The sequence below is a fragment of the Bubalus bubalis genome, chromosome 2, assembly GCF_019923935.1.
Source record: "Bubalus bubalis isolate 160015118507 breed Murrah chromosome 2, NDDB_SH_1, whole genome shotgun sequence".
Lineage (NCBI taxonomy): Eukaryota > Metazoa > Chordata > Mammalia > Artiodactyla > Bovidae > Bubalus > Bubalus bubalis.
The window spans coordinates 132,257,893-132,329,981 of record NC_059158.1 but is presented as its reverse complement, the minus strand read 5'-3'; the positions used below and the strand labels follow the sequence as shown (position 1 = coordinate 132,329,981).

The 72,089-nt window shown below is 41.1% G+C and overlaps 1 long non-coding RNA gene across 4 annotated transcripts; it reads right to left on the bottom strand.

The window, feature by feature from the left end:
* Nucleotides 1–53,497: 53,497 nt before the first annotated feature.
* Nucleotides 53,498–71,278, bottom strand: LOC123331734. 4 transcript variants are annotated; one of them, XR_006548484.2, is made up of 5 exons: nucleotides 71,104–71,278; nucleotides 69,507–69,895; nucleotides 65,932–66,021; nucleotides 55,179–55,237; nucleotides 53,498–54,467 (listed from the first exon to the last, which is right to left on the bottom strand). It is a non-coding gene; the product is annotated as an uncharacterized LOC123331734 (long non-coding RNA). The 4 variants fall into 4 exon arrangements; XR_006548483.2 differs by lacking the exon at nucleotides 71,104–71,278 and having other exon boundaries at nucleotides 69,507–70,167; XR_006548482.2 differs by lacking the exons at nucleotides 69,507–69,895; nucleotides 71,104–71,278 and adding an exon at nucleotides 66,309–67,309.
* Between the last annotated feature and the right edge of the window lie 811 nt (nucleotides 71,279–72,089).

Sequence of the window (72,089 nt, the reverse complement as noted above, 5' to 3'; positions counted from 1 at the left end):
GCATTCCAGTCCCTATAATGAAAAGGACATCTTTTTTGGGTGCTAGTTCTAAAAGATATTGTAGGTCTTCATAGAACCATTCAGCTTCTTCAGTGTTACTGTTCAGGGCATAGACCTGGATTACCATGATATTGAATGGTTTGTCTTGGAAACAAATGGAGATCATTCTGTTGTACTTGATTGCATCCAAGTACTGCATTTTGGACTCTTTTGTTGACCATGATGGCTACTCCATTTCTTCTAAGGGATTCCTGCCCACAGTAGTAGATATAATGGTCATCTGAGTTAAATTACCTATTCCAGCCCATCTTAGTTTGCTGATTCCTAGAATGTCAACATTCACTCTTGCCATCTCCGGTTTGACCACTTCCGATTTGCCTTGATTCATGGACCTAACATTCCAGGTTCCTATGCAATATTGCTCTTTACAGCATCATACCTTGCTTCTATCACCAGCCTCATTCACAGTGGGTGTTGTTTTTGCTTTGGCTCCATCCCTTCATTCTTTCTGGAGTTATTTCTCCACTAATCTCCAGTAGCATATTGGGCACATACCGAGCTGGGGCGTTCATCTTACAGAGTCCTATCTTTTTGCCTTTTTATACTGTTCATGGGGTTCTCAAGGCAAGAATACTGAAGTGGTTTGCCATTCCCTTCTCCAGTGGACCACATTCTGTCATACCTCTCCACCATGACCCGTCCATCTTGGGTGGCCCCACATGGCGTGGCTTTGTTTCATTGAGTTGGCAAGGTTGTGGCCTGTGTGATCAGATTGGCTAGTTATCTGTAACTGTGGTTTCAGTCTGTCTGCCCGTTGATGCCCTCTCTCAGCACCTACCATCTTACTTGGGCTTCTTTTACCACGGACATGACGTATCTCTTCACAGCTGCTCCAGCAAAGCACAGCCGCTGCTCCTTACCTTGGACGTGGGGTATCTCCTTATGGCTGCTGCTCCTGACCTTGAATGTGGGGTAAGTGACAAATAGATTCAAGGGATAAGATCTGATAGACCGAGTGCCTGAAGAACTAAGGATGGAGATCAGTGACATTGTGCAGGAGACAGTGATCAAGACCATCTCCAAGAAAAAGAAATGCAAAAAGGCAAAATGGTTGTCTGTGGAGGCCTTACAAATAGTTGAGAAAAGAAGAGAAGCTAAAGGCAAAGGAGAAAAGGAAAGATATACTCATATGAATGCAGAGCTCCAAAGAATAGCGAGGAGAGATAAGAAAGCCTTCCTCAGTGATCAATGAAAAGAAACAGAGGAGAACAATAGAATGGGAAAGACTAGAGACCTCTTTAAGAAAATTAGAGATACCAAGGGAACATTTCATGCAAAGATGGGCACAATAAATGACAGAAACGGTATGGACCTAACAGAAGCAGAAGATATTAAGAAGAGGTGGCAAGAATACACAGAAGAACTGTACAAAAAAGATCTTCATGACCCAGATAACCACAATGGTGTGACCACTCACCTAGAGCCAGACATTCTGGAATGTGAAGTCAAGTGGGCCTTAGAAAGCATCACTACAAACAAAGCTAGTGGAAGTGATGGAATTCCAGTTGAGCTATTTCAAATTCTAAAAGATGATGCTGTGAAAGTGCTGCACTCAATATGCCAGCAAATTTGGAAAACTCACCAGTGGCCACAGGACTGGAAAAGGTCAGTTTTCACTTCAGCCGAAAAGAGGGGCAATGCCAAAAAATGTTCAGACTCCCACACAATTGCACTCATCTCACACACTAGCAAAGTAATGCTCAAAATTCTCCAAGCCAGGCTTCAACAGTACATGAACCATGAACTTCCAGATGTTCAAGCTGGATTTAGAAAAGGCAGATGGACCAGAGATCAAATTGCCAACATCTGTTTGATCATCGAAAAAGCAATAGAATTCCAGAAAAACATCTACTTCTGCTTTATTGATTACATCAAAGCCTTTGATTGTGTAGATCACAACAAACTGTGGAAAATTCTGAAAGAGATGGGAATACTAGACCACCTGACCTGCCTCTTGAGAAATCTGTATGCAGGTCAAGAAGCAACAATTAGAACTGGACGTGGAACAAGAGACTGTTTCCAAGTACGTCAAGGCTGTACATTGTCACCCTGCTTATTTAACTTATATGCAGAGTACTTCATGAGAAACGCTGGGCTTTGTGAAGCACAAGCTGGAATCTAGATTGCCAGGAGAAATATCAATAACCTCAGATATGCAGATGACATCACCCTTATGGCAGAAACCAAAGAGGAACTAGAGAACCTCTTGATGAAAGTTAAAACAGGAGAGTGAAAAAGCTGGTATAAAACAGAACATTCAAAAAATGAAGATCATGGCATTTGGTCCCATCACCTCATGGCAAATAGATGGGGAAACAATGGAAACAGTGAGAAACTTTTATTTTTGGCTCCAAAATCACTGCAGATGGTGATTGCAGCCATGAAATTAAAAGATGCTTGCTCCTTGAAAGTAAAGCTATGACCAACCTAGACAGCATATTAAAAAGCAGAGACATCACTTTGCCAACAAAGGTCTGTATAGTCAAAGCTATGGTTTTTCCAGTAGTTATGTATGGATGTGAGAGTTGGACTATAAAGCAAACTGAGCACCGAAAAATTGATGCTTTTGAACTGTGCTGTTGGAGAAGATTCTTAAGAGTCCCTTGGACTGCAAGGAGATCCAGCAAGTCACTTTTAATGGAAATCAGTCCTAAATATTCATTGGAAGGACTAATGCTGAACCTGAAACTCCAATACTTTGGCCACCTGATTCGAAGAACTGACTCATTGGAAAAGATCCTGATGCTGGGAAAGATTAAAGGCAGGAGGAGAAGGGGATGACAGAGGATGCGATGGTTGGATTTCATCACTGACTTGATGGACATGAATTTGAGCAAGCTCTGGGAGTTGGTGATGGACCTGGAAGCCTGTCATGCTGTAGTCCATGGAATTGCAAAAAGTCGGGCACAACTGAGAGACTGAAGTGAACTGAGATATGGTTCCCTTTCATTATCTGATCGATATTCTCTCTTTCTCTTTCCTGTACTCTTTCTTCACTAGTTTCCATCCTTTCAATGTCCCCTAAATGTGGACATTAACAAGATTCTTTCCTGGGCCTCTTCTGTTCTCACACCATCCTCACAGGAGTGGCGGCGTGACCTGGGGAGTTTCCGCTCAAAGGAGTTTCCACTCCTTCCCACATGCTGGTGATTCTCAGCATCTCCAACTCCAACCTTTCCCAAGTCCCATGTCCACAAGTGCAACTGGATCCACATCCCACAGTAACCCAAACTCAACCAAACTAATAGTCCACTACTCAGACTATTTAGCACACCAATGCCCCATGACACCCCTACCAAAACCCAAACCAAAGGGTCTGTTAGAGATGCCCTACTCAACAGCATGGAGCAGCCTGGTAAGTCTCACACTAAGTTTTGGTTTTTCATTCATCAACAAAGTTAGTAGTTACTGTCTTAGGGAGAGGAGTTGAAAGGTTTGAAATTAGGGTTGCTGCTTAAAATTGAGAGGGATGGGCAGACCCTGAGCAGTTATGGAAGCAGCAGACATGTGCAATCAGGAAGGGAGCACGATCCTTCAAAGTGCCCTGATCCACAAGTGACATATGTGCCAGATAGCTTTTGATCTGTTACAAATAAAGAAATTTAAAATTCCCAAACAAAGCAGAACTCCAGAGGATAGTGCCAAGCTAATGGGATTATAGCACTGGAAAACAGGTCAATGGAAAGACATCTGCCTTTTAAACTGACACAAATAGCTCAGAAGTGCAGGGCTGCTGCTTCTCTTAACCTAGAAGCATTTCTGAAGGTTGGTACAGGGCCACTCTTTACATAAGCTCATCTTTCCTGTAGAAAACAGGCATCTGTTTCTTCTTGGGTATCTCTCAGAGAGGGCACAAGGGGGATTTGTCAGACTTCAAAGCAGGAAAAAGAAAAACACTTTGAGATAACACTCTCTGGCGTATGTACACACATGTTAACTGCCCACATCTCCAGGATTCCTCTCACAATCACTGGAGTCCTGAGAAGTTGAAGAAAGTGGACACTAGCATTTTAGGAGAGTTTACCACATGGTGTACAGGCCACAGCTAAGTGCCACCAGCTGCATTGCGGGAAAGGCTTTGAGTTCTTGGTGCCTTAGTGTATCCACCTGTGATATGAAGTAGCTGCATGAGGCTGTAAGGGTCTCTGCTGCTTTGTGGTTCTGGGATCATAGCATATATTCCTATTCATGTGTAACCTGAATTTCACCACATCGCACCAATGTCTGGGTGTGAAAAGAACAGGATATTACTTATGTAGTAATCTGGTTCAAAAAGTTTTAACCTGGATCAAATCATGAGCAAACAATCAGACAGATCCCAGTTGTGAGACAATCTGTAAAACAACTGGCCTGCACTCTTCCAAAATGCCATCATATGGAAAAGTTCAAAAAAATTTTTAAATAAGTCATGAAAATTGCTCCAGACTCAAAAAAACTAAATAGACATGATGACATAAAACTATTAGGATACTTGGAGTAATTTGACTAGGGACTGTTTATACTAGTTAAAATATATGCATATAATATAATTACATATATTCAGTTCAGTTCAGTTTAGTTGCTCAGTTGTGTCTGACTCTTTGCAACCCCATGAATTGCAGCATGCCAGGCCTCCCTGTCCATCACCAACTCGCGGAGTCTACCCAAATTCATGTGCATTGAGTTGTTGATGCCATCCAACCATCTCATCCTCTGTCATCCCCTTCTCCTCCGGCCCTCAATCTTTCCCAGCATCAGGGTCTTTTCAAATGAGTCAGCTCTTCACATCAGGTGCCCAAAGTACTGGAGTATCAGCTTCAATATCAGTCCTTCCAATGAACAACCAGGACTGATTTCCTTTAGGATGGATTTGTTGGATCTCCCTGCAGTCCAAGGAACTCTCAAGAGTCTTCTCCAACACCACAGTTCAAAAGCATCAATTCTTCTGCACTCAGCTTTCTTTATAGTCCAACTCTCACATCCATATATGACCACTGGAAAAACCATAGCCTTGACTAGATGGACCTTTGTTGACAAAGTAATGTCTCTGCTTTTCAATAAGCTGTCTAGGTTGGTCATAGCTTTTCTTCCAAGGAGCAAGCATATTTTAATTTCATGGCTGCAGTCACCCTCTGCAGTGATTTTGGAGCCCAGAAAAATAAAGTCAGCCACTGTTTCCACTGTTTCCCCATCTATTTGCCATAAAGTGATGGGACCGGATGCCATGATCTTCGTTTTCTGAATGTTGAGCTTTAAGCCAACTTTTTCACTCTCCTCTTTCACCTTCATCAAGACTCTCTTTAGTTCTTCTTCACTTTCTGCCATAAGGGTGGTGTCATCTGCATATTTGAGGTTATTGATATTTCTCCAAGCAATCTTGATTCCAGCTTGTGCTTCTTCCAGACCAGCATTTCTCATGATATACTCTGCATATAAGTTAAAGAAGCAGGATGACAATATACAGCCTTGACATACTCCTTTTCCTATTTGAAGCCAGTCTCTTGTTCCATGTCCAGTTCTAACTGTTGCTTTCTGACCTGCATATAGGTTTCTCAAGAGGCAGGTCAGCTGGTCTGGTAATCTTATCTCTTGAAGAATTTTCCACAGTTTATTGTGATCCACACAGTCAAAGTTTTTGGCATAATCAACAAAGCAGAAGTAGATGTTTTTCTGGAACTCTCTTGCTTTTTTGATGATCCAGCGGATGTTGGCAATTTGATCTCTGTTTCCTCCACCTTTTCTAAAACCAGCTTGAACATCTGGAAGTTCACGTTTCATGTATTGCTGAAGCCTGGCTTGGAGAATTTTGAGCATTACTTTACTAGCATGTGAGGTGAGTGCAATTGTGTGGTAGTTTGAGCATTCTTTGTCATTGCCTTTCTTTGGGATTGGAATTACATAGTATAAAATAATGATATTGTGTTTATGCAAGAGAATGTCCTGCTTTAGAAAATACAAGCCAAAATATTTAAGGGGAAATGTTATGATGTCTGTAATGGTTCAGGGACAAAAAGTGTGTGTGTGTGTGTGTTTATGCATGTGTGGAGAGAGAGAGAAAGGCTAAAGTAAATGTGGCAAAATGCCTGTAGCTGGTGAATCCAGTGGAGAGTATAAAAACTTTCATTGTACTATTCTATCCACTTTTCTTTAGGTCTGAAATTTTCTACATTAAATGATGGGATAAAAAATATATATATGTGTGTCAGACTTTCCTACCAGGGCCAGTGCCCAGGAAGAAGGAAAGAAACAGAGAAAGCAGGCAAACCAGGGGATGGTTGGAAAGGAAAACAAGCACTGATTTCTTTGGGGGAGACAGACATCTTGAGCATACACAATCAGAAAGGAGAATGAGAGCTTGGAGGCTATGCTAGACAGATAAGACAGCCAGAGAGGGACTTACTTCCCTGGTGGTCCAGTGTTTGGGACAAAGCACTTCCAATGCAGGGGGCGTGGGTTCCATCCATGGTTGGGGAACCAAGATGCCACATACCATGCAGTGTGGCCAAAACAAAAAAAAGGCCAGAGAAAGATGCTCCCAGGATCCACTCTTATTAGAGACAGGACTGAAAAAGAGGGCTCCCTGGGACCTGAAAACTCTAACAGAAAAAGAGAAGCCGCAGTACCAGTGTAGACCAGAGCCATACCTGTGGAGCAAAGGACACAGTACTCAGGAAAATAACATTAAGAACCTCTTAAAGCTTCAGGTGGTCTCCATAATTGGAGCACTTGGGATCTCACCTTAAAGACTGGGGAAATCATGGTACAAACTTCCAGGTACAAGATAAATAAGTACTGAGGACAGAATGTACAACACGATGACTAGCTAGCACTGCTGCAGGGTATGTATGAAAGTCCCTGGGTTTAGATCCTAAAAGCTCTCATCACAAGGTAAAAATATTTTGTTAACTATCCAAGGTAATGGATGTTAACTAAACTTACTATGGTAGCCACTTAGCAATGTATGTATGTCAGGTCATTATGCTGTATGCCTTAAACATACAGCGCTCTCTGCCAGTTATATGTCAATAAAACTAGAGAAAAAATGACTGGGGTATCTGTTCCAAGTATGCAGAACAAATCTGGACAGATTTGATCAGGAAAGTCCATCAAGTTCCTTGCAGCACATTTGAAGCATCAGTGGGTTCATTCTGAGAAGAGGGAGGTACTGAGAGCGGGGTTTGGGGAGAAGGCAGGGGAGTAGATGCAGAGGGAGGACATGAAGCCAGTTAGGGCAGAAATAAGTAGAGTCCAGACCAACTTAGGGGCTTCCCTGGTAGCTCAGCTGGTAAAGAATTTGCCTGCAATGCAGGAGACCCCGGTTCAATTCCTGGGTCAGGAAGATCTACTGGAGAAGGGATAAGCTACCCACTCCAATATTCTTGGGCTTCCCTGGTGGCTCACATGGTAAAGAATCTGTCTGCAATGTGGGACACCTGAGTTCGATCCCTGGGTTGGGGAGATCCCCTGGAGAAGGGAATAGCTACCCTCTCCAGTATTCTGGCCTGGAGAGTTCCATGGACAGAGGAGCCTGGCAGATTACAGTCCATGGGGTCACAAAGAGTCGGGACTGAGTGACTTTCACTTTCAGGCCAGCTTAGACAGTGCCCCAGTGGTAATCCACATCAGATGGGATTGTCCACCTCAGCTTAGTCAGTGCAAGAATGGATGCTTTCAGCAGACACAGCAGTCCTTTACTTTAATACCCATTACTGGAGGCTTCCCTGAGAAGCATGTTAGAGACAAATTCTGCATCCAAAGGTGTAGAACAGTGATTCTCTTACCTTAAATGAGCACTGGAATCACCTGGAGAGCTTTTTCAAGCCCAGAGTGACAAGCCCCACCCAAGAGTTTCTGATCCACAAGGTGTGGGGTGGGGCCCAAGGATGTGAACTTCTAACAAATTCCCAAGGGATGCTGATGCTGCTAATCCTGGGACCACACTTTGAGAAAGACTGACATGACATAGAGCAAAAGAAAAGAGAGGGGCGTCTCCTGCAGCCAACTGCGCTAGCTGTATGCAAGATGGAGATAGAAAAAGGGACCAACTTTCACCTGAGCAGCCGAAGGACAGGTTCAATATTTGAAAACTCAGCTGGATGTTTTTAAAAGTCATGGGGAAGCAGTCGAGCAACAAGGGAGGACATGCCCTTGCTGCAGGAGGGGAAAGGAACATTGCTCACGGGACGGGATTGAAAAGTGAAGGAGGACAGCACAGGGAGTAGCAGCCACTGAAGGACCAAGTTCCCTGGAGACACAGGCTCCAGTTCAGGGATCTGCCGGTGGGCAATTCCAGGAAAGGAGACAGGATTCCCAGGCCTGACCTATGCCTGCCTCCCTCAGCCAATGAGGCCCACCCCCTGAAGCCCCATGGCCTGCTTCCTAAGACCTTTCCTGACACCTAGGTAAATAGCAGCTAAACATCAGGCAAGTAAATTGGCTTATCACGCTCTTATCATCAAAATAAGAGCTACCATTTATTCAGTGTTTAATGAGATCTTCATGATCACACCAGGAACTGCATTATGACACTGGTATCACAGATAAGAAATCTGACACTTGGACGGGTTGAGTATCTTGCCCAAGGTCACACAGCAAGGATGAACTTAGAACGGGTGCTTCCTCACTTTCCTCCTGGAAAGGAAGTTCCCCCTAGGAAACATTTGCATATGTGTGTGCTAAGTCGATTCAGTAGTGTCCAACTCTTTGCAACCCCATGGACTGTAGCTTGCCAGGCTCCTCTGTCCATGGGATTTCCCAGGCAAGAATACTGGAGTGGGTTGCCATGCCCTCTTCCAAGGAATCTTCCCAACCCAGGCATCAAAGCTGAGTCTCTTATGTCTTCTGTATTGACAGGTGGTTCTTTACCACTAGCGCCACCTGATAAGCCCCTGGAAACATTTATGGGGGCATAAACCTAGAGAGGGGGCTTCCCCAGTGGCACTAGTGGTAAAGAACCCACCTGCCAATTCAGGACACATAAGAGACTCGGGTTCGATCTCTGGGTTGGGAAGGTTCCCTGGAGGAGGGTATGGCAACCCGCTCCAGTATCCTTGCCTGGGAAATCCCATGGACAGATGAGCCTGGTGGCCTATAGTCCATGGGGTCATGAAGAGTAGGACACAACGGAAGCATCTTAGCATCCATGCATGCACACCTAGAGAAGAGAAGGAATGAGGGGCAGGAAGGAAAATACCACCTGTCACTGCAAAAGGAGGCTTTAGCATTCATGCAAACCTGGCTGCTCCTTCTGAAATCAACCTATGAGAAAATCTTACATCCATGAATTGACCTATTTTCTTGTTGCTCGTCTGAGTTAGAAAGCCCTCATAATGTAAAGCAAATAAAGAAAAATGCCTGACTCATACTCCTCTTAAAACCTGCTGCCTAACCCAAGAGACAGCTTTCAGCTCAAGCCTGTTTTCAGCACACAATGCCCACAGCTGGACCCGCAGCACATCACCAGCTGGTGACACCATGAAGGAGTGAACCCAAGTATCATTTGTGGATCTTACCGAGGGGCTGAGAGGTGTGTCTTGCTTGGGAGAGGCAGTCAGACAGGCATCATGAACCTGGATACAAGCCTGCAGCATGGGCTTAAAGAGCTTTGATCTGTTTGTAAAGCTGGTAAAAAACATCTCCATGGGCGCTAAAGCCAAATCCAATACTATAAAGTAGGTTTGCTAGAGAGCATTTCCCTCCCGGGGACATATTTGCATGAGGTGTAAAATTGCTAAACATCTGACAAAGATAAAAGCTGGGAATCTCATGACTTAACTGCAGTCACACGAATGCCCCAAGCCAAGTTTAAAACAGAAATGATGTCTTTAGCCTCAACCACTGCCCAAGTATTGCCACTATGAGAAACTGTCTTCTCTAGACCCTTGGTCACTATGAGCACAAAGAGAAACATAGTTACAGATGGACTCTGGGAGGAAAAGTTACTTCTTTCATGTTGTTTTTTGCTGAGAGAAAATCAAGCAGAAATGCATTCCAACTTTTTACAAGTCAATAATATTTTATCTTGAATTCTTACCTTCTAAATGACTGGTTTGGGGAATTAATTCCCTGGTGGTCCAGTGGTTAGGACTCTGCACTTTCACTTCTGAGGGTCCAGTTTCAATTCCTGGTCAGGGAACTAAGATCCCATGAGCTGTGTGGCATGGCTGGGGAAAAAAAAAAGATTGATTTCTTTTCAGAGTACTGTTGCTCCTGAAAATAATGGGAAAATACTGAATGACTGTAAAGGGTTAATATCAACTGAGCTAACACCACGGGGTGCTTGCCCAGGAATAGGGCTCTTTAACTCTCCTGGTGCTTTCTCAAAAAATGGATGTCATGAAAAGTGTCTCATCCATCATACTGAGTTTCTGGGATAGCATATCATCTCAAGAGAACCGGAAAGATGCTGCTGGCCACCAACCTTCAATGAAAAGCAATAGGTAATGGGCTCAAAATGAAAAGCATGCTTGATATTTTCGGTTCTATTTCAGCACCCTCTACTATATTTAGTTTCATGGTTAAGACCTATGTGAAATGTCCATATAGTTTTATTTTTGGTAATTTCTGTTTAGTCTATCAGTTGTCACATACTATGAGAGCTGGAAGCAGGTGGTGGGCCCCAAATTGCTGCAAAAAATGACATCAAGCCTATGAGGTAAGAGGCAGAAGGAGAATGTCCTGAAAAAGAGGATCTAAAGTTGTATTAATAAGGAGCACAACTCATTAGAAAGAAATTGTTGCTTCTTAAGTATTTTGATTGCAGTTGCAGAGCAAAAATTGGCAGGCTGAGCTACATAAGGTTCTTAAAGCCATTAGTTAACTCATTACATTCAAATAATCTTCCAAGTCATTCAGTTGAGATATAACTTAGATATAACTGGAATACCACTGGAATTTCCCTTGGGGCGAGCTGGGAACTGTCCATTTCCCAGCAATGCCAGGCCAGCCTGCCCTTCCCTTACTGCTCCCCAGTGGTGACAGATTTCCTGTGAGAGCCTAGGAGGAGAAATCGACCACGCCCAGCACTGTATTTTGCCTTTCAAGAGCAGCCTGTTCTCTGCTGTCTCCCACTTGGCCATTCTGTATGCCTCCAGCCTACCAGAGCAGGTAGGAATTATAATTCAAGTGAGGAAATGATAGGAAACCCATTGGGCAATAGATCTATGCTTGTTTACTGATCAGCATTACCTGTAAAAAAGGTAGATAGTTTTCATCAAAGTATCTCCCAAGGAGGACAGGTTGTCCTCTTCCACAACAGCTAGGAAATGCAAACACGCTTTTCTTTATAGGCAAAAGGGCACGATGTGATGGAACTGCTCTTGCTACAGATGGGTCCAGACGTGACCCACGGCACCTTACCCTTTGCTGAGAGAGTTTAGCCCCCTTGCTGAGGACGACATGTTAGTTCACATCCTCTATCCAGGTGTGTGTCTTCCTGGGTCAATTTAAAACATCGCTTCTGCCCAGGCTCCTTGTCTTCACCCATTTTTGTTTGCTGTTCAGCACAGAGTTGGATATTGTGTGCTTCTCCACTCTGTGGTCCCGTGCAGATGAGCACCAAGCAGCCCTTCCCACGAGAGGGTTCAGCTGCATTTTAGGAACATAGCATGGGTGAACCCCTTTGCAAGCCTAACTTGCCAAACTACTCTAGAGACTAGAAATGACATTGTTAACAGGCCCAATTCTTATGCATGCCTGCTTCTTGGACACCTCAGTCTATTAACTTACACTTGGTCTCTATATCACATTACCTTCTGGACTTTTAAAAACATAATTAATATTAATGACATGAGAAACTAAATGTGTATTTAATGATGTTTATGAATTACCTACAATGCACCAGGTAGAAACATGGACCCTACACACAAAGAATCCATAGGGGAAAAAATAGTGAAAAAAATACAATAATGTTTATTAGGAACATGAGCTGTGTGGCATTATTCCAGCTCTCTGAGACAAGGTAGATTTAATGATACCTCATCTTTTAGATTTATTGAGGGGATAAAAGAAGAACATGGCAAAGTGCTACTATATATTTAATGGATTACTTTTTTTTAGTCTCCTTATTGTTCCTATTACCTCTCCTACCCCATAATTGTGATAGAACTGAGGTGATTAGAGCATGCCCAGCTAGGATTAAACATTTTAAATCCCCAAGAGAAGAGTGATTACATGGTCTTCCCACTTTGGGTGCCAGACTGTGTACTGCCATTGTGAACTGGAGTTCATCTGCCCAAGTCATTGATTCAAGGAGGTAAGATAAAGTGTAAATTATTGAACCCACACTATGGATGAGAACCATATATAGGTAACTAATAAACAACCATGTATACCAATTTATAAATAGCATAGCTTAGAGTGCTATTATTGCATGAAACTCCATTTTCCCTTCACCAGAAACTGCTGGAGCCATACCAGCAATTCCTGGTGTGACTAAGATAATTGTCCCTACTCTTACCTGGAAGGCATCCTTCTTGCTCTTTCATCACCTGGATCCACAGATCCTCTTCTATGTGCCTGTGCTGTCTTAGACTCAGGTAAGAGGGCCCTGCCTTGGTCTCAGCACTTTAGAAAAGCCCATCCTGTCCTCCCCATGGGGCACATCTAGAGCCCAGGTTCCCTTCTAAGTCCCTCTGTCAGTATCTAGGATCCTGGAATTCCCTGTCAATAGCCCTGAGCCCACTTCCAAGCTGCACATACTTCTTTCCTGGGCTGTCTATTCCAGTATAGGACCTTGATAATGGTGTGTATACAATCCCAAGGCCAGTGGTGTGGTCAGGGGGTGCCTATTGCCAAGCAATATCGCCAGAGCTCAGATAGACATGCAACTGGTCATAGATGCACAGGTGGTCTCTTGCTATGTGGTTGGAGCCTGGATGATAAAAGGAGGTAGATCACAGACCAGAGGACAATGCAGAATCTCTACTTGAACGTGCCTCCAGGTCTTCATGCAATTACATTTATCAAAGTAGGGGGTTACACCATGTTTTATTTACCAGTTTTTAAACCTGATTAATAGTTTTTAAATATTTAGACTTACATTATGTGAGCTTCCTGTTGTACTCTTGTCCTGAACCTTAGAAATGTTAGGAGGGGGCCTGCTCTTCTGTCCCCTTACCAATATGTACTTTGTGACTATTTCCTTGTATCAGATCCCTCTTTACTAACTGAATAATATTCTCTGTTTCTGCAGCTGCTCACAGTTCAGATTTTATATATAGTCTTTATCAACTGCATTCGCTTCCTCTAATACCCTAATAAACATCTGCTGCTTATCACTTATTGTGGCTTTTTATATATTCAGGGGTTTAGAGCTTGGAGTTTAGTCTTTTTCTTGATCCCTTCTATTTTCTACTCAGTCTTTTTAGTGGGAAATGCAGTTTCCAAATTGAGTCTGAGCGTCCAGAGTGATGGGTACATATTCTCGTATCTCTACGCAATGCCCGTCTTAGCTGACAGAGTTAAACCATTTCATAGCCCATCTCTTGCCTTCATTTGCCCACATGGTTGGATGCTAAAGGAGGCCCTGTCTACCTGGGGATCCAGAAAGGAGGGAGAATTTCAGCTGAGATGTATAGGAATTTGTCTGCTGGGGAGTGCTAAGATTATATCTCAAATCTATGATGCGTCTCCTGCATCTCCTGCAATGCAGGCAGATTCTTTACCACTGAGCCATCAGGGAAGCCATGATGCACTAGGTAAATTAATTATAAGCATGAAAGCAAAAAAGTCATGTACATACCTACTGGGAAACCCTCAGATATAGCTAAAGATTTTAATCCATGATACAGAGTTGAAAGTCCTCTCTGAGTGCTAATTCCTACATAGCAGACAGTGTGGGGATACAAATCAATAAAACAATGGGGGGAAAAATGAGAAAAGATTTGATCTAGCAACCCCCCTTGTGGCCCTGCCATACTCTTGGTAATAAAGATAATTCACTAAGACATTACATTAGAGAGAAGACAATTGTGGAACAGGATTATTGTGGCATTCACAACTTTTACATCCCCCAGTCCCTGCATAACCCAAAAAGATGATAGTCATTTCCAAATTTATATGCAAATTTTCCCTCTGGTAGAAGTATCTGAAAGCAAAATTGGTCCATTGAGTTAATCACTGAACAGGGCACTTCAGTGTGCTCCAGTTCTGACATCTAATCAGCAATACAGCTGCATTTAAATACTGAAGACTTAAAGGATTTGGCTTCTGAAGCAAGGGATTTTCTAGATAATCTTGCCTATAAGGTCCTTGACTTGTGGAGGCAAATGCTGCTGACTATGAACCACAGGAAATTACAGTGCAGCAGTTATATATCTGCTTTTCTCCTGTGTATATTGTTAGGAGTTTTTCATTATAATTAACATTTGCTTGTGAAATGCTCCATTTCTCAATTTTGCTGTTGACTTAATAGAAACCCAATTTGCAAGCACACATTCATGCCTTGTCCTTCGCTCTGCAAATAACTCCAACACCAAGCCAGGCACACGGTTAGAATGCAGCACAGTGGTCCTTAAAGTGAGTCAAGATGTTCTGCTCAAAAATGTCCCAGGCTGGAGCTCAGGCCAATATTTTGCTTCTTCTATGAATGGAAAGAATCTAACAGAGCAGAAAGCAAAATTTAACAGTATGCTGAAATAAAAATGCTTCTAGGTGACTGTGGTACAGCTTATGCAAAAAAAAAAAAAAAAAGGAATCATTATGATAGGGCAATCGGCTTCCATTTAATAAGTCTAAAATAAGAAGCTGGGGGGAGTTAAAGGATGAAAAGAAATTTTTAATCAAAAAAAAAGAAGAAGAGGAAAAAAACAAAAAAGGAAAGAAAAACACACACACACACACACTGAAATGTTGCTTCCAGTGCCCCCTGCCGGAATGCTCGTAATTATGCTTGTTGGAACATTTAGCATAATTAGTCTTCAGCTGCCTATTTCAGTTTTGCTCAAGACATAAATGTAAAGTCAAAGCTATTAAAAAGCATGTTCTTGAGAAACAGATACTCAGAAGAATTGCCCAGGTAGCAAAGGTACTGCTGGAAATCGCAAATGCCACTGAATATTTGTATTGTTGTGCTGGCTGAATGCACTAATTACCATAATTCTCTTACAGCATATAATCTCTGGGCTGGTTTATGGCCACATTAAAATTAATTTTTATGTTAATTAGTCTCTCATTCAAGTGAGAGCTAACCAAAGTCACAAAATCTGCCCCGCCCATCTTTTGTGTGGGTTGTTTCCTCTCCAAAGACTGGCCCTGTGCGCCCTAGGTTAGAATCGCCTATTAAGGGGCAAGGGCGGCTCTTGGCCTTGAGCTACTGTAAACCAGGCATATGATTTACTGTCCATCATCTCAGATAAAAATAGATTTTTTTTCCCCACAGGCAGCTTGAGTATCACCGGCTAGAGTCAACAGAAAACACAGTCAGGTGTCACCGGCTGAGCAGAGGGCGCTGGTGTTATTTTGCATTTATCACAGGCACTTCCCTAGGGGAAATGAAGAAATTTCCATGGGTGACAGGAAAGCAAATTTCTTCTCCTCCAGGAGGAGGCTGTGGCTGCCTCAGCAGCTTCCAGAGCAGCTTTTATCTGAGCTTAGAGCTGGGGATGGAAGACAGGAGGCCTGATGAGGAGAGGAGCCTGGAGACTGGAGACCCGTCTCCCCAACTGGCAAGGGGCCAGAAGGGGCTTCCGGGAGCAGGAAGTAAGCCATAGTAGGGCTCTGGAGTTTATAGACTCCCAGAAGGGCCTCTCCTGGCTCCACGGTTTATAGGTAGGAAGCTGAGATAAAGGAGACATGGGACTTTGCAAGAGCATACACAGAGTTAGTGACAAAGCTGATGTCATGTGTGTGTGTGTAGGGCTCTTTTTATCAATTCCCAATTCACAAAAGTAAGATGTGGTCTCCTCTGACCAAGCTGACAATTAAGGAAACGTGCTTATTTAAAAAAAAAAACAAAAACAGTATTTTGAAACATTTGTAAATGGGAGCATTGGAATAGGATGCAAATGTGAGCTTGAATAACTGCAGCTCCATAAGTAGGGGGAGTTAAAATATGAAAAGAGGCAGGTCAGATGGGAAATCTGGTAACTTTCTGAAATAGAGCTCAACCTTTATGTTGTCTAAAATTTCTTTCAGTGATTTTCTAGATTATGTTCCACAAACCTTGTTTAATAAGTAGAGAATTTGTCCACCTTCAGGTTCAGGAGTAATGAGTGACTGAAGGTGGTGACTAAATATACGGGACATATGCTTTCTAGAATTGCCAAAGCATACAGCCCAAGCTCTGTAAGGGGGACCCAAGGTCCTTGTCTTGGTCACAAACCAATTAAGCTAAGTGCTACTGAAATTGCTTTTTATCATCTAGATACGAAGCAATTCACAAGATACAATACTTGATGCATAAAAGCTTAATTCATCAACCTGGGCCTGGTGACTTAATAGTCACACTAAGACCCGTATAACACGTTTGTGAGTGGGAAATGAGTTGTTAAAAAAATGGTGAGGGCTCAGGGGCATGCCGGGTATTAAAATAAGCTCCTTGTTCTCCATAAAATTGTTTGGAATCACCAACTGCAGCTCTCTAATAATTCTTTTGACAACCGTGTCTGCTTATATCAAGGAACTGAACGGCTGGGCTGGTGGAAAAGGTGTCGGGCTACCTCCCATGGCAAGGTTCAACCTTAGCTAAACTGAACCACAATATTGCCTCCAACCTGGAGCAACTGCTGATTTTTTCTAAGATCTCCACTTCCCCTGGGAAGCTACTCCTACAACCCTAATCTATGTATGGAACATTTCTAGATGGTTCCTTCAATGTAGCATGGGGCCCCTGGTCATGCAAATAGGTTTTTATTCATTTTCCCAGCATTTGTGGAGCATGTCATTTCTAGAAAGTGGGCTTGGCTGTGGTTAGTGGAACAGCCTCCAGCTTCACTAGGGACCACCAAGCCTTCAGACTGAGACATACTCTTTTCAGGTGGCGTCAGTCAGTGACTGAGCAGGGTAGCGATAGCCGTGCTCACATCCTTCTTGAGGTCCCAAGGTACAAGAGCCTAGCCCAGAAGTCCTCTAGCCTTATCAGTTCATGACACCCTCAGAGTCTCAGTCATTTTTTTCACAGCACTGCCTAAACTGAAAGAAATTGCCTCCCAGTTCCTTTTGTTAAATAGTTAGATCCAAACAAGGAAAGAGTAATCATTTGTAGGGTATCTGACAGATGTTACTGTGTTTCCCTGGAAATTTAAAAATATCCTGCAGTGCCCCTGTACGTCCATGGCATCTTGGAGAATCTGAGTGGACAGTTCTGGAACCTTTAGCATAACCATTTCTACCCAATGCAGGGCTCCTCCAATGGGCAGTCTGTGCTCCAGAGCTCCTGGTTGAGCTAGAAAGGCTTGGTCAGATCTGCATTGCAGACTGAAGTCTCCCCCACACAAGCTACCTTCCTCCCCTTTCCTTTCACAGGTGTTATTACCCGATAAGACTCTGCCCTCTTGATGCCATCTGTGTCTGCTTCTGGGAGAAACCAAACTGCAACGTATCTCTCATCTTTCAAAAGGCTGACAGTTATCTGGGACAATTTAAGGGCACTTCACGAAATCTGTTCTTGAGGTCACATCTTAATGAACGTATCTTAAAAACAACAGAACTGATAAACCTACCAGATCCGATGTCCTATTACAAACTCATTAGGGTAGTCTCACTCACCTTTGTATTGCCAGGATCCAGAGCACATATGGTCACAGAGAAAGTACTCAATGACTGTTGACTATATGTATATTTGTGAATGAATAAACCATGTATAAAAATACATGTTATATATCAGCATTTTAATCAGAGTCTTTAGTAATACAGTTACAATATGTTCCATATTTCTCTTTTAGAATTCACCTGAATTTTCAAAAAGTTCTACCTATCAATTATATTTTTCTCTCCAAAACTGTATCATAAATTAGTAGCAAAATTTCTGACAGAAAATAAAAATTGAAGGAAAAGCATAGATTCTCTGTTAGTTGAGCATTTCATCATTGACCTAGAATGCAGTTATTCTCATCAGTAAAATTGATAATAAGTAGATTGGATTTTTTTTAATGTGTAGGAAACCCTAGTTAATTTCATCACCCAATCAGAGGATGAAACCAAGCTTGAAAACACAACTAGACAAGAAGCTATTTCTGTGCTCTGTAGAATCTGTCCCCAGGCATCTTATTGCCATATTTACTACACATTATAATAAGCACATTAAAAGTCTAAGAGAAAGAACGTTTAATGAAGGTAAGCCCGTCTTCCAACAGAATTTTCAAAGAGAGAAAAGTGTTTAATTCTGTTTACCAGAGAAAGTTCTTGAAGCATTTTTCCAAATGTGTTTTATTGTATGAGCAATCACTCAATCAGATTAGAAATAAGAAAGGGATCAACTTGAGTTGGGTTTCCATGTATACCAGTTTGCCCTCACCTTCCTGGCATTCCCTGTATCATCTAGAAGGAGCATGTATCTGAGAGTCCTCCTGATAAGTCAACCAAAACTGCACTTCTGTGAATGTTAAATGCTTTTTTAAAATGAAAAGAAATGCAGTAAACAAAGCTCCAGGAGATTCAGTCCTCTGTCTCCCTTCCCTCCAAAGCCCTCCTGGAAAGCAGCAGGGATGAACTACCAGTACCATCACAGCCTTATTTAATGCGTCATTTTTCACACTCTTCTAGAAGCAGCTCTGGCTTTCAGCTCAGGTGTATCAGCAGATGCCCTGGGACTTCACACCTGCCGTGATGGAAGACATAAACACAAGTTAATTAAGTCTATTGTTCAAACAATTTGTTTCTCGCTGAGGCTGACTCACTTGCAACTACTTCAGCACAATTTGATTTCCAGAGGTAGATTGCCACCTTTGCTCTGGTGTGTGGACCTCCTTCTTTAGAAATTCATTTCATTTCAGAGACTTCCAGGTCACTGGCAGAATAACACTTAAAAAAAAAAAAAAAACTACTGCTAATGGATGACAAGCTGTTAAAAAAAAAAAATGAGTAAGTGGTGCTGGTATTTTTTTTCATAGCCATACAGTTTTTCAGAGTAACATCACGAAGGTGAAACTGGAGTGAGTCGAATGTTAGAGATTTAGTATTGTGTAGCATTCTTACTCAAAGTCAAGACTGAAAACTGCTTTTGAAAGGCTTTCAGAGTCTTTCTGGCAGAATGTAGCATGGAAAATGAATGGAAGATTTAGTCCAAGGAGAAAAATGTAGGCAAGAGACACACAGAGGGAGGTTTTAAAGCATGCTGCTTTGTTTTTATACAAAGGGATCAAAGGGCATTTCTCACATTAATTGCTTCTATTTTTGCTGTGCATCCTTATTGTGCTTCCATTCCTCCTCTCTAACTGATGTTCTAGAGATTTTTTTGTCCTTCTTCCCACCTGGTCATATACCCCATCATTTCTACCTGGGATCACCTGCCCTTGCTCTCTCATTAGAGCCTCTGTGACATGTAACAGCCACATTCATGCTGCCCTTCCATGGGGCAGAGATGCTCCTGGGAGGCAGCTACTTGGCTGCCTATCATTTCCCAGCCTCCCTGGGAGTAAGTTGAAGACAAGTGACTGAGTTCTTCTGGCCTTGAACCTGGGAAGGATGCATTCTACTTTCAGACCTGGTTTATTACACACACCTTCTATGCTCTTACCTTCTGTCTCACCTGGCTGGATGTTGATGCCCTGGGCCTCTCAATGGTTCCCTCGCTCTGCCAACCCTCCTGCTCCTCACCCAGCCCTTATCCTTCATTCTCTCACCATTGACTTTTCCATAAGCAAAAATAAACTTTTTTGTGTTGTGCCATTGAGATTTGGGGGATTAATCTTGAAACAACTAGTGGTATTTTAACTAAAGCATTAGATCAATGAAAATAAATAAAGTCTGCTACATGTAATTTTTCATGCTGCAAATATTTATTGAGCACTTATATATACCAGACCCGGTACTAACTTTGGGGGCTATAAGATAAAGAAAAGAGGTTTAGTCCATCCTTTCCAGGGCTTACAGAGAAGTCTCTTAATTTTCAAATCATCTGGTTTTTCTTTTTAAAATTTATTTTTTTTGGTTTTGCTGGGTCTTTGCTGCTGCTCATGGGCTTTCTCTAGTTGTGGAGAGCGGGGGCTACTCTCTAGTCACAGTGCATGGTCTTCTTATTGCAGTGGCTTCTCTTCTTGCTGATCACAGGCTCTAGGCTCATGGGCTCAGTAGTTGTGGCACAAGGGCTTAGTTTCTCTGTGGCATATGGGATTTTCCTGGGCCAGGGATCAAACCCATATCCCCTACATTGGCAAGTGGATTCTTATCTGTTGAACCACTAGGGAAGTCCTCTTATCTTCTTAACAGTATCAGTTCTATTGAATTTCACCTGAAATCTCTGAAGTAGGAAAGCCATTTATGCCTATTTCATATACATAAAAACTACAACCCAGTCATGACATGGCATTTGGGTAAGACAAATCTAGATCTCTCTAACTGAGCCTCCCATGTAGCAGGTCTGTGGAGCCATAAAGAAAAGTAGAGCTGGATTTTCCACAATTACTACCAAGTCAAGAATAAAAACAAACTTCCTAGCCACCAAACACATTCAGTTCAGTTCAGTTCAGTTCAGTCGCTCAGTCATGTCCGACTCTTTGCAGCCCCATGAATCGCAGCACGCCAGGCCTCCCTGTCCATCGCCATCTCCTGGACTTCACTCAAACTCACGTCCATTGAGTCAGTGATGACATCCAGCCATCTCATCCTCTGTCGTCCCCTTCTCCTCCTGCCCCGAGTCCCTCCCAGCATCAGAGTCTTTTCCAATGAGTCAGCTCTTCACATGAGGTGGCCAAAGTACTGGAGTTTCAGCTTTAGCATCATTCCTTCCAAAGAACACCCAGGGCTGATCTCCTTTAGAATGGACTGGTTGGATCTCCTTGCAGTCCAAGGGACTCTCAAGAGTCTTCTCCAAACACATTAGACCTCAGCAGTTCACTCAGTGATACATTCTGGTATGAAGCAAAAGAGAATAAAAGTCAATGGATAAAATAGAGATACTTTTTTAAGATATAAGAGTCTGGGATTTTCCCCTTTGCCATCTCTTGGTATAACTTGAAGAAACAATTCATTTTAGGAATCACCTGCATTTAACCATTTGTTTTTGCAATCTAAAAAATAGCCTGTATAAAGATAGGAGGCATAGCTAAGTCAGATAAGGGTGAATCCAGATTTATAAGACCTGAAATAAACATTTTTAAGACTCCTTTTAAATAAAAGAATATGAAATTCTACATGCAAATTTGGTACAGGGCCTACATAGGGCACCGGCAAATGAAAGGCTATAAAACTTAAGGTTCATTAGTTTTATGGCAAATCCACATGCAAGGTACATTTTTAAAATCAGATGACTAATTGAAAGAAAGACTGGAATTTTTAAGGTATATTTCCATGTTGATCTGTAGCTCAGTTAATCACAAATTGGTTGTCTATAACCAGATGGACAATCCGTCAACTGTTTTCTTGAGTTCCTGTTTTCTGAACCATACATCATGTTGCTTATGTTTTGAATGTCTATTTATATCTTCTTACATAAGAGAAGACAACATGATTTTTTTTTTAATGTGAACACGAGTATGGATATTGGAGCATAAAATAATGATGATGGAAGGCTTTTTATAAATTTAGGAAACTTCCTTTAATCCAGTTGAAGAAAACTGTTATTCTCAGTGATCCTCATACCTACAGCAAAACCACAGTGCCATTGCATATGTAAATCAGTCAGGTAAAAGTACAGTAATTAGAAAATAAATTAACTTGGTCCCTGTATTCTACATGCTCCCAACAAATAAGATTTCATTTTGAAAAAGTCCCTTTCCTATCCTTGAAGAATTAACGACCTTATGCTTTGTTGACTTGGGAAAACTCAACTGCCAAATGAGAACTGTCTACCATGAACTGTTGGCTTCTAACTCTTTAGTTTGTAGCCCAGGGAGCAATTAACAGGAACACGTGGCTCATCTTCACTCTTGGGAAGCCCAGACCTGAAAGCCTTCACCAGCTAATTATAAACCATGAGTTAGTCTCAGGAATAAATGTGTAACCTAGTTAGAAAGCAGACATATTTCCATAAGTGCCAAGGTAAATGTTGTCCTGTTAAGCCCCTGTTAGCCATAAACTTGACTTGACATTAACAAAAAATTTTCTTCTAAGATCCTAAAAATAAAGTGTTACCAAAATGTTTATTTTGATTTTCAACTGAATTCAGACAAAGCTATATATTTCACTAAATTAAAAACTCTGAGGCCAAGAGAAGAAAAGGTGACAGAGAATGAGACGGTTGGATGGCATCACTGACTCAATGAACATAAGTTTGAGCAAACTCTGGGAGATGGTGAAGAACAGGAAAGCCTGGCATGCTGTAGTTCATGGGGTGCAAAGAGTCAAATATGACTTAGCAACTGAACAACAACAACCATGACCAAAAGTTTAGAACAATCTATTCTGTGTGGTCATGTATGGATGTGAGAGTTGGACTATAAAGAAAGCTGAATGCAGAAGAATTGATGCTTTTGAACTGTGGTGTTGGAGAAGACTCTTGAGAGTCCCTTGGACTGCAAGGAGATCCAACCAGTCCATCCTAAAGGAAATCGGTCCTGGGTGTTCATTGGAAGGACTGATGTTGAAGCTGAAACTCCAGTACTTTGGCCACTTGATGCGAAGAGCTGACTCATTTGAAAAGACCCTGATGCTGGGAAAGATTGAGGGCAGGAGAAGGGGACGACAGAGGATGAGATGGTTGGATGGCATCACCAACTCAATGGACATGAGTTTGGGTAGACTCCGGGAGTTGGTGATGGACAGGGAGGCCTGGCATGTTGTGGTTCATGGGGTCACAAAGAGTCAGACATGACTGAGCAACTGAACTGAACTGAACTGATTCTGTGTCAACATAAGTCAGACATAAGGTCAACATAAGAAGCCACTGTTAGATGAGCCCACCCCAAAGAACCTGACCAAAAGTTTCTCTCAGAGTCAACACATGTTGAACATGGTTACAAATCTACAAAAGTCACTTTAAAAGAAAAGAAGCCTCTCTGGTCAACATACTAGGAGAGCAAGTCTCAGAAATCAAATAATCTGGGCTTGGTAAAAAAACATTTGCAGCCTTCTCAATATCTGAAGAAAGATCATGTACACTATAAAGAATGGTCTTCTATGAGCCTAGAAGATTCAAAAAGAAAGAATTCCATCAGTTAAACCACTTCTGTTCACATTATATATATATATTCCTTTAAAATCAATCATAGACCTAAAAGTATGAGATAAAACTATAAAACTCTTTGTAGAAAACAAGTGTAAGTTTTCATGGCCTTGGATTAGGCCATTGTTTCTTAGCTATAACACCAAAAGTGTAAGCAACAAAAGAAAAACTTGATAAATTGGACATTATCAAAATTATTAAATAATAATTATTATTGGACATAATAATAATAATTGGACATTATTATGTCCAAAAATTACTGTGCTTCAAAGGATAATGCCACAAAGTGAAAAGATAATGCACTAAATGGGGGAAAATGTTTGCAAATCATATATCTGATAAGGAATTTATTTGCAGAATATATAAAAAACATAGCTCAACAATAAAGACAAATGGATGAAGGACTTCATAGATATTCCTCCAAAAAAGACATACAAATATCCAGTGAGGACATGAAAAGATGAGGCTATTAACATCATTAGTCTTTAGAGTCATTTGGGAAATGTAAATTAAAACCACAATGGGATACCACTTCACACCCATTAGGATGGCTAAAATTTAAAAGATAGACAATAACAAGTGTTAGTATGCTGAGAAATTGGGAGCTTTATACATTGCTGGTTGAATTGTTGGAATCTGCAGTCATTCTGCAGACTACCAGAAAATAGTCTGGTAGTTCCTCAAAAAGTAAAACATAGTTACCCTATGATCCATTCATTCTCCTTCAGATATACAGTCAAGAGGAACGCAAATATCTGTTCAGAGAAAAACTCATACATGAATATTCATCTTTATCTATGTGGGGCTTCCCAACTGGCGCTAATGGTAAAGAACCCGCCTACCAATGCAAGAGACATAAAGAGACGCAGGTTCAATCCCAGGGTCAGGGAGATTCCCTGGAGAAGGAAATGGCAACCCACTCCATTATTCTTGCCTGGAGAATCCTTTGGACAGAGGAGCCTGGTAGACTACAGTCCCTGGGGTCACAAAGAGTCAGACACAACCGGAAAATAGTCTGGTAGTTCCTCAAAAAGTAAAACATAGTTACCCTATGATCCATTCATTCTCCTTCAGATATACACTCAAGAGAAATGCAAATGTCTGTTCATACAAAAATTCATGCATGACTGTTCATAGCAGTGCTATTTATAATATTTGAAAAGTGGAAACAGCTTAAATGTCCATCAAAGAGTGGATATGTTCATGTGATATATTCATACAATGGAATATTATATGGAAATAAAAATGAATGAAGTACTGATTCATGCTATGACATGGGTGAACCTTGAACACCGAGTGAAACAAGCCAGGCAAAAAGTTCACATGCATTAATTCATTTATATGAAATATCTAAAATAGGCACATCCATAGAAACAGAAAGATCAGTAATTACTAGATGTTCAGGGGGTGGGGACTAAAGAGTGACGGCTGATAAGTATGGGATTTCTTTTCTGAGTGATGAAATATTCTAAAATGAAATAACGGTGGTGGCTGCATAACTTTGTGAATATACTAAAATTCTACACTTTGAAGGGGTGAAGTTTATAGCATCTAAGTTATGTCTCAATAAAACTGCTATTTAAAAAACTCACTTCTATTCAAGGAGGAGGGTCATGATCCCTCTTAGCCAGAATAATCTAGGGAATGGAGACCATCATAGTGTGACACCGCTGGTCAACAATGCCTTCCAAATAACTCTTTGCTCTAAATCTGAACGTAATTTGGCTTCACACTTTCTCACAGAAAATAAAGGTTTTAACAGAAGTGAGCATTTCACTGCCCTTTCTTTCATGCATTTGACAAATATTTTTGAGCCTCCTATGCTCTGTGCACTAAAATACGCCCAAGGCACAGAACAGTGAGCAAGACAGAAAGGCTCCCTGCCCTGACAGTTCTCAAAGTCAGAGGGACAGGGGCGTGAATTAAAGAAGAAAACAAGCCAATAGTATTTTGTTTCATTATTTGTTGGGCTTCCCTGGTGGCTCAGCTGGTAAAGAATCCGCCTGCAATGTGGGACACCTGGGTGAGAGCCCTGGGTTGGGAAGATCCCCCGGAGAAGGGAATGGCTACCCACTCCAGTGTTCTGGTCTGAAGAATTCCATGGAGTCTATAGTCCATGGGGTTGCATTATTTATTATCTGGCAACAAGTTGTCTCCCTAACCAAAGCTACCTATAGTCTTTATACCTCAGTATAAGTGCTATTATATAGTTGAATCTGGACCAGCCCTTATCCTCTTATTGAACCCTGCCCCTCAGGAGTACCCCATGTACACCCACCCCAGGCCTACTACATTAGGTAGGACCCATTAAGACAATACCTATAAGCACTTAGTTGTGCCAAACACACAGTACGTGCTCAACGACCACTGTTGCCTCCTGCAGCAAAGTTTGTGTTGATGGTATTGTACCAAATGAGCCTGGGAGGTCTGGTCTCGTATGTCTCAGGAAACCAGGTGGAGATTTCAGAGGAAACCTTCACTCTCTTGACCTCATTCTCTCAGGTTTGGATATCAAGGACTTTAACTGGTATTTGCACAATTGAGTTGATCTGAATACTTTGGGGATTTTTTTTTTTTTTAAGATTCTGGACACAAACTTGGGGAGATCCTAATGCAGTAGGCCTGGGGTGAGTGTGCCTGGGACATTCCTGAGTGGTAGGAGACAGAGAGGACAGAGGCGGGCCCAGATTTAAGACATTCCACATTCCTACTGGGGATGCTAAGCTCAGGCTTGTGCACAGTATCTAGCAAGCTGCATCATCCGAATTATCCAAATCATATTCTTCTCCACAGCATTGCTAAAGGACAGGCTCCCCACCTGCTCTGCCCAGATGTACTGGGTGGGAAGTTACAGCAGTGGCAGAGAAGAAGCCAGAGACTGTCCAGTAGAGAAGGAAGATTTAGGCTTTCTCAGGCCTGACCTTCCCAGACAGAGATTTATATCCCATGGCCTACCAAGGGGCATGGGGAGTAAGGGAGTGGCTGAACAGGGGTTCCCTATTCACAAAGGAGACTATGGCTGTGTGAGTTAGAGCAAATTTCTTAACCACTCTGAATGTCAGTTTCTTCTTCTATGAAAATGGAAACAATGATAGTACCGACCTCAGGAAGTTGTTATGAGGATTAAATGAAGCTTTTAAGACTATGAGCCTGGCATGATTGACTTCTAATAAATGTTCAGTTCAGTCATTCAGTCGTGTCCCGCTCTTTGCGACCCCATGAATCGCAGCACACCAGGCCTCCCGTAATAGCAGCAGCAGTAGCAATAGTAGTATTAGTAATTTTTGAGATAGCAGTAACATCAGTGATTGAGCAACATTATCTAGATTCTGCATCTGTCAAGCTTAGGGCCAGACCTCAAACCATAGTGACCTCACCATGCCATGCCAGTCAGCAGACTTCTCTCTTAAACCTCTTTGATGTTGTGTCTCTCACTAAAGCAATTCCTTACTTATAAAAATTAAACCATTAATATTAATTCCTTACAGATCTCAAGGTAATCTTTTTCCTGGATGTAAGATATAGATAGATATATGAGAGATTAGATACATAGATAGGCAGGTAGACAGGCCGACAGGTAGATATAGATAATCAATGGTAGAGTGTTAAAAATATTACCATTTGGATGCTTTAGATTTTACCACGCCAACTTTCACTTGTTCATTGCCTCCAACAAATATTTATTGAAGGCTTATTAGATGCAAAGTATTTTATTAGATGCAGCAGATTTGATAGTGAGAGAAGCCAAGCATGCTCCCTACCCTCATGAAGCTCTAGAAAGGGAGGGTGCCAGATACACTCAGCAGGGCTGTGATACATCTAAGGTGATCCATAAGATATATTCCTTTCTAAATGTATAAATAATTTTATTTTACTGCTAGAAATAGCATCCAATGATTGTTATCCTAATTCTCCAGAATATAAATCACTCACTCTAAGAGAAAACATCTCATTTCTTGGGGATCAGGTTTTGCTGGGTATCATCCATCACTACCCTATAGTGGGAAATTTACAAAAGCATATTCTCAGTCCCAGGTTCTTCATGTCAGCAATCACCTAAGAGGTCATCTGGCCCCCCTTTGCTCCTGAGGAGGGACTGCTCCCATTGATATGTCTGAGAAGTATTCTTCCAGCTTCAGGGAAATAGATTCACCTGCAAAAACTCATCACTCCCAGAAAGTAGCTTCTCCCTCATGGCATCATGCTGATTACTTGGAATGACTAGCTTCTCATGAACATAACTGTAATAAAAAGATAAATTCCCTCAGGCAGACATTTATCATTTCCCATTATCTTGGTCATGGACCTCATGGAGCTTCCTCAGTCAACTCTACCAAACAAATAAAATTAGATTCAAGACATTTGAAAAAGCAACATGATGATAGCTGTCATTCAAGAAAATGGGGAGAAAGACTGCTCAAAAAATTAAATGCAATGATAAAAAAATTAAATCCATGAGTCCAGCCTCCAGCCAATTAAAAAGATACTTAAACTGAAACAAAGAGACAGCTTTTAGAGTTTTAACCCTTGTTTCACTTCAAATCAAGGGACAGAAGATGTTGAGGGGGAAAGTGTTCAGTTAAAGCAATTAGGGGATATTTATTAGAATTACATAATTCCTAAATAAGCACAAAGCCCTGATTGAGGGCTGAATTGCTCCTCATGCCTGCACTAGATCATCACTAAATTCTTCCTTGTCAAAACCTCTAGGGAAAACACTAGTATCTTAAAGAAAAAAAATCTAGGGGAGGGAGAAGAAATGAAGCCTACTACTTAGTACTGATTGATTTTACTTTAAAAGAAATCTCCATGTGTACCCTTAAGAAGACAGTCTGTATCCTATTGACACAAATGTGCGTTCTCTAAGACTTTAGTTTGTGTTTTTAGAAAGCACTTAATTTTTTCATGGTATTTGAATTTTTCATCCATTTACCTACAATCTAAATAAGGCAGATAGTTTATTAGACCAAACATAAAGACAAAAGTACCTTCCCAAGTGCAAGAAGCGATTAACTTTTGCATTTGATGTTGGGTTTTCCTTTTTAACATGCAATGTAGACATTTAAACACCAGAGGACAGTGTGTGAATGAAAACAAAGTTCAATTACTATTCATCTAACTCAATTCATTTACTTAGTATATCAAAGTAAAATCTTAATTTTAAGTGATTTTCCCCCAAAGACATTTTATGTCATTTTATGCTTCAGAAATTAAAAGTAGAGGTTGATAGAAATGTGAATCATGAGACCAACTAATCAAGTTAATTTGAATCATAATGGAAATTAGAAAGATTAATTTCATAAGCAATCATTAATAATGGAAGCTCTCATGTACGAATAATCAAAGCTTTAAGTATTATATGGTAATTAATTCATTACTATGGGTTGCATATTTTAAAATAGCTCAAACCTCCCTTGTTTTTGGTGTGCTTATTAATAGCAATCCTGAGGGAAGAAAAGCTAAAAGGTTTCCTTAGGAAAGTTTTCTGTATGTGCCTTTAAAGGGGCAAGAGAGAAAGTTATATTAAATGAAAAACAGGTTTGTTCACAGGTAATTTGCCTTCATCCATCAGATTAGATCAGATCAGTCGCTCAGTCATGTCCGACTCTTTGCGACTCCATGAATCGCAGCACGCCAGGCCTCCCTGTCCATCACCAACTCCCAGAGTTCACTCAAACTCACATCCATTGAGTCAGTGATGCCATCCAGCCATCTTATCCTCTGTCGTCCCCTTCTCCTCCTGCCCCCAATCCCTCTCAGCATCAGGGTCTTTTCCAATGAGTCAACTCTTCGCATGAGGTGGCCAAAGTACTGGAGTTTCAGCTTCAGCATCATTCCTTCCAAAGAAATCCCAGGGCTGATCTCCTTCAGAATGGACTGGTTGGATCTCCTTGCAGTCCAAGGGACTCTCAAGAGTCTTCTCCAACACCACACTTCAAAAGCATCAATTCTTCGGCCATGGAAGAAGTCAATTGTCAGCCCTTTCTGAAAGAGGGGAAAATTGTGTTCTTGATGAAAAAGAAGGCCTAAGGTGAAGGATTAATTGTATTATTTTATTGTCTGATATTGAAACTAATATTTTGTATATATTTCATTTCATTTAAAAATGCATTTGCTTTGGGACTTGATTTGGAAAATGGTCTGGTATGAACTCACTTTTAACACAACATATGTTAAAAAATTATCTAGACAGTTACATTTCTCATTTGTAAGGCCCTGTAGTTTTTCCATAATCAAATTCATATGCAAAACACTTGCTATATGAGTTATTCATGCAAAAATCAAGGTATAAATATACTTGGAATATACTTTTGCACCTTATCTCCTCTTATCTTTAGGAATACTATATTTTAGAGTTGTTGTAAAAGAACTGTGAAAACTTACACAGCTTCTTAGGAATAATGTAATATCTGAAGTATAATATATTTCTATCATATGTTAAGATGATGTATTATGTATGATAACTTTCTTAAAAATAAATAGACCTGAGCTTGTTTTCCACATATCCTTCCTCCATTTTCAAAGTTTTCTAGGTAATCTGGATTTGCCCTGGTCTTGATGATACCTTGACTACAATATTTGACTTCTGTAATTCTAACTGTATTCATTCTTTCAACCAACAATTATTGAGTGTCCACTACATCCTAGTCACCCTTTCTGGTACCAGAGATATTAAGGCAAATAAGACAGATTGGATCTGGGGAAAGAGTTCTAGGCAGAAGCTTGCAAAGTGTCTGTTTTTCTGAGAGTCTAAAAGAAGATCTTTATGACTGACTTGCTGAATAGTGAGTAGAGGAGAAATTGATAAATACTGCCAGGTGCCATAGGGTCTTGGTGGGCCAGACAAGGGGCTTGGAATTCATTCTAATTGCAATGAGAAGCCTCTGGAGAGTTTTAAGCTGGGAAATGATTCAACCTGATTTACCCTTTTAAAGTATCATGCTGTCAAGAAGGCAAGTTCAGAGGCCATTACAAAGATAGGATGGTGGTTGGACTAGGATTGTAGCAGTGGGAATGAAGGGAAGCAGACAGACTATGAATATACTTGAGAGTTAGAGGTGACAGGGAGTCAGTGGATTGGCCACAGTATGTGAGGGAGGGAACAAAGTCAAGAATGGCTTCTCAGTTTTTGGCTGAGAAATCTAGTGATGGAGAAGCCTGAGTGAGAAGCAGGCTTTCTTGGACGGGAGAGATATTGTTTTGGCCTTGATAAATTTGAGGTGATTATTAAATATTAAAATAGAAAAATTGAATTGACAACTGGATATAGGTAAGTGAAGCTCAAAGAGGTGGTCAGGACTACAATGTTCATCACAGCACTGTTTACAATAGCCAGGACATGGAAGCACCTAGATGTCCATCGGCAGACAAATGGATAAGAAAGCTGTGGTACATATACACAATGGAATATTACTCAGCTATTAAAAAGAATGCATTTGAATCAGTTCTAATGAGGTGGATGAAACTGGAGCCTATTAAACAGAATGAAGTAAGTCAGAAAGAAAAGCACCAATACAATATATTAATGCATATATATGGAATTTAGAAAGATGGTAACGGTGACCCTATATGTGAGACAGCAAAAGAGACACAGATATAAAGAGCAAACTTTTGGACCCTGTGGGAGAAGGCGAGGGTGGGATGATTTGAGAGAATAGCATTGAAACATGTATATTACCATATGTGAAATAGATTGCCAGTACAGGTTTGACACATGAGACAGGACGATCAGGGCCGGTGCACTGGGATGACCCTGAGGGATGGGATGGGGAGGGAGGTAGGAGCGGGGTTCAGGATGGGGGACACATGTACACTCATGGCTGATTCATGTCAATATATGGCAAAAACCACTACAATATTGTAAAGTAATTAGCCTCCAATTAAAATTAATTAATTAATTAAAAAAAAAGAAGTGGTCAGGATTAGATGGCCAGATATAGATACCCCTGAAACTTAACAACCAATGGGAGGAGACAAATATTAAGCAAATAGTATAAATAAGAGGCCTTCTGAAGAAGAATGGAACAGGAAGAGAATCATATGTAAAAGAAAGATTCAAGACAGCCTCTTTGAGAGTTGAAGGCTCTGACTTCTTCAACAGTATCATATTAAAGGGTTAAAGATCTTCAATTACAAACAGGACCTATACCTATAAAATGGTTATTGCTTAGGGAAATAGAACCATAGTCATATGCACTTTCCAATTCATAACAGCACCAGAGACTGCTTTCCTACCAATTACAAAGATCAAAGATCATCCCTCGTAAATATTACATGGAGCATATGCTTCCACAATGGGTTTTGAGCTAGAACTAAGCCCTTGTTGTCAATTCTTTTCTTTTTTTCTCACTTACAGTTTCTTTTTTTTTTTTTTAATAGGAGAAAGACAGGGAGAAAATAGCTTCTAGGAAAATTGAATACTAATTATTGACAAAAGCTGCATCATATACATGGTCAACCACTCCCTCCCACACCTCTCAAAATTACAAGCTTTTTTTCCCTATTTTGAGTACCCGTTATCATAAATTGAGGCCAACATCAAACCTTATTTTCCAATTTCTCTTTCTTTCTTTGGGAGCCTTAAGCAATGCTCTTACTCTAGTGGATATCATCTTGGTGCCAGGGAACATGGCTCTCATGTGGCAGGAATTACAAAAGAACAAATAGCTAAGCTTCATCTGCCATGTGATCCATTATCAAAATTTTTATCTTTTGCTTCTGGAATATGAAGTTGTACTTCAGGGGAAAAAAAGAAGAATATTCCAAATAGTGATTCATATTTTCCCTTTAAACCATAACTTTTGTGAGGCCCAAACTGTTGTTTTCAAAATCAACTTGCTCTGCAAACAGCTCCTCCCCACCCAGAAATTAATGCATGAACACACACAAAAATGCATAAACTTACATACAAACAGACTGAACAGTATGCGTGTATCTTTAAGTTTTAGCTTATGTTGTTTCTGTTACAAAGCTGCTACAAAAGACCTAGTTGAACAATAAAAATATTTAGCATATAATTATATTTACTGAGTTGATTGAAGCAATCAGTTTTTTGCCTCAGACTCTAGCAAAGCTATGTAGATGCTTTCTAGATGGTACTCAAACACTTTTTTCATGAGTCTGTTAGTTTCTAAACCATAAAATTTGACTTTTCATATTTTTTTCCTTTTCTGTGCCTTTGGATTATACCCTCGTGCTGGACTGGATCCCTTTCCACTTAGCCTCTTTCTTACATCCTTCTGCTTATCTTATAGCCTCCAGACCCTTCCTGATGCAATCTTTCCTGCTCAACTCCATCAGATTACGGTTTCTTAATTATCACTTTATGTCACTTCTCTGCTCAAACACGTCAATGGTTCACCATTTCTCCATGAAGTCCAGACTCTTAAATATGACAGCAGCTGACACCTCACTTTTCTTATACACAGACCCTGTGAAGTCCAGCTAAGCCCAGCTCCTATGTCCAAGTCAAATGCATCTTCAAATGATCTTCCTAATCACCGATTCTTGAAAAATATCTTATTCTCTTTAGCTATTAGTAAACAGCCCACAAAGTGACAGCTGTTACATATCATATACCCTTGCATTATAGATCCTGTGTTTACATAAGTTTTGTATTTTTCATCTTTCCCACTAAAGTCTTTGAAGGCAGCTTCTTTCTGTTGTTCATCATGCTGTACCCAAATATACGGCAGGTGCACAATAAATATTTGTTAACTGGAATTATCAAGATTGCCCAAAACTTTAGTAGTGACATTAATTTTATCCTGATTCAAAGAGCAACTGTTTTAGACTATTTACATGAAAAGAATGATCCTACTTCCTCTCTACACTTCTCTTATTAACTAAAAGATTTCTTGTGACTGTGCATTTTCATATGTGCTTACTGTTCTTGACATTCCACAAGAACCAGCAGGTTATTGGTTTTAAAAAAAAGAGAACTATGCTTGGGAGGTTTTTAGATAGATCACTAGTCTGCGTTAGGCAATAGGCCCATAGACACGTGCTTTTCAGGCTGTAAGCATTCTATTTCTACCCACTCCAGGACTTCACCTAAGCCACAAGAGGAATTTACCTGTTTACTTAAGAGTCTCTAGCTAATAATGTTATCTATGATATCTTTTTAAAGCCTTAAAATGTAAGAGACACAAATTAGTATCCAATAATTTCAGTTTTGCAGTGAAGTGAGTGGCAGCCAAGCTTGTAATGTTTCCACCAGAGATTTTTCTCACCTGAGTGTTTTTGGGGCGCTTCCCAAAACACTGAGCTGATGGCACTAGTGGTAAAGAATAGACAGGGTTTGATCCCTGGGTCAGGAAGATCCCTTGGAGGAGGGCATGGCAACCCACTTTAGTATTCTTGCCTGGAGAATCCCATGGACAGAGGAGGCGGGTGGGCTATGGTCCATAGGGTCGCAAAAAGTCAGACACAACTTAGCACACATCACCAGTGCTTTTTAGAGCTCCCCGCAAGGGGCTGTCGGCCCCACATTTGGCCACAGTGAAACCACAACTTGAGATTCTTGAAATTATCTGGGTTCATCTATCTCTCTGTATCTCTCACCCATGAGTACCACACTGGCCCCACTCTGACTGCCATTTAACTATAAATTACACCAATGCCTGACAGGAAGAAAGGTTCAAACAGTTTTCCTGTATTTATTCTTCTACAAAGACTATAGGATGCATATGGCCACAAAGGATGCTGAACTGGGCACCAATTTCAAATTCGAAAACCAGAGAATAAAACACAGTGTCACCAGAAGGGGAAAAATATTACAACTATTTCCAGCCTTGAAAAAGAAGTGGCCATCACTATGGGGATTGTTGGGTAGCTCAACTCAAAGCAGGAAACAGGACCTGTAGAAATGTGGTAGGCTTTTAATCAAGTGAGTACAATTTTTAAATTTTCTTTTTTTTTTAATTTTATTTTATTTAACTTTACAATATTGTATTGGTTTTGCCATATATCAAAATTAATCTGGCACAGGTATACATGTGTTCCCCATCCTGAACCCTCCTCCCTCCTCCCTCCCCATACATCCCTCTGGGTCGTCCCAGTGCACCAGCCCCAAGCATCCAGTATCGTGCATCGAACCTGGACTGGTGACTCATTTCATATATGATATTATACATATTTCAATGCCATTCTCCCAAATCATCCCCCCCCCTCCCTCTCCCACAGAGTATAGAACAATTTTTAAATTTTCAAATTTTTTTTTTTTTTAAAGCATGTCCATTAGCTTCTGAAAGATCAGCTCTTACTGACTGAGCTGATGCTTTGCTGTTGACACAGTTGTCAGGCTCTCCCTGCAGAAGGACTGAGGGGAGTCTTGAAGCTCACCCCAGGCTCTCCACCCACACACCTTCATAAAACATTCAGGTATTTCTCTGCCCGATTACTGTGCATATACCACTGTGGAACTATCACTCTCCTAACCAGATGTTATCTCAAATAACCTCAATAGCACTATTATGAAAAACTAGGAATAAGGTATGGGGTTCAGCCAGGATTGCACAAGAAGCTTTTGGCTACAGATCCTGCCTTGAAGCCAGAAGTGATTATTATTACTAATAATTACTATCATTTATTAAGTTCCCACCAGGTGCCAACTGCTTTATATCTGAAATATTGATGAGAAGTAATATTATTAAGCTGCTTATTATGTGCCAAGTACTGTTACAGATTCTTTACATGTATTTACATGTAGAGATTCTTTACATGTAAATAATGCAATTTACATAAGAAAATGCATGTATAAAGTAGAGAGATCTTTTTAATATATAATTTGACTTATTTATTTTTGGCTGTGCTGGGTCTTCATTGCTGTGCGGGCTTTTCTCTGGTTTGTGGTGCTCAGGTTTCTCATTGCGGCGGCTTCTCTTGTTGTGGAGGACAGCTTCTAGAGCATGTAGACTTCAGTAGTTATGGCACACGGGCTCAGTTGCTCTGGGCACTCAAGATCCTCCCAGATCAGAAACAAGCCCATGTCTCCTGCATGGCAGATGGATTCTTTACCACTGGATCACCAGGGAAGAGCCGGTGAAACAACACGTGGTAGTTTGTTGCTGTTGTTTAGTTGCTAAGTCGTGTCTGTCTTTGCAACCCCATGGACTGTAGCCCCCCAGGCTCCTCTGTCCATGGAATTTTCCAGGCAAGAATACTGGACTGGGTTGCCATTTCTTTCTCCAGGGAATTTTGCTGACTCAGGAATTGAACCTGCATCTCCTGCCTTGGCAGGTGGGTTCTTTACCACTGAGCCAACTGGGTAGCCTGATAGATGTTTAACAGCAGTGGATGCTTGAGAAAACTGAGATTCAGATAGATTATATTAAATAACCTGCTGAGGTCATACAAAGAGTAGAAGCTGGAGCTGGGTCACGATGTCTGGAAGCTCCAACAGTCATACCATTGGCTGTCTTGTTATTTTATCTTCCCTGTTCAGCAACTTTTCTTCCTGGTAAACATTCCACTTTCATGTGGTGGTGGTGGTTTAGTCACTAAGTCGTGTTTGATTCTTGCGACCCTATGGACAGTAGCCTGCCAGGCTGTCCATGGGATTCTCCAGGCAAGAGTACTGGAGTGGGTTGCTATTTCCTTCTCCAGGGGATCTTCCCAACCCAGGAATCAAACCCAGGTCTCCTGCATTGCAGGCAGATTCTTTACCAGCTGAGCTACGAGGGAAGCCCACTTTTATACCTAGTTATTAGATGAGGCACTTGAGGTCCAGAGATATTACTTAATGCAGGTGGTAACTGGGGTCCTCCTCAGATCCCTTGGAATCCAAAGCCTTGGCAACTGGGCATAGAGCTCTATTTCCCCAGAAATCTCAGAGGATGTCTGGCCTTCTGTGTCTGTCTTGAAGTGATGTCTGAGGTTTTCTCAAAGAGCTGCCACCTCTCTCTTTTTGATTCTCTATCCCCTTTCTGTCTCTGAACACTAACTGGAGTTCACCTTCTCCACCACCCACCAAACCCCCAGGGCATCATCATAAAACCGCTCCCTCCTTTGTCTCCTTGTGGGAGGGGCTCCTTTGTCTCCTTGGGGGAGGGGCTCTATACAGAAACTAATACTTTATTATCCCTTTCTAATTTTTCACAGTCTGAGGTAGTTCTATAGAGTGCTGAGTCTGCTGAAAATGCAAACCTCAGGTTGTGAAGAGGTAGAACTGAGTGTGGCCCAGGTAGCCACCTTTCTTTATGAATCACCCCCTGATTCAGACCCAGGCAGCTCCCTTCATTTACTCTAGTCCAATATTTCACTATTTTCTGGCAACAGATTTGCATAGCAGAGAGGGATTTTCCAGTGGGAATTCCAGGCAAGAGTGGGTGAGATATTTTACAGCAGAAAGGCCTTTGTTTTTATCATGTAGGTCACTCTTGGGTATAGATTTGATTCATAGAGATTTAAAGCAAGGACCTTTTAAATATTCATCTCATGTCAAATTCAAAGAATAGGTCTTTTAAAAAACCTCAGGTTTATTATCATGAAACGTACTAAATAACTATGTTTTTCCTCTTTGATCATTAAATACATACATATATCACATATATGAAATAAACAGTGTTGGAGTTCATAATCAGGCTTCTTTCCCCACTGTTTCAAAGGATCCTGAGGAATAATGTAGAGTTTTTAAAGACTCTTTTTCTTTACCAATATCCTATAAGCTATGTCTTGAAAGATCTGAGCATTTTTCTCTTAATTTCAATGTACTTTCCTCCAATAATAATCAACATGAAAGAACTAAAACACTGATGATAAGGAAAAAACATAGATAGTGGAGAAAATAAAGGATTAATTCTTAATGCTAATAGAAGTTTGAACATTAAGTATTTTAGACTGTTAGGCATCACTTAAAGGATGAAGAGACCCATACCAAGACGATTTAACAGTTAACAAGGACAACCATAATATCATAAATAAATTAAGCTTGAATAAATACTGATGCATTCCCTACCTCTTTTATTTTGAGTGCAGAGCTTTCACACAAAATTCTCATTAGTAATAAATTCCCTTTGCTATGATGGTGACCTCATAGTTTAAAATGCACAGTTATGTTTTTCAGTCAACTTTGGATGTGTTCTGAAGGATTTATCTGAACTTCTTTTTTTCCCAGATACTCCTCTGCTTATATTTGCATAGTCATTTGCATAATGTTATTCCTGATAAAGCTCTGGTTCTCTGAAGAAGAAAATTAGCAATTATTATTTTGCCACAAAATGAATGATAGCACAGGATGTTAGCTACCAACCTCATTTAAAAACTTTTGAAAGAGGGCATAAAAATAATATAAAGACATGTACTATTAAAAAAATTACCATCCCATCACACATGGCAAAGACTTGTCTTTCAGTGATTAACGGTGTCCACTGAAGGTCTGGTGGAGAGGGGGAGGAGCAGAGTTGTCAGTTGCTAGAAAGGCAGGGAGAGCAGGCAAATTATTCCGAGCAAACCATTTAATGAGGGCTTTGTTAGCGTGGAGGGCTGCCATGCTGTATGACAGCTGGCACTTAAGAGTCACGTTTATTAAGGCAACATAATTCTGTCCATCTGCAGTTCAGCAAAAGGGCCAGTAATGGCCACAATAGCCCAGAGCAACACTTGGTTTTAATTACATTTTCCCTTATTGCAAAATACTATATACATATATGTTGCACACACCAATATGCACATACACATTTGTTTAGAATAAAGAGGATTTTTTTATCTTCTTAACACAACCTAAAATGACCCTTCTTCTCATGGTCATCAGGGAAGGCCTCTGACCTATCCTGTTCTCTGAGAAAGAGTGCCCAGCTGTGCTTCCTCCCCAAGTAATGGCGACAGGCATCAAGTCACATCATTAGCAGAACTGCCACAGATGGGGTGAGGGAGAGGGCTGCCAGCAAAAGCTAGTCAACACTATCTCACACACCTCCAGATTAAACAGCTTTAGTATATCTAATGGATTGAAAAGCCAATGGTCACCAATACTATTTCTTTGAGGGACAATAGCAAACTCTTTTAAAAAAGGAAACTTAAACATAAATGTAAATTTTCCCTTATAACTAAAGTTATAGAACATTGGGGGAAAAAACTGTAATTTCATTACCCAGAGATAAAAAATAATAAGCTTATAGTGATGTCTTCTTTTTTCTATATTTTATCTGCCTGTAACTTGTTAAATTGAAGAAAGTAGGGAAAACCACTAAACCATTCAGGTATGACTTAAATCAAATCCCTTATGATTATACAAAGGAACTGAGAAATAGATTTAAGGGACTAGATCTGATAGATAGAGTGATTGATGAACTATGGACTGAGGTTCATGACATTGTACAGGAGACAGGGATCAAGACCATCCCCATGGAAAAGAAATGTAAAAAAGCAAAATGGCTGTCTGGGGAGGCCTTACAAAGAGCTGTGAAAAGAAGAGAAGCAAAAAGCAAAGGAGAAAAGGAAAGATATAAGCCTCTGAATGCAGAGTTCCAAAGAATAGCAAGAAGAGATAAGAAAGCCTTCTTCAGCGATCAATGCAAAGAAATAGAGGAAAACAACAGAATGGGAAAGACTAGAGATCTCTTCAAGAAAATCAGAGATACCAAGGGAACATTTCATGCAAAGATGGGCTCGATAAAAGACAGAAATGGTATGGACCTAACAGAAGCAGAAGATATTAAGAAAAGGTGGCAAGAATACACAGAAGAACTGTACAAAAAAGATCTTCATGACCCAGATAATCATGATGGTGTAATCACTCATCTAGAGCCAGATCCTGGAATGTGAAGTCAAGTGGGCCTTAGAAAGCATCACTACGAACAAAGCTAGTGGAGGTGATGGAATTCCAGTGCAGCTATTTCAAATCCTGAAAGATGATGCTGTGAAAGTGCTGCACTCAATACGCCAGCAAATTTGGAAAACTCAGCAGTGGCCACAGGACTGGAAAAGGTCAGTTTTCATTCCAATCCCAAAGAAAGGCAATGCCAAAGAATGCTCAAAATACTGCACAATTGCACTCATCTCACATGCTAGTAAAGTAATGCTCAAAATTCTCCAAGCCAGGCTTCAGCAATATGTGAACGTTCAAGCTGGTTTTAGAAAAGGCAGAGGAACCAGAGTTCAAATTGCCAACATCCACTGGATTATTGAAAAAGCAAGAGAGTTCCAGAAAAACATCTATTTCTGCTTTATTGACTATGCCAAAGCCTTTGACTGTGTGGATCACAATAAACTGTGGAAAATTCTGAAAGAGATGGGAATACCAGACCACCTGACCTGCCTCTTGAGAAATTTGTATGCAGGTCAGGAAGCAACAGTTAGAACTGGACATGGAACAACAGACTGGTTCCAAATAGGAAAAGGAGTTCGTCAAGGCTGTATATTGTCACCCTGCTTATTTAACTTATATCCAGAGTACATCATGAGAAACGCTGGGCTGGAAGAAGCACAGGCTGGAATCAAGATTGCTGGGAGAAATATCAATAACCTCAGATATGCAGATGACACCACCCTTATGGCAGAAAGTGAAGAGGAACTCAAAAGCCTCTTGATGAAAGTGAAAGAGGACAGTGAAAAAGTTGGCTTAAAGCTCAACATTCAGAAAAAGAAGATCATGGCATCTGGTCCCATCAGTCCATGGGAAATAGATGGGGAAACAGTGGAAACAGTGTCAGACTTTATTTTGGGGGGCTCCAAAATCACTGCAGATGGTGATTGCAGCCATGAAATTAGAAGACGCTTACTCCTTGGAAGGAAAGTTATGACCAACCTAGATAGCATATTCAAAAGCAGAGACATTACTTTACTAACAAAGGTCCATCTAGTCAAGGCTATGGTTTTTCCAGTAGTCATGTATGGATGTTCAAGTTGGACTGTGAAGAAAGCTGAGCGCCGAAGAATTGATGCTTTTGAACTGTGGTGTTGGAGAAGACTCTTGAGAGTCCCATGGACTGCAAGGAGATCCAACCAGTCCATTGTGAAGGAGATCAGCCCTGGGATTTCTTTGGAAGGAATGATGCTAAAGCTGAACTCCAGTACTTCATCCACATCATGCGAAGAGTTGGCTCATTTTAAAAGACTCTGATGCTGGGAGGGATTGGGGGCAGGAGGAAAAGGGGACGATAGAGGATGAGATGGCTGGATGGCATCACAGACTTGATGGACATGAGTTTGAGTGAACTCCGGGAGTTGGTGATGGACAGGGAGGCCTGGCGTGCTGTGATTCATGGGGTCGGACATGACTGAGCGACTGAACTGAACTGAACTGAATTTGTTAAACAGTAATGTTATACCATTATATTGATTTATAACTTTCTTTTTTCCATATAATAATATCCTGCTAACATCTCTTTCTTGTCACTCAATATTTTATTCTACAACATGATTTTTAATGATAGCCTAATAGTTCAATTACAAGTATCCACCATCTGTTATTTAACCCTCCCCCTAAGTTGGCCACAACTCTGTGACTAAACAACAAAAATGTTGGGCATTCAGGTTGTTTCTTTTCTTTTTTTTTTTTTTTTGCTCCTTTACAAACACTTTTTCAAACATAAAAAGAAATTATCAGATAGACACATGAAATAGTCATAGTATTTCCTAATGAAATTTCCAGAAACAAAAGGCAACTATTTGTTGCGCCATGTGGCTTGCAGGATCTTAGTTCCCTGACCAGAGATTGAACTTGTGCTGCCTGTAGTGGAAAAGCAGAATCCTAACTACTGGAATATCAGGGAATTTCCACAAAAGGCAAATTAATCACAGTAGTATCTATGCACATTTTACAAGGAGTCATACACATATACAGGTTAAAAAAACTATTCAACTCCTGTATGAGTTCCTAATATTCTATAAAATCATACAAGTTCAATGGGGGTCTCTGGTGCACAGGTGGGAAAGAGTTGATTATAGCACAGATGTAGGAAGGATGTTCCAGAAATAGGCACAGAAAAGTGGCATTAATATTTCCTCAGATTGTAAAACTCCAGTGTTATTAAGGCCCCTTAAAGTGAAAAGCAGGCACTAATTTGCTGTCAGTGATCTGTATCTGTTTTATGTAATATTTAAGGAAACTTCTGAAACAGCAGGGTTAGAAATCATAACATAGCTTTCATGCACATTATTACAGGTCCACACATCTGTTTGTGTCAGCAGCTAATATTCAAGATCAGTATTTTGCTTTTAAAAAAACTAAAGAGTTTGTATCTACCATGAAAATTTGTCTATATCCAGTAAGGAGAAGGAAATGGCAACCCACTCCACTATTCTTGCCTGGAGAATCCCAGGAACAGAGGAGCTTGGTGGGCTGCCGTCCATGGGGTCGCACAGAGTCAGACACGACTGAAGCGACTTAGCAGCAGCAGCAGTAAGGAAATAAAAGGGCAAACTTTTCCTGCATAAGACAGACTTGTAACACATTTCCTAACTCTTACAGCCAAAAGGTCAAGAATAATGTAAAAGTAAGAGAAAAATAGATATTGAAGAAGGAACAACCACAATAAATCTGTTTTAATAGTTCACACTAATTAAAGTCAGCTCAATACATCTATTTTGAGGTTTTAGCACATTTGATGCAATTTCAGTATTTAAAATTCAAGGGAGCAAGTCATTTACTATTTCAGCATTTAGTTATTGGTAGGCACACAACAAAAGTTTTAAAATACTTGTCCAAATCTACAAAAAGGTATTTATAAGGACTGTACAAATATCTTCCACTATCATCTGTAATGGCAGGCCTATAAAATTTTCTCTATTTTTGAATTGGAATAGGCTATAACTTGTAATAAAATTTTTAAGAATCCAGATTTAGATAGAATATATATTTTTTTAATTTTATTTTATTTTTAAACTTTACATAATTGTATTAGTTTTGCCAAATATCAAAATGAATCTGCCACAGGTATATATGTGTTCCCCATCCTGAAGAATATATTTTTTTAAAACACAGAATGTCTATGAAATGTGGGTCGGGGGGAGGACGTAAAATTATGCCCTGTGTCTTTGCAAATTTTTTTTTATTATATTGATGCAAGCCAAGTGTCAGTTGACACTATCCTTCCTTAAAGATTTAAATAAAATTTTGCTTCCTTTCTAAATCCCAGTTGGAGTTTGTGACCATCTCCAAGTCTCTGTGCATTTTGGGGTTTACTTTCTGAGTCATTTGTGGTGCCAGGCTTCTACGAAACTCTGGATCTCATGCAAACATCATGATGTTTCTCTGCCTTCTTCTACACTGATCCAGATGTGGGATGCAGCCATTTTGATTTCCCCTAAAACACTCACACCAGCATTAGAATGTGAAGCAAGATGACACAGATTAGGGTGACCAAAGAGGATCATATATCACACAAGTTCAAATGAAGTCTCAAATATCCTTGTTCATAAAAGTCCCTTGATCACCCTGCTATAGAAATTTCTCATTTTAAATTCAGCCATAGCTCCCAACTTGCTGCACAGCTCACTTCTCGTTTCTTCTGTCCTCCTCTCTCTCCTTTTCCCATAACTACACTTCTGATTGTTGCACATGCAAGGCAATTTCACTCTCTCTTTGCTATTTCCTTCTAAACATGTCCTGGAGCCTCATTTTCTGTATACAAGAGACTTATTAAAGCACTTATCCTAAACAACTACAGTTTCATTCTACCCCTCTCTCTCTCTCCTTCCAACACACACACACACACACACACACACACACACACACTCATACCCAGGTAACGTGGTAAATACTAAAAATGTTTATCATATAAAATTACTTTTATAGTTACAAAACATGAAATAATGACTTCATAGGTTTTCTTCTCTGCGTTGGTATGGAAACTGCCTGCAGAGGTACTTGGGGAATGCCCATTGTCAGACTGAAATATAAAGTGACAGTACTAAGCGCTGTTTTTTCTTTATAATCCCCTCCTGCCAAGAGAATTGAACTCAGAGGCTTTCTTTCTCTCTTTCTTTCCCTCTTTCTCTTTCTATCCCTTTCTTCCCCGCTTCTTTCTTTTGTAACTAAGAGGTGTTTTTATTCAAAGTTCCTACAGGTGTTGGCTCTGGTTATTTCTGCCAAGTTACATTCCAAATAGTTGAACTGGGGTCTGGACTATAAATAGGATCTTTAAATAATGTTCAAAAAAGAAAACACATGCATACATACTCACATATTCTAAACCATATGTAGCCAACATTTGTTGCTAACACAACAACCATTTCCCTTTCCTTTTCTTTATAATAACCTGCTAAGTCACTTCAGTCGTATCTGACTCTGCAACACTATGGACTGTAGTCTGCCAGGCTCCTCTGTTCATGGGATTCTCCAGGTAAGAATACTGGAGTGGATTGTCGTGCCCTCCTCCAGGGGATCTTTTTGACCCGGGATCGAACCCACATCTCTTGTGTCTCCTGCATTCACAGGGGAGTTTTTTACCACGAGTGCCACCAGGCAGAGCCCTTATTTCACTCCTGAGGTGATCCCTCTCCCATGTGACTCAAGGATGAATCATAATTGGTCTAAGCCAATTCTGATGATATAATTTCTCTTGCCAGTGACTGTTTTAAACATGGACATGTGATCTAGTCCTGGACAACATATGATAATGAGCAAATACCAACTGGGGAATGTTGGGAAGCGTCCTCTTTGCTCTTAAAAGAAAAAAAAAAATCGAAGGAAGGGATATTCTCTTCTCCTACTGAATGTTTTCATAAACACATGGAGCTGCAGTCGCTGTCTTGTGACTATTACAGTAAGCTAGAGGATAAGTCTGACAAGGTGAGATGGCAGAGTGAAAATATGGAAAGAACCTAAATCCTTGATGATATCATTTTACTTTTGAATTAATCAACCCTGCAGCTGCCTCAACATTTGTTTTTTTCCCGAGGGGAAAAAAAATTGCCCCTTATTTAGCCAGTTGAGTTTGGGTTTTCTGGCTTCTAGTGTGGAGAGCATCCCAGTACCTTGTATTCAAGTCCATTGACTAAAATCAATGGGTTGGGAAGATCCCCTGGAGAAGGGCATGGCAATCCACTCCAGTATTCTTGCCTGGAGAACCCCATGGACAGAGGAACCTGGTGGGCTATGGTTCATAGGGTCGCAAAGAGTTGGACATGGCTGAAGCAACTTAGCACGCAGGCATGACTAAAATATAACCCCTTTGAACACAGTATTTTCTCTAAGTCAGTTGGAGCTGCTATCTGAAGGGCTACCACGTTCATCTTCATGTTTAAAGATGCTTGATCTCATTCACCAGCCACTCTAGAATTGCTGTGTTTATGTTGCCTTCTTGGCAATTAATACCAGCTGTTTCTGCTCAGAAACATGACTATTGGACTCCCTGGGCTTTTTTTTCCCCTTATGCCATATGGTCTCAGGAAGAAGAAAGGTGCTGACAGGATGATAGGTTAGCCCCATCACAAGAACAGCTCCTTTTGACTCACAGCCAAATTTATGAAGAAAGGAATCACCAAGGCCATCGAGTTTCCGTAATTTGATAAGAGGTCACTAATAGCATCCATTCGTCCTGTCTCTTGTATGTAGACCTAAATGTGGTTCAAAGATAGCAGAATGACATTTCATAGACAAAGACACCATAGTGAATATTTAAAAGACTGACTTGTTTCGAAAGAGCCTCTGTTACCCTCCCCTTTCTTGCTGTCCAGACCCAGGGGTTTCCGGATCAGCAGGGCAGTCTTGTCCTGTCATGTTCTTGCTAGTTTGTGATCTCTGTCTCACAAAATCAATGGGGTAGGTGTGGCTGAAAGTGTTAATGGAGCAATAACAACAGGAGGCAGCCATCTACACCTCCAGACTTCTGGGTCTCAACCCCTCTTTGTGGCAGGAGTGATGTCTATTATTAATCATAAGTATTCCATGTTTTAAAGTTTAACTTTGCAAATATTATAAAATATGATTAATCTACTCTATTTACAAGCCCATCATCCTTGAAAATATTTCAGAGGGGGAAAAAAATCCCTATGGATTATTCATATATCTTTCAGCTCATCTCCCAAAGGCCAAAATGTGGGAGAGGATTTAATGGGTGCTTCTGCTATTCTTCATTCCTCTGTCTCCTTTTAGGATTACTGATATTAATCCAACTTAAACCCCAGCAAGGGCTGTGTGATTTTAAGCAAGTATTTAACCATTTTACGCCTCAGTTTCTTAGCAAAATTAGACTAATAATTTCATTGCCAAGAGTAAGTAATATAATTTAGGTGAAGTGCTTCGCCTAATGCTTGGCAAGAAGAAAATGATCGATAAAATATCAAGTATTGTTGTACTGTGTCATCATTGCTAACAATTCTGCAAGAAATTGTGAGGTACAAATTTAGTTTTGTCATGGTTTTTCTTTTCTTAACTATAAAATGGAAAATAAAGTCAGTCTAATATTTAAGGATTAAGTAGTTTTAATCTAATGTTAAATCTATAAGCATTAGATTTTACAGGCAGAATATTGGCATTATAATGTGTTAGAATAAGTTTATTTCAAAGTACTAATTATAATCAGAAAAGTAAACTTTTTCTGTGATAATTATAATGCTTCCTTTTCTTTTGCAAAGAAGGGCAAGGCAGCAAAAAGTTTGCAATAAATTGTACTCTGATTTTAGACACATAGTACAACCAAGAGATAAGATTAAATCCACAAGAGGGAGACAGGGCCATGCTAAATTTCCTCAGGGAAAGTTAGAGACAAAAAAAAGTACAACTCTAATTGTGTTCAAGGACTTTTTGAAATTTGCAAAAACATTTTAGGTTTAGCCATTTTTTAATGAGTGTACTTTTAAATTCTAAAAGTAAAATAGTATCTTAAAACAAGTCGGCAAACCTTTGAATGTGTGTACATGCCTACACACTCAAATATCTGCTGGGTGATTCCATTTACAAAAGAAAAGAGAGTGAAAGGAGGAAAAAAAGAAAGGGGGGCTGGAGGTGTGTGGGGGGGGTGCTGTTAAGAAGGAGAAGGCAAAAGTACTTTAACAAACAGCCTACAGGGTTGAAGAGCTGCAGTCTGAGGGTGCCTCCACTCACTGCCCTGTCAACTCGGGCACTGGGCCCATTTCCAGCCCCATCTGGCAGTGAGCTCTGCAAGCGTGTCCGTTTAACTGGCTTAGTACTCAGGAGGTCTAGCACCCTCGAGTCTTCCCTTCCTCCACCACATGTCCCTGGGCTGCTCTGCAGGGTCTCTTCTGCCTCCAGAACTGAAGTCTCTGTGAGTGGCCTGCCACCATCTGTTTCTACTCACCAAAGGTGGAGACAGTTTCTCAGGGTCTGAGATAGCTCCCATTTTTCTTTCTGGTCCTACCCTTGAGAGCCCTTTGTGGGCTTTTCCTTTTATAGCTCACCTTTCAACTGGCCCTTAGAGAAAAGGGTCTTGTCTAGAGATGGATCAGGAGCTTATGGGGCCTTCTCCACATCCTCTGCTGTAGCTCCTCTCTGAAGTCCCAGATAATAATATCTCTTGCGTATTTCCTGAGTTTTTCAGATGCCAAAACCCATCACCAAACGGAAGAATTAACTATTTGATGATTATGAGCACAGAACCCCCAGACCTACTGGTGCCTAAGGACTGATAATGTTAACCATCCTGTTATCTCAACATCAACCAATCACAGTATTGTGCATGAGCTGATCCCTTATCCTGGGACGCCCCTCCCTCACCCTGCCTTTTAAAATGCTTTGCTGAGGGAGTTTCCTGGTGGTCTAGTGGTTAGGACTTGGTGCTTTCGCTGCCATGGCCTAGCTCAACCCCTGGTCTGGGATTCTGCAAGCTGTATGCAGCACCCCTGGAAAGAATGCTTTGCTGAAACCCTTTAGGGAGTTTAGGGGTTCTGGGGATACAAGCTACCCTTTCTTCTTGCTGGGCCCTGCAATAAACCTTTCTCTGTTCCAAACTCTGACATTTCGGTTTGTTTGGCCTTACTATGCATCAGGCATGTGGACTTGCATTTGGTAACAGAGAGACTTAAACTGAAACCCAGTTCCTAAGCAGAGCTTTTAACAAAGGCCACAACCATCTTCCAATGTGGCCTTTGCTCCTCCAACTGGTCATAAGGCACCCTCATCCCCCACCCCCACCCCCACAGACAGCTCCCACATCTGCTCTCCAGAGCTCTCCCCTGTCCCCTGCCGGCCCCTCCCCTTCCCCTTAGACAAGAGTAGACTTGGGCACCTGGAGGGCCAGGCAGTCTGGGAGGAAGGAAGCCACTGCTGCTTTGCCATGTGTCATATGTTTTCTACCAGACACCTGGCAGCTTGGGTCCCTTTCTGGAAGGGGGTGAGGAGCCTGGGAATCAGGAGCTGGAGGAAGAGAGACCTGAATGCAGGGGACTTCCCCAGGAGATGAGCAGTAATCCCAGTCCTGGTTCCACCTCACTGAGCTTGGCCCTCGTCCCCACAACCCCACCCTGCCCAGCTAGAATTTGCTTGATTCTGCATGCCAGAGTGGGCTTCCCCTACATGAAGGATGGTTCATTTGGGGGCAGAACCCTCAGTTCCCAGAAGTCTTCTCTCTTTAAGCTGCTGTAGCGTGTGTGTGCCTCCGCTGAAAGACGGGCAGTTCAGGCCTCAGTAGGAGCTTCCCTGGCTCCATCACTTCCAGCCCATGGGGTTTTCACCCTGTTACGTGGGGATGATGACACATGGTCTGCAGAGCATCATAAGGGTTAAGTGAGGTTAGACGAGTCAGAGATTTTCAAATCACTCCCTGAGGAACCCTAAGTGTCTGGAAGACATATTTAAGAGACCACACTGGCAATATGGAGGGGGCTCTGGCAATCACACACACACACACACACACACACACACACACTCTTCAACCAGAATATCTGGTTCACCTTACATACAAGAGTTTACCCCTCTCTGGATTAGAATCCTCTTCCTTCCTGTGTCCCCATATGCCAGTGGGCTTTTAGACTAGTGGTCAGTAGCCTTGAGCAGGGCTTCCTTGCAGCTCCACTGGGGTTTGGATCCTCCAAATTCACACTCACCCCACTCCCACCCCTTAACCACAGCAGCTCCATTTTCATCTGTCCTGTGTCATTTAAAGCAATTCTGAGGAACACTGGTGAGGAGAAGCTGGTCCAGTACTTTCAGTCTGAGAACCCCTGGTGGCAGGCGTCTGGAACCACTCAGATGAGCAGTAGTGATGGGGTGTGATGGGGTGTGATGCATGCTGCTGTGAGCCAGAATTGGGTGGGTCCCGGTCTGCCTCAGCTGCAACTGTCGTGCTGGCACAGGGGGCTCAAAATACTTCTCAGCCCAAATACTTACCACGTGCCAGTTGACTGGGATTGTTTTCTTTGTTGACTTGTACCAGCTTTACTGAGAAGTAAACTTTGGCTTGAGCCAGGGCACCATCTGTGGTGGGGGAAGTGGCTCCTGGAGGGGCAGATGCAGAAGCTGGGATTGCAGATGTGGATGACAGAGTGGATGGCCTGCTAGTGTGGATTGTCTGTGCCATGGTGCCCCATGAATGAAAAAGATTTCTCATCAGCTTAAAACACTACACACACACACACACACACAACATTCACATTGTGCCAACTGTTCCCATGAGCATACCTAGATCAGTGGGTACAGACTTAGTGTGATAAAAGCTTAACTCTGGGTATTCTTATTGAGTAAAAGACTGTTCTATTTTTACTTTATCTAACTATAACTTCCCTGTTATTTATTTATTTTGATTTGAATGGTTTAATTATGTCACAATAGTCAAAAGGTGGAAGCAACCCAAGCATCTATCGAGGGAAGACTGGATAAACAAAATGTGGAATATACCCAGAGTGGAATAGTTGCTGCTGCCAAGTCACTTCAGTCATGTCCAACTCTGTGCGACCCCATAGACGACAGCCCACTAGGCTCCTCTGTCCGTGGGATTCTCCAGGCAAGAATACTGGAGTGGGTTGCCATTTCCTTTTCCAATGCATGAAAGTGAAAAGTGAAAGTAAAGTCGCTCAGTCATGCCTGACTCTTAACAACCCCATGGACTGCAGCCTACCAGGCTCCTCCGTCCATGGGATTTTCCAGGCAAGAGTACTGGAGTGGGTTGCCATTGCCTTCTCTGAGTGGAATAGTATTCAGCCCTAAAAAACGAAGAGTATTCTGACACACACTACAGTGTGGATGAACCTTGAGGATATTATTTTAAGCCAGTCACAAAAGTATAGATAACATATGAGTCTACCTCTATGAGGTACCTAGAGTAGCAGATTCATAGAGACAGAAAGTAGAATGGTGACTGCCAGGAGCTGAGGGGAGGAAGAATGAGAAGTTAGTGTTTAATGGCCACAGAGTGTGGGTTTGGGAAGATGAAAAAAGTTCTGGAGACGGATGGTAGTGATGGCTGCACAACAACGTGAAGGTGCTTACTGCCATTGGCTGTACACTCAAAAATGCTTAAAATGGTAACTTTCATGTTAGGTATATTTTACCACAATAACATTTTTAAATGCTTATGAAATATTTCAAACAGAAAAGTATATACAATAACAGCCCATTTATAAGTTCCCAGATTTAATAATTTTGCCCTGTTCACTTTTTTATTTCTAAGCAAGAAATCATCACAGAAGCAGTTAAGTCTCTCCTCCTCACACCATCCATTTCATTCCTCTTTCTCCTCCATATGGGTAACCACCTTTGCATGTATCTTCCTATCTATACGTTAACATTTTACTACATAAGAACATATGATACTGTTTTGTGTGGTGTTTAAATAGGAAAAAGGGTAGTGTCTTTTGCAACTTGCATTTTTACCCATCTTTTGCGGGGAGATTTATACACATTGACCTATGGAATTCATCGAAAATCCTGCATAATATCACATTGTTTGAATCCCACTGATAGACATTTAGGTTGCTTCCACTTTTTGCTATCACAAGTGCTGCAGTGAATATCCTGAGCATGTTGCCTTGAGCATGCTGAGAAACACGAGTTTCCCAGACGCCCATTCCCAGCAGTGGAACTTTGGGGTTGGAGGGGATGTGCATTTTCTACTTCATTAGATACTGTCAAGTTCATCTCCAAGGTGGCTGAACAATTGACCTCCCACCTTCATCAAAAAAAAAGAATTTGTTTCCTCCATTGCCTCACCAAACTTGGATACTCTTACTTTTTTCCCTCTTAATCTAATGAGTATGAAGTTATATTTCATTGAGTTTCATTTGCATTTCCCCATCAGTGCGTTTGAGCAGGTTTTCACAAGTTTCTTAACATTCTAGTTTCTTCTTTAATAAACTGCTTGCTTCCAATACTGAACATTCCATAAGGGCAAAGACAGTCTATTATTTATAGCAGAATATTCCTCACCTAGCACAAAATAGGTCATAATTATTTGCTGAATTAATAAATGACTATAGATGCTGGTAAAAATTTTTTTCTAATTTTAATGACAGTTAGTGCTGAAATTACTCCTGATGGAGTTATTTCAGCTTCATGGAGGCTAAATAATTTGCCACTTCCACACAGCTAATAAACTGTGGAACCTAGACACAAACCTTGGTCTCATGTCAAGAGAGCCCACAGCCTTCATATTTCAACATCCTGCTTCCCTTCAAAATTCAGCCAGGAAAACAGAAGAAAAATGAATTAATGGATTAAGGATCTGTAATTCTGTTAACAATCCTTTGTTTTAATTAAGCTACTTTACCTTGATTAAATCCCTCCAAAAAATGTGGTTTAATGTGTGAAAGTACATTAGACTTTGAAAATCATCAAAGGATTTTACTAATTTGGAAGCCTTATACCAGGAGGAGGGAAAAATCCCCTATTTAAAACAAAAGTTGTTGCCAGATGCTGTTTTCCTCTAGAGACCCTTTATATCTGTTGCTCATACTTTTCACCCAAATTGTACGTTTACACACCCAACTGCCTAGGAGATAACACTTCCTGATGTCTAAAAGACATCTCAAACTTGCCTCTCCAAAAATGAACTTCTGATCCTTATGCTCTGGCCCCCAATCCATTCCACCCCCAGCCTTCCCACCCCAGTTGACGATAGCCCCATCCTTCCAGAAGCTCAAAACAAAAACCTTGCAGTCATTTTTACTGTGCTCCTTCTTTCCCACTTCACATCGCTTTCCTCATCAAATCACACTGACAGGGCCTTTCATACATGTCAGGCTGCATCACTGCTATGACCCTCAGCGTAACACCCTAGTCCTATTACCCCATCTCTGCATTAATCTAATAGGTCCTCCTCCTTCTTCCTGGGCTCCAACAGTCTATTCTCAACACAGCAGTCAGTGATGCTCTGACAACTCAGATCATGTTCCTCCTCTGCTCAATGGCTCTCTATTTCACTTGGTCTAGAAATCAGTCCTCAAAATGGCCATAGGCCGCACATGATTTATTTCCCCATTCCTTCCCCAAGCTCATCTCCTCCACTGCCCCCTCCCTGGTCCCCTTGCACAGGCCAGAGGCACTCCTGCCTCAGGGCCTTTGCACTTGTTCTTCCCTGCATCTGAAGAGCTGCTCCCATAGTCACAAGACTCACTTCCTCTCCTCCTCGAGGTCTCTGCTGAAATCTCACCTTTTCAAGAAACTTAAGTTCTGCTCCACCTCAAACTCCTATATTCCTAGTCCCCTGGTATAATTTTTCTCCTTTCCATGTCATTTATCACATTCTAGCATGACATATATTAATACTATATACTTAATAGCTCATCTCCCCTCAACTAGAATGTAAGTACCTCAAAGTCAGGGATACTTTCTGTCTTGTTCACTGAGACATCTACGTAGCTAGAACAGTGTCAATATATCCAGCAGTGAGTGCCCAACATCTCACATAGATATGGAACCTGGATGTAAAAAATCCTCATAACAATTGTTCAGTTGCTTAGTTGTGTCCAACTCTTTGTGACGCCATGGACTGCAGCACACCAGGCTTCTTCCGGAGCTTGCTCAAGCTCATGTCTATTGAGTTGATGCCATCCAACCATCTCATCCTCTGTCATCCCCTTCTCCTCTGCCTTCAATCTTTTCCAGCATCAGGGTCTTTTCTAATAAGTCAGCTCTTCTCAGGTGGCTAAAGTATTGGAGTTTTGGCTTCAGCATCAGTCCATCCAATGTATATTCAAAATTGATTTCCTTTAGGACTGACTGGTTTGATCTCCTTGCAGTCCAAGGAACTCTCAAGAGTCTTCTCAAACACTCATAGCAATAAATACAAATAAAAAAATTGATTCCAGTAATAAAAATAATACATCATACCAAAAGGAGTTAATCCCAGAAATACAATGTTGGCTCAATATTTGAAAACCAATCATATTATTCACCGTATCAAAAGACTGAGGGAAAAAAACCATATGATTGTTTCAATAGATTCAGAATAAAACCTCTGACAAAATTACTATTCATGCTAGAATTCTCAGCAAGCCAGGAGTAGAGGGGAATTTCTTTAATATGGTGAAGGACATCATTTAAAAACCTACAGCTAACATCATACTTAATGGTGTCAGACTGATTACTTTCCTGCTAAGATTGGAAATAAGGCAAGGATATTTACTCTCAACACTCCTACCAACATTCTTCTGAAGACTCCAGCCGCTGTAATAAGACAAGGGAAAAAGTGGCATACAGACTGGAAAGGAGGAAATAAGACTATCTCTATTAGCAGATATGATTGTCTACATAGAAAACACCCTAGTTTCCAAATATGAACTAGAAGTAATGGATGAGTTTAGCAAGGTCACATTTTATAAAAAGTCAATATAAAAAAAAATCAATGTGTTTGTATATACTAAGAATGAGCAATTGAAATATGAGTTTTTTAAATGCTCCATTTATAATAGCATTGAAAAACAAAAATACTTAAGTATAAATCTAACAAAATTTGTGGAATATTTATTTGTAGAGTGAAAACTACGGAACATTGATAAAAGAAACCAAAGAAGACCTAAACAAACGAGAGAGTATTGTGCTCATAGATTCAAAGACTTGATATTGTTATATTGTACTCGATACTCTCCCCAAATTTATCTGAAGATCCAACCTACAACCTAAACCAAAGTAATAGAACTATATTTTGTAGAAATAGACAAGCTGATACTAAAATTTATGTGGAAAAGCCAAAACAGTTTTGAAAAAGAACAAGATTGTAAGATCTTACGTGCTGTGTACGTGCTAAGTCATGTCTGACTCTTTCCGATCCTGTAGGCTGTAACCTGCCAGGCTCCTCTCCCCATGGCATTTCCCAGGCAAGAATACTAGAGTGGGTTGCCATTTCCTTCTCCAGAAGGTCTTCCCGACCCAAGGATGAAACCCACGTCTCTTGCATTGCAGGCAGATTCTTTACCATTGAGCCACCTGGGAAATACATTAGACCTTATTCTCTCTGACTTTAAGAATCATTATAAAGCAACATGGATCAAGACTATGTGGTATTAATGAAAGGAGAGATCAATGGAACAGAATAGAGAGTTCAGAAATAGAGCACACATACATGGTCAATTGATTACTGACAAAGGTTCCAAGGTAATTGGTATGATTAATGTTTTGTGTTACTTTAGAGGTTACAGGATGTCCAGAAATCTGGATAAACATTATTTCTAGGTGTGTCCTTGAGAATATTTCTGGGAGAGATCAGCATTTGTATCAGTAAACTGAGTAGGGCAGATGGCTCTCCCCAGTGTAGGCAGGTATCTTCAAGTCCATCGAGGGCCTGAATAAAACAAAAGGCAGAGGAATGGAGAATTTTCTCTCCTTTCGCCTGACTGCTTGAATGAAAATAATGGTCTTTTGCTCTTGGACTGAAGCTTAAAACATCTGTGCTCCTGGTTCTGAGACCTTTGAATTTGGACTGGAATTATACCAAAGCTTCCCTGGGGCTTCAGCTTGCAGATGGTAGTACTTCTTAGCCTACATAATTAAATTAGTCAATTCCTCATAATAAATAATTGTATATATTTTGTATATAATATAAACATAATATAAAATACATGTAACAGAACTATAAACATATATCCTATTGGTTTTGTGTCTCTGTGCTGTGCTTAGTCACTCAGTTGTGTCTGACTCTTTGCAACCCCATGGACTGCAGTCCACCAGGCTCCTCTGTCCATTTGGATTCTCCAGGAAAGAATACTGGAGTGGGTTGCCATGCCTCTTCCAGGGGATCTTCCCAATCCAGGGATTGAACCTTGGTCTCCCACATTGCAGGTGGATTCTTTACCAACAGACTCATCAGGAAAGTCCTTTGCATCTCTGGAGAAACTTAATATAGTAATTTGTTTAGAAAGAATAGTATTTTCAACAAATTGTGGTGGACAATTGGATATTTATATAAAAAAAAAAACTTTGACCCATGTCTTATACCATATACAAAAATGAATTAAATCTAAATTTTAATTTTAAAACTATAAATTTCTTAGAAGAAAACATAAGAGAAAATCTTTTTGACTTTGAGTTTGGCAAAACATCTTTATATACCACAGTAGAAGTATTATCCATAAAAGAAAAAATTGATAGAATTAATCAAAATTTAAAACTTCTGCTCTTTGAGGGACAATTAAGAAACTTTACAGACATAAATCACCAACTGGGAAAAATATTTGTAAAACATGTCTAATGAAGCACTTATAACAAAAATGTATAAAGAACCTTAAAAATGCAATATTAAGAAAACAAACTATCCAGTTTTTAAAAATGGCCGAAGTTTTGAACAGACACTTTACCAAAAATGGTATATGGTGGCACATAAGGACATGAAAAGATATGCAACACTGTTAGTCACTGAGCAAATTAAAACCGCAATGAGGTATCACTATACAAGTATCTATTAGACCTGTTAAAAGAAAAAAATACCAAGTGCTGATGAAGATATGGATCAACTGGAAATTTATGCACTGCTGGTGGGAATGCAATATGACATAACAGCCACCTTTGAAAGCTGTCAGTTTCTTATTAAGTTAAACATACACTTACCCCATGATTCAGCTATCTCATTTCCCAGGAGAAGTGAAGACTTTTATTCACATGGAAACCTGTAAGTATATGTTTACAGTGATTTTATTAATAAATACCAAAAAATGGGAAACACCTCAAATGTCTCTCAACAGGCAAATTGGTTAAAAAAAGAAATGTGCAGCCATACAATGGAGTACGACTCACCAGTAAGAACAAACAAACCGATAATTCATGGAAAAACTATCAAATGTATTAATGCTAAGTAAGTAAAGCTATATATGGTGTGATTCCTCTTTAATTCCTTTTTTAAAGTTAATTTTTATTGAAGTAGAGTTGATTTACAATGTTGTGTTAGTTTCTGCTGTATAGAAAAGTGAATCAGCCATACATATACATGTATACCTTGTTTTTAGGATTTCCTTCCCTTTTAGGTCACCACAGAACATTGAGAAGGGTTTCCTGTGCTATATAGTAGGTTATCTCATTAGTTATCTATTTCACACATGGTAGTGTCTATATGTCAATCCCAATCACCAAATTCAACTTGAAAAGGCAAAGATATTGAGAGAAAACAGATTGGTGGTGGCAAGGGCTAGTGGTAAGGTGAGGGTGACTAGAAAGGAGAACAAGGGAACTTCGGGGGGTGATGCAGAGTTCTACATCTTGATTAAGGTGGTGGTCATACAACTGTGGGCTTTCCAGGTGGCTCTGTGGTAAAGAATCCACCTGCAGGTTTGATCCCTGGATTGGCAAGCTCCCCTGGAGAAGAAAATGGCAACCCACTTCAGTATTCTTGCCTGGAAAATTCCATGAACAGAGGAGACTGGTGGGCTATAGACCATGGAGTCACAAAGAAACAGACACGACTGAGCATACACACACACAAACACACACACAGATGCAACGGTAGCACTTGTCAGAAGTCATATAACTGTACATTTAAACAGGGTGAATTTTATATAGTATTGATCATATATAAATTATACCTCCATATGCTCAACTTTTAAAAGAATGAGAGAGGGAGAAAGAGAGACTGTGTGAGCAAACAAAAGAGACAATCCAGGGCTCCGAGGAGGTTAGAAATTCATCAGGATGAAATGGCTAAAATTTCATTCCTTTTACTTAAAAAAATGAAGTCTTTTACCACCAACATCATGGTGGGAAGTTCAGGAACAGAATGATGTAGGCAAATGAGCCTGCAGGATGGCTCAGCCAGCGAGGCTAGCAGCATGTATCACAGAAGCATCATACCAAGGGAGGCAACAGAATCCAGGGGACCAGGATTCAGGTGAATGGAGGTCCAAGCAGGAGCTGCAGCCTGGACATAACAGAGAACTGGGCTGGTTTGGACTAGCCCTGAAGGAGAAGTGAGACAAGCTCCCCTTTCCTCTAAAAGTACCAGAGAAGATAGTCCTTAAATGGACAAAAGCAGACACTTGGACTATAATTCAAAAAACAATCCAGTCTCCGATTTTTTCTTCTACTACATATCAAGTTGTACTGAATTCATCTTTTACAACAGAAGTATAAACACAGCCCAAAGTCAAGAATTTGCTTGCTGTTTTTCTACTTAGTGAATTATCACTGCTCTAGCAGATACATTAAACATTTGTTCCACTTAAAGCTGTAAAAAACCAATAAGATCCATCTTTGCATTGCTAACAAATATGATGTCAATGCTGTTAGTTCATAGTATAAAAAAATGGATAGCATCTTCTCAATTTTTTAAATGATGCAGGGTTCGACTTGGATAAGAGTTCAATGCTGTTCTTTAAAAATACTCTTTTTACAAATGAGTTAGGCTCAGGATTTTATTTGATTTAAGTCAGCTGTTCACAAACAAGTATCCTAAGGAAAACTATTTCTACTGTGTAAGCTGTAGAAAAGAGAGAGGAAGAGGAAGAAGGGTGGTCAGATCAGTTGGAAAAATGTGGCAGTGTTTCCCCTTGGAATTCATGATGCACATTGGTGCTAAAGAACCTTCCGGGAAGCAAGCTTGTTTAACTATACTGGGGCCACATACTTTTGCCGGGTGTCCAGCACAGCTCTTAAGACAAGGAGGCATTCTGTCTCTTGTTCTGAGTGAAGCCAATATTTCCCAAGCTTTAACCAGAGAATCTTTTCTTCTAGAACTGTTTTAACAACCTGCTATCAGTGTTTTCAGGAACTTCTGAGTCAGCTATTTTTTAAAAAAAAATCAATGTGGAAATTTAAAAGGAAAATTTACATTGCCCAATAGAGAAGAAAAGAGAAAAAAATTTACTAAAAAATTCACCTGATATCCTACTGTCAGATATAGTCACGTCTTTCCTCTGCCATTTAGAGTTCAGCTAAAATCTGGTGAGTTTAGCAGTTTTCTAATTTGGGGCTTTTCCCCTTAGGCCTCAGGAAGTTAATTCAAATGATAGTCTGACTTTTTCACCACTATCATGTCATGTTTTTAAATGACAGGGTGAAAACAATAATGTGAAAAGCTACAAATTATGCATTTTATAGGGGATGGAAAAGTTCAGTTAATCATAGTCCTTTTAAGATTGATTTTCACAACTTATCTCATTCCAGAAGGGTCTGGAAATAGGAACTGTCAAAATAGATTAAGGAAGCCAGTCTTCAGTTCTGTAGATCCATTAGATAATGAGGGTATCAAAAATCTTGTAATACAGCTCAGTTCTTTAGGGGGAAGCAAGGAACAAGACAGGGTTAGAGGTTGCAAAGTCTTAGGAAAGGCTTTAGCCTGATGGAAACACTATCCCCATGGGTGGGCCCACCAGGATGTATGGCCCTCAGCTTCCTCCATCTTCCTTGACTTCGCTAAACAGAGTCAGGGCCCTTCCCTTCTCTATTTACCTGAGAAGGCTTACAAGGAGGCGCTGACAACATACACTTGCCTGCACGCAGTAAGAGCACTTCCTGCTTCCTCCTTTACCATCTGGATTTCATAGTGGATTTCCAAATGCAGGGAGAGGGAGGAGCCCTGGATGTTCCAGGCTCACGTTGCCTAGAGATCCAGCATGAATGACTCAGCGTTCTGTCAGAGGGGCAGAGTCACTCTATGTTTCAGGATAAAGTATCTTTTAGAGGAACTAGACCTCACACAAGTGTGGGAGCAGCTGGGGAAGTGAAGGTGTGAAAGGGCAAGTTGGGGGATGAAGTGTCATAAACTAGTCAAGCAGAGGAGTTAATCATATTTCAAGAACTGAAGGGCAATTGTGAAGTGGGGTTGTGATGAGGTTTTCAGGGAGCTCTGGCCTTTGTTTCTGCTGTGGGTCTGTAGCCTGGTATCTGGCAAGGGGCTCGGGGCTGCTGGTCAGCATGGCCAGTTGTCTGGATGCAGAGCAGAGTGAGGATAAGCTTTGCCCATCCTTCACTACACAGAACTCCAAAAAGACCCTCAGAAAGTGACAGCCATGGCCTCTCTTCTGCCTTTCAAATCTTGTGCAGTTTCCACTCCTGGTCAACTCTAACCTGGCTCAGGGCAGGAAGAGGATCTACGAAAACAAAGTTCCCACCCAAGGTAACTTGGCATAGTGCAACCCACCACATACAGTCTGCACAATCAGCAGGCTGAAAATGTGATATATGCAAGAGGCCCCTCTGGGCAACATGCAGAATTCAAGGTCAACTTCTGCAATGCTCCACGAGCTCCTCTGTTCATTGGCCTTTGTGCTCCTATTTTTTTCCAGGATAGCACTGAAGACGTTGTCTTTACTTGTGTGTGCTCAGTGGCTCAGTCATGTCTGATTTTCTGTGGTCCCATGGACCTTCCAGGCAAGACTACTGGAGTGGGTTACCACTTCCTACTCCAGGGGATCTTCCTGACCCAGAAATCAAACCCACATCTCTTGACTTTGCTTATGTCACTGATAATCAGAACATTGCTAAACCTCGAAAGGAGTGTCAACAAAACGTCATCCACAGAACAATATTCTGCTCTTTCCAAATTACTCTACTCCACACCTGGAGATGGCCCATGGAGACACCCTTCTGGCTTCCACAGGAAAAACCTTGGACCCTAGCATCAGTGAAAGCTTTTATTAGCAAAGGCAGTTACCTGGTCTTTCTAATTTAGTTCTCTTTATATAACTTGAGACAATGGAAGAGATGATCCCTCTCTAGTTCTGACATTCTATAATTCTACATCTATGGAAACTTAACGTCTGGAGCGGCAAGTCTGCCATTTTCATGCATAGGATGAAAATCTGCCAAAGAAAACCTCCAGCTTATGGAAAAGAAAAAGCAGTAGTCATCTTTTCTCATTAGCAGCACCAGATTCCGCTACCTCAGCTACATGCTGGTTAGTCATCTCCAGTAATAACCTCCACTCCCAGCTCCAGGCCGCTGCCCAGGCTCAGGCTGAAGTCTGTGGTCATGAGTCACAAACTCTTAGAGCCAGGAATCGAAACGAGACCGCGAAAGGCAATTTGCCTTCCCTAACTGGTTTCCTAAGAACGGGTTCCTTCCCGAAAGAAAAGAATAGTATTTGTGGCTTATGAAATACCAAGTATTCCCCCTAAATGCATGGCTCCAGATATAAGTTTTAATCTCCAATTGGAAAAACAGAGATTTTGGTTTTAGTTATCCCTGTCAGTTGTTGGAACCAGAGCTCCTTCGTGGGACATTAGGTCACAGCAAATGCAATGCTTAACAGAACACAATCATTGACACAATCTGCTCCTGTCTGGGAAATGTGATGAGGCTGCTTACTTGTCCTTTTGGAATTTTCCTTTTGCTTAATTTTAGGACATGAATTAAAGCAAGGCTTTGCAGTAGCAGTGTCCTTCTAAGGCCATCCTATCCATCCTTTCTCCCCACAGGTGTGCTCACCTGAGCTCCTTGCTGGAATTCTACTAGACATCTAATAAACACTCCTCTCTCTCCTGCTACATTATGAGAAATAAGGAGGAGGTGAAGCCAGTCCTACTTTTAGAGTACCACACCCAGGGCAGCCTCCACTGCCTAATTTCAAAGTTTGAGAGGAAACAGGAAATGCAATTTGCGGACTATAAAAAGAGGCTTGGAGAGGATCAAAGTTTGGATAGAAATGGAAACCCAAGTATCTTCTGCAAAGCTAGCACACTGGGCCCCAGGGAATGGCAGGGAGTGGCTGTATGGACAGTGTTACTGCCAGAATTTGGCCAAGGGAGATAAAGGGCAAGGCTGAGGGTGGGAGTGTGATCCTGGGAATCTAAAATGAGTACATGAGAGGAGAGCAGCATAGAAAACAAGGGAAGAGGCCAAGGAGAAGCGAGGAAGACCACAAAGAAGCAGTGCAGGATTTGAAGATCGAGCAAGCTGATTCATGATTGGTGATCTTGCTCAAAGCCCAAGATGAGCTGTTTCTAAGACCTCCCATGGGAAGGGGAGAGGAGTGGGAAAGTTTTCCCAAAAGATCCCTTCCAGCTTCCAGGGGAGGTGATGTCTGTGCTGATCTTAACAACTGGGTTGGAGGGAGTTAGTGATACCACACTGACTAGGAAGCCAGACAGCTGGGCGCCAGCCAGTCCCCACGGCATACTATTGTGTCATGTTAGCCCAAGTTGTGCCTTGGTTTCCTCATCTGTAAAGTTTATTCAGTCAACACATCTTTGCTGAGCTAGGCAGCATTCTGATAAATAAAACAGACAGAAATCCCTGCTCCCTATAGCATACCTTTTAATGGATAAGAATAATAATCATAATAATAGTCATAATAATAATACCCAACTCAAGAGGTGGTCATTGAAGATTAAGGAGCAAATACATATCAAGCACACAAAATAGTCACAGCATATACAACAGATGTTCAACAATGTTATTATTTTAATTGTTAGGTGGGCAAGAAGGCAAGGGCATTCCAGTCAGAGGTAGGAAGAATGTGGTGAATATGGAAACAGTAAGGAGTTAATTATGGCCACTTTGATGCACACCAGGGATAAAGATAAAGTTGGAGAGTTGATTTAGGACCCCAGCTCCCTGAGCCCTTAGCACTTCCTACACATCTTCAGAGGTAGCAGGCTTCAGGCTCTAGACTTTACATCTCAGCTCAATTATTCAGTAACTTGCTTACTGTGTGACTTTGGATAAGTAACTGGAGCTCTCTGTGCTTCTGTTTCCTGTAAATTGTAGTAACAAGATCTATTTCACAAAGTTGGTAGGGGATTAAGAGGGTTAATACTTGTTAGCTCTTAAAACCTGTGGTCACAACTCAGGGAGCATTTAAAATATCTAAGCTTCAATTAGTCATTCTTATCATTTTTATTTCTATCATCTTCCTCAACTCTCTAGTTTACCCATAGGTTCTACAGTTATTCTTCCTGTTTTGTTTTTTTTTTTTCCTTCTATCTCCAACACAACTTGTCAGGAAGTTCTGCCTTTACTCTTTACTAGGTCTCCGGGATGCTTTCTTTTCCCTCTAGGTTTTCTTTTCTACTCTAGGCCCTCACTGTCTTGTTCCAATAATAGAGCCGCAGTTTTCTAGTTGGCTTCTTTTCCTGAAGTTATCCTTTATCCCAGGATGTTTTCACAAAGCTGCCAGAATTATCTTAGAGAGCATCATGCACATGTTTAAGAATCTATAATGTCCATTGCACATATTCGTTTTATCCTGTCATTCAGAATAATTGCATAAGCCCTGCCACCCCAACCACCACTACCACTTTCCTACAATTCCCCTACCCCCTTTAGGATGGCTAGCTCAGGTGCAAGACAGAAAAGGTACTTTGGCCTCAAGATATTTGACTGCCATCTGCAGTAAAATCCTTGTTATAAGCCAGGGTCTCACCAGGAAACAGATGGTACATTCAAATTGGATACTTTAGGTACAGTTAATAAAAGGACTATTTACAAAGCTTTGGGTAGGATTTAGGGAAACAAATAATGGGGAGTGTAGTACCCTAGGGGTTGCAACAGTCAGGAGCTGTTATCACCCACTAGGCCTGGAGATTTAAGGGCAGAATGTAGTTACTAAAGTGGGACCTTTAGTAGAGGGATGTGGGCAAGACATGGTAACCTAGCAAACAGAATGGGAAGAAGAAATGCTCTCACATTCTTTTTACCCTCTGATTTTCTCTGAATTCAACCAGAAGCCAGAGAGTGTGGTGGCCCATTGAAACAGCTCATACAGATCAATTTCTTGGACACAGAGCAAGGTGATGAAGTGGGAAGAGTAGACCAGGAGGAGCAAATGAGAAACACTCCTGCAGAATCATAATAACAAATATAAATCTATGATGACCCCACAGCTGCACAGTATATAACATGCACAGTCAAATGCAACAGTACTGACCCCATAATATGGTTAGGACCACCTCCAGCTCCAATCACATTATACTTCCACCCCCTAGCCTTCACCACCAAGGCCAAGGCTTGACCCAAAGGAGCCTCTGTACAAATCAAGAAAATGTATACCTTCCCCAAGACATGACTTTTATTTGATGGAAAGTTTTGGAACATGCTGAGTTTGTTAGAATAAGATGTCTTACAGCCATCTGCCAGAAAGTGCTCATTATCATAAAGATACAAGCCTGCAAGGATGCATATACAAGGAGAGCAGCAAGAGGAGCTCTGCAGACCCACTCCCCAGAGGAATAAGCAAAACTAGTGAAAACTATTAAAACAACAGAAACCACATTTAAAGTCTCTGGAAATTGTCCTAAATGTGGAAATCTTTCTTTACTCAAGAAAATTTACTAAAATTTTATTTCAAAATGAGAGAGATCCTGAGGCATCTGAATCAACAATCCATTTCTTCCCTCCCCCTCATCCCCCACCCCCCACCACCCCACCACTTCCCCTGCATCTCAGCTGAATGGAAATCCCACTATAGGCAGGTGTAGCCAAGAAGATGGGGCTTCCTCTCCCCTCAGCTCCCTATCAAAAGTTACTATATCTCACCAGGAGAGCATTTCTTATCCCCTCCAGCTCTGTTAAAGAGGCTAGATTCCTTGTGAGTGTGGCTGAGAGGTTGGGGTCTCTTCTGAAACTCAGCTACCCCTTAGAAGACAGGGCTCTAACCCAGGCATGGAACAAGAACCCTGGAATGTGATCACCTTCATCCCAACTCACTGATGGGGTTGAGGCTCTACCCTGGAAGAGAAAAGCTGAGGAGAGGAGAGGCTCTCGCCCTTCCCAGCACCCAGAGTCGTGGCTTAGAGGTTTTGACCTAGGGGAGACAAAGTCCATAAGAAAAGGGAGCCCCCATGCGCTTCTTAAAGAAATCGACTTTATTTAAAACAAAGTGTAAAATGGAGTAGGACAGTGGGACCCTCCTGGGTACAAGTCTCCCATTTCTTGTTTGTAGGATATAGGCCTCATTCAGCTTGCTAAACCCGCTGTCATTACAGGGTGGTTCTGTACACACCCAAGTTTTCACCCTCTGAGGAGCAACACTGCCATAGGGTGAGACAGAGGGGGAAACAGACTTCACTAAAATAGTCTAACCAAGTTACTAAACAAACAAACCATAAAAACAAGCTCCAGAGACAAGAGAGGGAAATTGGAATCCAGAGTTGCTACAATTGCTGTTACCTAAAACACACAGTTTCAACAACAACAAAAAATTATAACACAGGCATAGAAAGAGGAAAATGTGACCCATACATAGGGAATGAAAGAGCAGACAACAAGATCTGCCTTGATAGGGCCCAGATGTTGGATTATACAAAGACTTCAAAGCAATCATTATAAAGATATTCAAAGAACTAAAGGAAACCATGCTTTAAAAAGAAAGATATGGTGATCATGTCTCATCAAATAGAAAACATTAATAAAAGGATAGAAATTATTTTTAAAAAACCAAATGGAAATTCTCAAGTTAAAAATACAATAACTGAAATGAAAAAATTCACTAGAGGGACTCAACGGTAAATGTGAGCTGGCAGAATAATGAATCAGAAAACTTGAAGATAGATGGAGATGGTTCAGTCTGAAGAAGGGAAGAACATGCAGAACAATTGATAGATCCTTAGTGAAATGTGACACACCTCTAAGTACAGCACCATGTGCATAACTGCAGTGCCAGGAAGAGAGGAAACAAAAAGAGCAGAAGAAATAACGGCTGGAAGCTTCCCACTGCGAATGACAACAATTGAGATGCGATGCTTTCTGTGTGGTGCACAGCCTGTGCAGCCGTACGCGGCAGTCTCAGTTTACCGCCACAGTCACCAACACCATTGCCATCTCTGCATCCCCCCCACACCCACTTTATTTTCCTCCAAAATAACAATTCTGCTCTATTCAGGTCAGTCTAAATTATCATCTGAACTTGTCTTAAGTCATTCTAGCACATATCTTTTCCCTTGTCAACTCCTATTCTTGGCTTACCCTTCTGGTTTCTTTTTATTAGTTACAAGCCTATCGTTTCTACCAAGTTCCCAAGCCCACGTATTTTTATCTGACTATATATATTGCTGACATGCTTTCTGATTGTTCTAACATTTTATTTCGTTGCCTGACAGATATTTATTGAAGGCCTATTATGTTTCAGACATCATACTCGGCAGTAGCAAACAAAAAGACAAAGACGTCACCTTCATTAGGCTGCACACACATAGGCAAATAAACAGCATACTTCTAGATAGCGATAGGTGCTCTGTGAATATAAGGCAGGGTGACAGAGGTTACCTAGGGGAAGAGAGCTGTCTTAGATAGTGTGCAGAGAGGGCATGGCTGATATTTGAGCAGAGAACTGAATGAAGACCAGGAGCCAGCCAAGTAAGTGCAAGGAAAGAGGCAGGGGAGACAGCAGAGGTGAAGGCCTCAAGGCAGGAACATTCATGGTGGGTCTGAAGAAGAACTAAAAAAGACAGTGTGATAGGAGATCATTAAACCAGCAGGAAAAGAGTAGGTAGGAGTTGAAGTTGGAGGAACAGGGTGGGGGTGGGGGCTCCATTGTATAGGGCCATATTGGTGTGCCCTGTCTCTCCTTGGGAAGTCTGGCTGGGAGTACTTCTTGAAATACCCATGTTCTCCCTCATCCTCTACCCAGGCCCCATCTGTCCAGTGAAAGAAGGGCAATTTTTTAATATGTAGACCTCAGAGTCTCTGATCTTGAAAACGAGAACTGTTAGAGCCAAGGGTGAGGGCCAGATTGACTGGGGAACAGAACCAGGGGCACCTGAGGGCTAGAGATCAGCAACAATCACTCAGGGTGGTAGGGCCCCAGCAAGTCGATAGATAGGTTTTTTGTAATATTACTTACTGTAAGCTTAATCTGTGTCAAGAGCTTTATATACACAATGCCATATAAACTTCACTGCAATCTTGAGACACAGGCTTTATCTTCCTGTTTCACACAGAAAGAATCTGAGACACAAGATATTAAGTAGACTGTCCTCAATTACCCTGTTGAAGGTAAAGCTAGGATTTTAATCTACATTTGTTTGATCAAAAGCCCAGACTTTTAACCAACCACTATCGCTCCTGTGTCGAAGCTCAAAGGTTTTATAAGAGGCCCACCAGAAAAACAGTAGGAAAAGGAGGAAAGCAGTGAATGAATTTAGTAGGAAGTAATCCTTAATTCCTATGACCTGAGAATATTTTGACCACACAAGTAAATATTATTGTTTATGGTCAACCTATTCTTTTTATTTCATATAAGTAAGCATTTGAATGAGAATTGACTTGAGAGTAGAAGATAAAATCCTACAGTTTTTATTTTAAAACCAATAGCAAGGTTTTTGTTGTCTTCTTACAAAACTGTTATATGTTGGGTTGTTTAGTTTAGAAAACACAGAAAATAGAAGAAAACAAAAATTGCCTAGTGAATACTCATTCAGTTTAAGTGCTGCCATACCTGTTTAGAATCTTCTGGGTCCTCATTGTAAATTCTTAGTAGAATCTGATTGGTTCAGCTTGGATCATATTTGTTCCTCGAGCCATTCACCTGTAGCCAGGAAGGTTAGGATCATATAGTGATATCAGAGTTGCAGAGACCCACCCTTTTGGGTTTTTAGAGAAGGAGATCATGAAGGACCCAAGAGGCCATGAAATTTGGTTGTGGAAAGCTCTTCCTGAAGGCAATGCTGTTGGAGAATGAGGGGCATCTAGCAGGACTAGAGACAGATGAGTTTGGGGTTGTTGCACCTAGGCAAAAAAATAGGCTCCTGCACTAAGTAGTGACTATTGGATGGAGAGCTGAAGAAGGAAAAATTAGGAGGGAGAACCAACTACCTTTGGTGACTGATTTGCTGGGGGAGATGAGACTGGGTTTAGGGAAGAGGACAGGAAAACTGGTTAACAAGATGGTGATTTTGAGGTGCCTGTGGAACAACTAAGCGGATGTGTCCCATGGGCAGTTGTGAGCAGTTAGAGCTTAAAAGAGTAATCTGGCTTGGAGCGAGGTGGTGGTTCCAGCTGAGAGTGAGGATAAGATAATCAGGGAGAATGTGCAGAGTGAGAAGCCAGAACCCAGGGAGGGCTACTAATGGATAAGGGGCAGTCAATTAGGAGTCTGAAAAGGTGTGATCAAAGAGTTGAGAGAACTAGCATGGAGTGCTGTCATGGAAATCAGTAGAGAGTATTGTCAGGAAAGTTGACGGGAAATGCTGCAGACAGATCCAATGACACAGAGCCTGGAGAGAACCTTTTCAACCTAGCAGCAAGGTAGATTCAGTGTGGGGAGGGGCAGAATGCGAAGCCCAGTTGTAGAAGTGAACACACTGTGAGAACAGAGATGATGTGGGAAGCCTTTCAGAAAGTTTGGCCATTAAGGGAAGAAGACAGGATAAGGCAGAAGCCAGAATAAAAGAAATATGGACAGATGAGAGAGAAAGAGTGTGTGTGGGGTGTGTGTGTGTGTGTGTGTAAGAGAAAGAGGAGGAGAGAAAGGGAGAGAGGAATGTGGCTAAGTGCATTTAGGAAGTTTAACAAAGAATAAGATGCAGAAGATGGGATCCTGAGCACAGGCGAAAAAGATGGACCAGTGCCTTAGAGGATGGGGATGGGTGAGTCTGGGTGGCAGTCAGTGTGCAGATTGATAAGCAGTGGGTTGAGGGATCTCTGCCTGGTAGCCTCCCTTTTCTCAGTAACCAAAGAGACCAGGTCATCTGCTGACGAGATGGGAGAAGGTAGGCTAGGGTTTGAGGAGTATGAACTCTATGTGTGCTGTGCTTAGTTGCTCAGTTGTGTCAACTCTTTGCCACCCCATGGACTATAACGTGCCAGGCTCCTCTGTCCATGGGGATTCTCCAGGCAAGAATACTGGAATGGGTTGCCATGCCCTCTTCCTGGGGATCTTCCCAACCCAGGGAATGTCTCCCACACTGCAGGTGATTCTTCACCATCTGAGCCACCAGGGAAGCCCAGTATGAACTCTCTGCCATGTAAACTGGAGACATATAGAGACATTTCCTGCTGACATCTGAATCTGTAATGCTGTGGTGACTTCTGTCTGAGCAGCAAGGACTTCTCTGTAAAACTCAGCAGCCCAGGCTGAAGAAAAAGAATGCATATGATTAGAATGGTCTGGTTTGGGGGTTTTGCTGAATGTAGGGGACAGAATGGCAAAAAGGAAGGGGTAATGGGCATAGAGAAGAGGGAGTAGGAAGTGTGAGAGGAGAAGTGGCCAGGGCCAAGGTGGGACAGCAGGAGTACAGCACTGTGTGTTTAAAATAATCTAGTTTCTCCACCCAGGAGATATTGCATGACCATAGATGACAAAGCCTTGACTCTTGTGCTTTAGTGTGCTTTACTAACTCTGTGTTAGGCTTAGACAGTCTAGTCTCTAGCTAAAGGCTCTCCCAACCACAGGGGTAATAACAAACTAATAATAAGCTAATAATAAGCATTTCTGAGCCTTTCGGAACATTTGTGCTAGTGGCTTCTCATGGTTTGCTGCTGCTGCTAAGTCGCTTCAGTCGTGTCCGACTCTGTGCGACCCCATAGACGGCAGCCCACCAGGCTCCCCCGTCCCTGGGATTCTCCAGGCAAGAACACTGGAGTGGGTTGCCATTTCCTTCTCCAATGAGTGAAAGTGAAAAGTGAAAGTGAAGTCGCTCAGTTGTGTCCGACTCTTCGTGACCCCATGGACTGCAGCCTACCAGGCTCCTCCATCCATGGGATTTTCCAGGCAAGAGTACTGGAGTGGGGATGGTTTACATCATTTAATTCCACTCCAATCCTGTCCTTATGTCTGCTCTTACCCTCACTTACAGAGGATATTTGGATTCAGAGTCTAATCAACTCCAACAACATATGAGCTTGGCTGATTTTTAAAAATAGGCCCTTCCCCCAAATCAAGTCCAAATGGGGTGTTAGCTTCATCTACTGAACATTCTCCTAGGATTCCTGACAGCCTTGTGCATCTCCAAATAACCCAAAGAAGATGACATATCAAGGAATACTCATTTTAATTTCCATAAACTGTAGGAACTGGAAGAGAAGAGGTCCTTAAGTCTGGCAGAGGAGACAGGGCAGGGGAAGGATGATGGAGAATATCCTCAAGGTGCCGAGAATCCCCCAGAACTGCAGAGTTTTAACTGAGGTAAATCTGGCAGGAAAGCCCTGAAATGCCTTAAATCTCGAGCCCTTTGATCAGTGGCTTTTCTGAAAACTATTTCTCCCGCCACCTGCCCGACACGTGCAGGGCTGAGAAATCTTATTAAAGACCTTTCAAAAAGGCTCCATGTCTTGGAGCATCTGCTTGTGGTGTGCAAGAGATTATACATGTTTGATCTTGGCCAGAGGGACCCAGCCAGCTCCAGGCTCCATCAGGGAGACAGGACTTCAAACGGGAGGCTCTCAATTAAGGAAACAGCCTTTCCTGGCCGTGGCTCTGAATCTCATTTCTAGCACAGGCTCCTCTGGTTAATGATAAGAAGCCCGGGATAAGAGCCTGCTTGTGTCCTGAATGGCTTCCTTCCTGAGGGAGGAGGAAAAAAAGGAGCGAAAAAGATTAGCACAAGCATCAGGCTCATGATTTAGCTTCCCTTCTGAAAAAATTTTTTTACAAAGAGCCCTTTACCATCTGAGGCTGTTTGGATTTCTCTTCTCACATTGCCCCATTCAGGGTGTGTTTTATTTTCTATGGTTGACCCTTTGGATTGTGGGGTAGTGTATCCTTTTTCTAGGGAAGGCACTTAATGGATTAAACCTGAAAAGAGTCAGTGGTAACAGACATCCATTAGAGAGGGCTATTTACATGCAGTCACTCCTGCAGTTTTTGAAAAGCACAGAATTAAGAGAAAAAATTGCTGGAAAATACAATCATTAGAGTCCTTTGTCCCTCCAGGCTCCTCCTCTTCATACCCCTCACCTGCTGCAGGGGAGAGGAAGGCACTAAGGCACTTCTAGGGATTGAATTTGGGAGGGTGGGCATGGTTTCTGGGGTGAAAAGGTCAGTCAGGACCAATGAAGATTGTGAGGCTTTACCATTTTTCCATTCTGCTTCTGCTATGTCTCAGGGTCTTTTCCACTGGCGCTCATAGACACTCGCTTAAACAATCTGATTCAGAACAACTTCTACAATTCTTTACAAAAAGCAGATGGCTTGATATGAAGTTTCAGATTCAACTTTGTGCTTTAAATCAATAGTCCTGGGCCAGAGAGTAACTGACAGAGAGCTTTGAGAATTTTACATCTCCTCCTCCTTAGAGAATTGTCACTTTTGAGTCTGCTTTGTGATCTTCACCGAGTTAGTTTATTTAGCACAGTTGTTAGCCGGATAATCTTACTCATTAATGGAGAGGGCTGGTAGAAAACACCAGATTTACGTCTTTTCCAGGTCACATTCATTATGGATGCAGAGATCGGATCTTTGTCTAATTTGGAGAAAATACACAGATGAGAGGAAATACAGGATCAATGCTCTCATGTGTTAAAAGATAAACTGAGGCATATTAAAAATTTTAAGAGTTTGAGCAAAAATCAGTTCAAAACAGACAGCATCCAATTTAGCAGAAAGAAAGGAGCTCTAGGGAGCTGTACAGAAGGAAAGAGGACTACAGACAGGAGGGAGCAGAAACAAAGAAGTTATACTAGGCAAAAACGTGGGTTGGTTGGTGACTGTAAGGTCACTTTCCTTTAGGAGTTGGCAGGGGTCTATCAGGCAGATTATCTCACTAGTGCTGATCAGGTGATTCCTGAATGGCTGGTTTAAGATTATATTTCTGGGTGAGCCCAGTCTGTAATTAAGACTTAGTTTGGGCCTGTGGTCTTGTTTTTTTGTTTGTTTCTTTTTTTTTAAAAAAAAAAAACACATCTCAAACCTCAAACCTACATCTTTAAAGTAGAAAGGCTTGGGGTTATAGAATATAAAATTAATAAAAATTCAAAAAGCTTCTGTTGTTAAATTGTGTTGACAGTCTAAAGCAAAATGAAAATCAATTCAACAAGTATTTATTGACTATGCTAGATGCTTCTGAGACTAAAAGATAAATTCAACATGAACGAAGGTCAAGTCCAACATTTAGGTTGGATCAATTGCATAAACTCACAATACATGGTACATGGATGAGTCAATTAGAAGGTCATGTGAGAAAGGCCTTGAATTTCTGATATGGCTTGAAGATAGCTGATGAACCCTTGGGTTGCTCTAGCTGGGATACAATATTGTTTGAAAAAAATTGAAGTATAGTTGATATACAATATTATATAAGCTACAGGTTACAATACAGTGATTCACAGATTTTTAAGGTTATACTCCATTTATAGATATGGTCCAACTCTCACATCCATACATGACTACTGGAAAAACCATAGCTTTGACTACATGGACATTTGTGGGCAAAGTGATGTCTCTGCTTTTGACAAAATGGAGACTTTTAACCTTGAAAAGATCTAGTTTAGGAAAGAACAACAATCACAGAACTGAGTAAGAGTGACCTTCTCTACATTCTTTAATCTCTGTCTCTTACAGATTAGAAAACAGGCCCAGCAAAGGGAATCCCTTGCAAACCTCCATCTACAGTCATGCCTAAACCTGCTAGTTTTATTCCATAGCATCAGGTTACATAATCCCAATACTCACCATATAGCTCAGGTTATGCTTCCTGTCAGCTGGCTGATTCCTGTGGTCAGAAGAATGGACCTTCCTTGCCCTGAAAGTAATAGAAAAAAGACCTAGAGTCTAATTCTTCTTCCATCCTTCAGGACAACTTAGATGGACCTCTTGGTTAAGCCCTCACCCATTAGGTACTCTCTCCTTTTAGTTCCCACAGCTCTCTGCTAATATCTCACTGTAGCATCTTTCACACTGAATTTTAACTATGTAATGAGATTACATGTACGTTCATCTTCCCACTGGATTCTGGCCATGTGGGCTAAATGCCTCAGACTCAGCCTAGCTGACACTGTTCCCAGCACCACAAGTGACTTCTCCTTTTGACCAGGGCTTCCACACAGCTCGACTGTCTTGGGGTAGTCAGGCTCCAAGAGCAAGTGTTCTAGTGAACATGGCAGAGTGCATGACCTTTTATGACCTTGCTTCAGAAGTTATATAACGTCATTCCCACCATGCCTGCCAAGATTCTGGGGAGAGGGGCAGAAACCTCACCTCTCTATGAGAGAAATGTCAAAGAATTTGCAGTCATGTTTTAAAACTATCACCTGCTGACAGAAAATAAACTAATAAATATGTGAAATACTAGATCCTATGTCTAGTGGTGACTAACTTTTACAAAGAAGAATTTTAAAGGGAGAATAGACAGCACTATTATTTGAGGACTTGAGGTGGAATTCTAGATAGTATGGTCAGAGAAGGCCCCACTGACAATACGGCATTTGAGCAAACACCTTTAACTGTTTGATCTTCAGTCCATATCTTTCCATTCCTTCTGTGTCTTTAGGCCTTATTCTTACTGACTCCACTGTACTCAAAGTTGTTCCAACCATGGACTTTTAAACTCTCATTTTTATGGCATTGTCTATCATAGTCTGCAGAGTGGATTCCCTCAACCTATTGGTCAGCAGAAGTCATATACAAGCATTATTAATTGCATGACACCATGTCAAGAA